The sequence below is a fragment of the Salvia miltiorrhiza genome, chromosome 5 (assembly GCF_028751815.1).
Source record: "Salvia miltiorrhiza cultivar Shanhuang (shh) chromosome 5, IMPLAD_Smil_shh, whole genome shotgun sequence".
Taxonomy (NCBI): Eukaryota; Viridiplantae; Streptophyta; class Magnoliopsida; order Lamiales; family Lamiaceae; genus Salvia; species Salvia miltiorrhiza.
The window spans coordinates 53,652,261-53,724,349 of record NC_080391.1 but is presented as its reverse complement, the minus strand read 5'-3'; the positions used below and the strand labels follow the sequence as shown (position 1 = coordinate 53,724,349).

Here is a 72,089-nt window from a genome sequence, read left to right as displayed (position 1 = left end):
TTAACATATATGGACATTTAAAGTCCCTTTCATGAAAACTTTGCTTGTGCCGGAAAGATTCAAGGAATCTAACTCGACCATACATACATTGATTCGTTAAGGGCTCGGGTAGTCCCAAACACGACATTGAGCTTAGTTATATGAGTCAGAGACCCAAAATAACAATATGAAGGATAATTTGCATTCACATAACATCATAAACATAAGGCGCACATTTTCTTGAAAATTTTCATAGCTTTGAATATACATATATATTTTTGAAACTATTATCATACCTTAGTTGCGGCAGTGTGACGGTGAGCTGAGGGCTATTGACATTCTTAGAAGTCTAGAGATACTATTCTAGACTCGACATCAAAAGCTTATGGTTATCAGAGTCATGAAAGAAAACTCATGCTCTTATACCATTCTGTCACACCCCAATTCTTGAATGAATAAATATAATCGAGGTGCAACTAATTCATAGAAATAAACAAGGAACAACCTTGTTAAAACCCGAATAATAAGATAGAGAGTCGGGCTATGCCCCTTTGGATCACAAGTTTTGTTTCATGCTTCTGACAACCGACATTTATTAGCATGAATTTAGTAGTGAAGAGTCTAAGCTCGGTCAGGTATATCATTTGAAATTTAACATGAAGATCTTAAGTTGAGAAAACAAAAGACTGATATGAGTAATTGCTACAGCGGAAGTCTAACATAGGAATTTATCTCTAGCCTCAGCTCCGTCCCGTCAGCACCGGCCAGCCAACCTGAAAACATTTGAAAGTATTTTTGGGCTAAGTACTAATGTACTTAGTGGGCATGCATTTTCATAAACATTTCATTATTTTCTTAAAGACAGTTTATCCAATCATACTTGACATGACTTAGAAGGTTTTAAATTGAAAGAAGTACTTCTAAGCATGTTAAAACATTTTCTTTCATTTGTGCGCACATGTCACACTCCCTTTCTGTTACTCGCTGTGATCCCGGACCTCTAGCCACCGACGGATCCATTTCTCCCATTGCACTTGCCCTGAGGACGTAACTCAGACAAGTTGAATTGACCTCGGGACGCTACCCAGGCAGGCCTTACATGATACATGCTCCGGAACACATCCAGCCAAGCACCCTTATAACGCCTCTTACATGAATTAGTGCCCGATGGAGATCAACCCACCGAAACAACTAACAAGTGTACACAATTCTCAAATAACGTGTTAGGCCATAAGAGAACCTCGATCGATCCATGAATTGCGAGCCTTAAACAGAGCAGAGTGCACATAAACATTTTATTGGATAAACAGTTTTCATTTCATTAAATAAACAGTTTGCATTTCATTGAAACATTTAGAGCTTAATAACTCAATCATACTTGTACATTTGGAAAGTAATGCCCACCTGGATAGGCAAAGCCTGAAGATCATACACATAAAAACCTGTCTTGGGAAAGCAGCGCTAATCCCCCTGGTCACAAAGCCTACAAGAAATTCTATCCTTAATAGGTCTCATGAAACTAATCTTAATGTATTTGTGGATGTACTAAACATACTTGATTCATCACGCCGGGTTTTCAAATTTAATAATAAAAATTGAAAACTAATTCTTGAGCTAAGGACACCAACAATATCCTTACTCGATTTTCTTTTAATAATTGAAATTATAATCAAAACCAATTAAATCATGAATGTCTTTATTGCATGATGCAAATGCAAATACATGTCATGCTTAATATATAAAAAGTAATCACTTAAAATATGCACATAATAATAATTAATATTAATATGAAATCATTCTTTAAAGAAATAAATAATTAAACTTTATCAGAGTCTAATTAGTAAATTTAAACCAAGTCATTTTTCTTAGTAAAAATGCAGCCCAATTTATTTAATAAGGCAGTCCACTTTGAATTAAAAAATAAAAGCCCAAGTGAGATAAAAAAAATCAAAGCCCCAAACTCGTTACGCACATATACTAAATCTTTCATGAAGCATCCTTTAAAATAAACTTTGATACATAGAAAATAATTCAACAACTTGAGCACTTAAGGGGTTGTTTTGCAACAGACACCAAATCTGCCTCGGATCTCCAAATAAGGCTCCAAAAGACATTTTGGAAACTAGACATTTCAAGGATCATTCTCCAATTTGAATCGAATGAAAAACAGTTCAAACGAGCAAGATATGCCCTCTCAAAGATGGGTATTTAACAAACAAAAATATAAAAATTTCAGATTTCCAGATTACAACCAAGTCAGTGGGCTTTCTTTAAAAATTCATATCTCCCTTTACAAAACTCCACTGGGAACCCCAAGGGTCAATTCGGAAACTAGGGAGAGATCATAACACTCTCCAGTTGGATTTACTCCAAGAAAATTCATGGTTTAGAAGATATGACTGTCTAAAGTTCAGTGCACAAAAAGAGTTCAAGTTTGGCAGATTCAGAACATAAATCGGAAAAACCACTTTAGGCTTCACCAAAAATTCTAAAACTGAACAAGTAAGTTCCCAACATGTCAATGAATATTCAGTAGAAATATATGCTTGATAATCAAAGATTTAAGTCGGACTTTGAGACCTCAAAGTCGTAGGTTTGTAAAACCTACTGGATGGTACAAGGAATAAGAACTAGATTTCAAGAATTTATACCGGTTGTTTCCCTTACTCAAAAATGGTGAGGCCGATGCCAAAAGAAAGATACGGGAGTCTAGAGTGACATACTCAAGTTTCAAAGGTTTTCACTGACTGAAACTTGACTTATGGCCTCCCAAAGATGGTTTACAAAAAATATATTCCAGATGGGCAGTGATGTTTAAAAATTCATAAATAAAACATGAGAGCTCTAAATATTCTTAAATTTTACCATAGTATAGAAAACATATTAAACACGATACACAATTAATTTGGTAATTTTTGGGAACCGTTTGGATGGCTGGAATCGCCTTGCAATACACTGCCGGAGCAGTGTGCTTATGGCAGATTCACTGCCTTACCTCATGCACGGTTTTTCACCCAATAAACTCTACCAAAATAATCATCCAAAATCATAAAACATATCCTCACATAATATAGCACACATATGTGTAAAAATCCATGGTCTTAAAGCATTTTCTATTGAGAAAAACCAAAGAAAACTCACCCTCGAAGCACAATCTTCACTCTAACTTTACGCCCTAGGTTTCCCACGCTCTCCCTTACTTTGATACTACTCTTGGAGCTTAAAGGCTTCTATGAATTCCAACTTTGGTTGTGCAGAGAGAAGTAAGGATATAAGGGCATGACTAAAAGCTATTTTTTTTTTACAAAGCGTAGTGGTATGAAAACAAATTAGTGGTGGTAGGGAAAAAGATTAGTGGTAGGGAAAAGAAAATATTAGTGGTGGTAGGGAAAAAGATTAGTGGTAGGGAAAAGAAAATATTAGTGGTGGTAGGGAAAAAGATTAGTGTTGTGGAGAGGTAGGTGATTGAATAAAATAAAAAGTCTTCCGGGTTGTACTATGAAAACTGTAATAATCGTTCAGTGTTTGCTTAAATAAATAGCTCGTGTAGATGCTAAATGCTTAATATAAATAAATATGCAATGCATATAAATTTAATAACTAAATTTACAAATGTTTTTGTAAATCATTTTTGTTGGAATTAAAATAAATTCATTTTCTTTATATCCGATGTGAATCATCCTGACTTCTAAGTTCAAAATTACTCTAAATTTAGCTAGGAAAAAGCGGGGTGTTACATCCCTCCCTCCTTATAAAAATTTCGTCCTCGAAATTGAATATCTTGGTAATCTAGTTTGGGATACTAGACTTCACTATCAGTGCGGCTACATAGCTTGATTGTTATCGCATCTTTCTAATTGTGAGAACACCATGTCTATAGTCTCGAGAACTGTTGACAAACGAACTCATTCTAATCTTACTATGCTTATCGTGATCAAAGAAGATCTTATTGGGACAACTATATAGTACGAGTTTATACATTGGAATGACTAAATTGACAATCACCAAGATCATAGTCATGTGGGCTGGCCAGACCCAACAAAACAAATCACTCAGTCAAATGGGAGCTTTGGCCCCAATCATGTCAACTTCTTATTCATGTAAGGCTCTGGTCAAACTTCTAACTTTAAAACACTTACTAACAAGTACTTCATCATCAGTTACTGATACCATGAAAGTCCATTCTATGTCGTTCTAGCAAAGCTATCACAACTATCATCATAATCATAAGCAACATAAGTTCTTATGTGAAAAACTTAATCTCACCGCTATTGAAATAGCTCAAGTGAATCCTTACTCTTAAGGCATTGCCTCTATGTTGTAACATATCTATATTAAACATTTCTATCTTACTAGTCCTTACTTAAATCGATCAAGCGGTGCTATCACGATTAACATTCTCAAGCATTCTTGGGTGGTACTCAAACAGTTTGTAAGAGGACCCATCATTCTAATCGTATAGGCAGCTAGCCTAAAACGACAACATAAAGCTTTCTCATTCATTCATACATACATACTTCTGTTTCTTTTGAAACCTTAACATATATGGACATTTAAAGTCCCTTTCATGAAAACTTTGCTTGTGCCGGAAAGATTCAAGGAATCTAACTCGACCATACATACATTGATTCGTTAAGGGCTCGGGTAGTCCCAAACACGACATTGAGCTTAGTTATATGAGTCAGAGACCCAAAATAACAATATGAAGGATAATTTGCATTCACATAACATCATAAACATAAGGCGCACATTTTCTTGAAAATTTTCATAGCTTTGAATATACATATATATTTTTGAAACTATTATCATACCTTAGTTGCGGCAGTGTGACGGTGAGCTGAGGGCTATTGACATTCTTAGAAGTCTAGAGATACTATTCTAGACTCGACATCAAAAGCTTATGGTTATCAGAGTCATGAAAGAAAACTCATGCTCTTATACCATTCTGTCACACCCCAATTCTTGAATGAATAAATATAATCGAGGTGCAACTAATTCATAGAAATAAACAAGGAACAACCTTGTTAAAACCCGAATAATAAGATAGAGAGTCGGGCTATGCCCCTTTGGATCACAAGTTTTGTTTCATGCTTCTGACAACCGACATTTATTAGCATGAATTTAGTAGTGAAGAGTCTAAGCTCGGTCAGGTATATCATTTGAAATTTAACATGAAGATCTTAAGTTGAGAAAACAAAAGACTGATATGAGTAATTGCTACAGCGGAAGTCTAACATAGGAATTTATCTCTAGCCTCAGCTCCGTCCCGTCAGCACCGGCCAGCCAACCTGAAAACATTTGAAAGTATTTTTGGGCTAAGTACTAATGTACTTAGTGGGCATGCATTTTCATAAACATTTCATTATTTTCTTAAAGACAGTTTATCCAATCATACTTGACATGACTTAGAAGGTTTTAAATTGAAAGAAGTACTTCTAAGCATGTTAAAACATTTTCTTTCATTTGTGCGCACATGTCACACTCCCTTTCTGTTACTCGCTGTGATCCCGGACCTCTAGCCACCGACGGATCCATTTCTCCCATTGCACTTGCCCTGAGGACGTAACTCAGACAAGTTGAATTGACCTCGGGACGCTACCCAGGCAGGCCTTACATGATACATGCTCCGGAACACATCCAGCCAAGCACCCTTATAACGCCTCTTACATGAATTAGTGCCCGATGGAGATCAACCCACCGAAACAACTAACAAGTGTACACAATTCTCAAATAACGTGTTAGGCCATAAGAGAACCTCGATCGATCCATGAATTGCGAGCCTTAAACAGAGCAGAGTGCACATAAACATTTTATTGGATAAACAGTTTTCATTTCATTAAATAAACAGTTTGCATTTCATTGAAACATTTAGAGCTTAATAACTCAATCATACTTGTACATTTGGAAAGTAATGCCCACCTGGATAGGCAAAGCCTGAAGATCATACACATAAAAACCTGTCTTGGGAAAGCAGCGCTAATCCCCCTGGTCACAAAGCCTACAAGAAATTCTATCCTTAATAGGTCTCATGAAACTAATCTTAATGTATTTGTGGATGTACTAAACATACTTGATTCATCACGCCGGGTTTTCAAATTTAATAATAAAAATTGAAAACTAATTCTTGAGCTAAGGACACCAACAATATCCTTACTCGATTTTCTTTTAATAATTAAAATTATAATCAAAACCAATTAAATCATGAATGTCTTTATTGCATGATGCAAATGCAAATACATGTCATGCTTAATATATAAAAAGTAATCACTTAAAATATGCACATAATAATAATTAATATTAATATGAAATCATTCTTTAAAGAAATAAATAATTAAACTTTATCAGAGTCTAATTAGTAAATTTAAACCAAGTCATTTTTCTTAGTAAAAATGCAGCCCAATTTATTTAATAAGGCAGTCCACTTTGAATTAAAAAATAAAAGCCCAAGTGAGATAAAAAAAAATCAAAGCCCCAAACTCGTTACGCACATATACTAAATCTTTCATGAAGCATCCTTTAAAATAAACTTTGATACATAGAAAATAATTCAACAACTTGAGCACTTAAGGGGTTGTTTTGCAACAGACACCAAATCTGTCTCGGATCTCCAAATAAGGCTCCAAAAGACATTTTGGAAACTAGACATTTCAAGGATCATTCTCCAATTTGAATCGAATGAAAAACAGTTCAAACGAGCAAGATATGCCCTCTCAAAGATGGGTATTTAACAAACAAAAATATAAAAATTTCAGATTTCCAGATTACAACCAAGTCAGTGGGCTTTGTTTAAAAATTCATATCTCCCTTTACAAAACTCCACTGGGAACCCCAAGGGTCAATTCGGAAACTAGGGAGAGATCATAACACTCTCCAGTTGGATTTACTCCAAGAAAATTCATGGTTTAGAAGATATGACTGTCTAAAGTTCAGTGCACAAAAAGAGTTCAAGTTTGGCAGATTCAGAACATAAATCGGAAAAACCACTTTAGGCTTCACCAAAAATTCTAAAACTGAACAAGTAAGTTCCCAACATATCAATGAATATTCAGTAGAAAGATATGCGTGATAATCAAAGATTTAAGTTGGACTTTGAGACCTCAAAGTCGTAGGTTTGTAAAACCTACTGGATGGTACAAGGAATAAGAACTAGATTTCAAGAATTTATACCGGTTGTTTCCCTTACTCAAAAATGGTGAGGCCGATGCCAAAAGAAAGATACGGGAGTCTAGAATGACATACTCAAGTTTCAAAGGTTTTCACTGACTGAAACTTGACTTATGGCCTCCCAAAGATGGTTTACAAAACATATATTCCAGATGGGCAGTGATGTTTAAAAATTCATAAATAAAACATGAGAGCTCTAAATATTCTTAAATTTTACCATAGTATAGAAAACATATTAAACACGATACACAATTAATTTGGGAATTTTTGGGAACCGTTTGGATGGCTGGAATCGCCTTGCAATACACTGCCGGAGCAGTGTGCTTATGGCAGATTCACTGCCTTACCTCATGCACGGTTTTTCACCCAATAAACTCTACCAAAATAATCCAAAATCATAAAACATATCCTCACATAATATAGCACACATATGTGTAAAAATCCATGGTCTTAAAGCATTTTCTATTGAGAAAAACCAAAGAAAACTCACCCTCGAAGCACAATCTTCACTCTAACTTTACGCCCTAGGTTTCCCACGCTCTCCCTTACTTTGATACTACTCTTGGAGCTTAAAGGCTTCTATGAATTCCAACTTTGGTTGTGCAGAGAGAAGTAAGGATATAAGGGCATGACTAAAAGCTATTTTTTTTTTTACAAAGCGTAGTGGTATGAAAACAAATTAGTGGTGGTAGGGAAAAAGATTAGTGGTAGGGAAAAGAAAATATTAGTGGTGGTAGGGAAAAAAATTAGTGGTAGGGAAAAGAAAATATTAGTGGTGGTAGGGAAAAAGATTAGTGTGGTGGAGAGGTAGGTGATTGAATAAAATAAAAAGTCTTCCGGGTTGTACTATGAAAACTGTAATAATCGTTCAGTGTTTGCTTAAATAAATAGCTCGTGTAGATGCTAAATGCTTAATATAAATCAATATGCAATGCATATAAATTTAATAACTAAATTTACAAATGTTTTTGTAAATCATTTTTGTTGGAATTAAAATAAATTCATTTTCTTTATATCCGATGTGAATCATCCTGACTTCTAAGTTCAAAATTACTCTAAATTTAGCTAGGAAAAAGCGGGGTGTTACAGTAGGATATATGGAAATCAATGGGTGATAAGTGTTTCTATTTTATACAAAAAAAAAACTGTTTTTATTTTAGCCCAACTCTATATATATATATATATATATATATATATATATATATATATATATATATATATATATATATGGTGCAGTTATAGTGAGAACCACAATTATCGTGAGAACATAATAACCAATAAAATTACTGCATCTGCTATACAAATTAATGCATCCGCTATTAAATTTAATGCATCCGAAAAAAATAATTTTTTTGCTCCCTTCAGGATTTGAACCCAGCACCTGCATCCATCCACCAAGATGATGCATCCACCGTAGATCTTGATGATCGAATGGCTTAAAATAGTTCTCCGTTCTTATTTTATTAGTGGTTCTTATTTGAACCACTCCCTATATATATATATATATATATATATATATATATATATATATATAACTAATTTTATTCATCTAAAAAACTCGAAATACTTTTAGATATAATTGCATGAGAAATGCAATTATGCACATAATATGCTGTTCTTTTTATGTAAAAAAATACCATGATGTGCATATTAAAAAGACACACGTTATTTTGAACTAAAATTTAAAAGAAGTGGTCAAAACCACGTTCTTAGAATTATACATAAATTTTCAATTAGCAATTTATTTTTTCAATATTCACAAAATTGCCATTCAAATCAATTTGAAATTGATTTTCAATTGAAAACTCCCTTTTTAATATAGTACTAGCATTTGCATCCCGTGCAATGCACGGGAAAATATTTTTTATTTTTTATATTTATATAAAAATTAATACTAATTCAATTATCATACTCATAAATATAATAAAAATTAATTTTAACTAAATATATTTCAATTGAATATTACAATTATAAAATTTGATATTATGAAAAAGATAAAAATAAAAAATAAAGAAAGATTCACAATAGTAAAAATTGATATTATGAAAAGGCAAAAAAATAAGTAAAAAAGTAAAAATAAAAATAAAAATAATTGAAAATTTATTCGAAAAAAAAGATGAGTGGGGAGAAAGAATTTTTAAAATTTAATCTTTAAATACATATAATTTTTATATTTTAAATTAAATATTTATTTAAAATATATCAAATTAAAGCTCTTATCATGACCTTTAATTTGATATTCATGTTAAATATTTTATAAGTGGTCAAATTTCACAATTTTAGAATGAAATAAAATGAACAAAATAAAAGATAAAGAAAAGGGAAATAAAAAGAAAAATATAGTTTACAAATAAACCTTAAATTATATTATGACTAAAAACAATTCACTCAGTTTTAAAATCGATTTCAAATATAAATTTTAGCTTTTTTTTAATTTAATTTGGACTAAAGAAAATAAATTTAAAATCTATTAGTTTGCTGCACAAATCTATTTGCTATTTTTTTTTTTCTTAAATTCAATTGCAGTTTCTCAACACATTTGCACGTAAAAGCAGTTGTTAGTGCATACTCCATTTTTTTCATGTGGGATTTGTAATTTGTAATTTAAGTTTAATCTACTTTTTGTGTATATATAATAAGACCTTATCTTTGGAAGAAATCACAAAATCGCCATTGAAATCAATTTGAAATCAATTTCTAATTGAAAACTGCTGTTTTAATATAGTATAGATAGATAGATTTCACAATAATAAAATTTGATATTTAAAGTGCAAAAAAAATAATTTAAAAAATTAAAATAATTAAAAAATAGATTTATTCAAAAAAAAAAAAGATGAGAGAGGAAAGAGATTTTTTTTATTTTTACATAAATATGTTTTTTTGCATTTTAAATCAAACTACATTTACCCTCAGTGATTACATGGAAATATTTGATATTTTTAAAATTTTAAATTATATATAAAATTATATAGATGATGTATGTCAAGAATCTAGAATTATATAAATAGTGTAATTGTGTAAAGAACATGAATTTATAGACTTTTGAATTTTTATAGTAATTATAGATTTTTTTTTAGTTTGAAATCACCCTTTAAATCTATTGATAATTTACCTATTTTTAATTTAATAAGGGTTAATTGCTCCTAAATACACCACCTTTCCTTGATTTCTATAATTGCACATCATTTTTAAAATTCGCCCCTAAATACACCACATTTCCTTGAATTCTACAATTGCACATCACCTTTAAATCCGCCCCAAAATACATCACCTTTATATTTTTTTCTGTTTTTGCACATGACATAAAAAATCATCAAAAAATAAATTAAAGTGTTAATTTGTAAATTTAAATATCTTTTTAGCAGCGGAAATATAATAAAATAAAATTCTTTATAAAAATTTATAAAGAATTTTATTTTATTATATTTCCGCTGCTAAAAAGATATTTAAATTTATATTTAACACTTTAATTAGATTAGGGTGTTACCACTTTAAATGGCGTGGCTTCCAGATTGGCAAAACTGTGTCGTTTTGAATGTTATGATCGTATGTATTACCATTTTATTAACGTGAACAATAATTGCATGTTCTCACACTAAGTATACTATGTATGCTTATCCCATATTTAATATTTCAGGTAAATGACATTGGAGGCGTGTGGAGAGTCCAATGGACGCGTCGAACCTCTTAAAAAAAAATAAAAGAAAAATGTTTCTTTCAAACTCATTATATTATTCATGTGGTACTTTTGATTATTGTAACTCTAAATTTCAAATTATATCGAATTCGTGTGAAATTTATTAAAATAAAAGTTTCATTTTATTTTCTTAATGTCATGACTTGATTATTTTTTTAATTCAAGTTCTTTCTAAAAATTTATTAGGGAATTTATTTTTTTACGAAAATACTTTTATATATATATATATATATATATATATATATATGATTTTAAACTTTATAAAGAATTTTATTTTATTATATTTCCGCTGCTAAAAAGATATTTAAATTTGAAAATTAACACTTTAATTTATTTCTTGAGAATTTTTTATGTCATGTGCAAAAACAGAAAAAATATAAAGGTGATGTATTTTGGGGCGGATTTAAAGGTGATGTGCAATTATAGAATTCAAGGAAAGGTGGTGTATTTAGGAGCGGATTTTAAAGGTAATATGCAATTGTAGAATTTAATGAAAGATGGTGTATTTAGGGACAATTAACCCATTTAATAATTTTTTGTCTTATTGTACTATACTTAAATGGAAGCACGTAAATAGAATATTAAAGAACTAATAGAAGTTAATGAACAATTTTGTGGCATAACTCTGACATTAACGGTTAATTTTATAGTTGCATTAATTTGAGTTTTATAATTTATTAATTAAAAGATATGTTGAATTTGTTCATGCGGGGAATATGAGGGTGAATTAGTGGGGTGTGAATGTGTAATTTATTTGTAACCTTTATATTTCATATATCTTCAAAATTGCCATTCAAATCAATTTCAAATTGATTTGAAAACTGCTCTTTTAATATAATATAGATGTCTTAATACAAAATTAAGCCGCATGGAATCGTCCGACCCCAACCACCAATTCAATGTCTCATCCAGTGACGTAGTCAGGATTTTTTCGGGGGGACGGGGATTTATAATAATTTCAATTATAATTAATTAATTAAAATTTATAATAAATATTATAATAATTTTTTGAAATATTTATATATGATTATCACACGTTCTAATAACTTACATGTTTAAAATTATAAATATTTAATAAAACTTGATTCATTTACCCAACACGTACTAATATTCACATAAAAAAGTTTACTAATAAGTTGTTACAAATAAAATATGAGGTGGGAATATCTAATTAAATTATATTAATAACTAATATTTTAATAATCACACAATAATAAAAAATTGAATATGTGAAAAAGCTCAAACACACAAGCTATTATATAAAAAAATCATAGAGAATTCAAGATACAAAAATAAATTACGAGTGTGTTTGTAAAGGATTCTACATTTAAACTCAAATTTTATATTTTATAAGTCCACTACAAAAAATTACCCTATAAAAAATTAATTTAATCTCACCCTAATAGATAAAGAAAAAGAAACAAAAAGATATGAAATAATAATAAAATTAGAGTGGATTTTGAAAATACCCACTTTCCTTTAATAAAAATAATATAAAAATTTTAAAAAATACCCACATTTACCATTTTACCCTTGCATATAAAATTTTACAAATACCCATTGTTCACTGGTTGTGAATTCAACTCGAATTCACAACCAATACTTGAATTTAGTTGTGAATTCGAGTTGAATTCACAACCAATGAAACTTGAATTCACAACCAACACTATTTCAATTGTGAATTAACAACCAACGCTGATAATTCAGTTGTGAATTCATAAACCTGGTTGTGAATTCAAGAACATTTGTACAAAATTGTAAGATTTTCATCAATTTCTTATGTTCTTTTTATTACATTCAATTGAATTAGGTAGAAATTTATCCAATATGCAGAAATTCATTTCAATCATTCTCATCGGCATCAAAATTCATCTCTAAATTCATCCCTAAATTCAAAATTCATTCTAGAACAAAGCTTAATCAAAATTCAAACTTGATCCCTAAATTCAAATGAAAAATTATCACAAAATTAAAGCTTCAAATTTGGAGAAGAGTAGAGAGGAAGAGGCGGCGCCGCCTTCGTTGCTGCTACTGATAGATCAGAGACCAGATGAAAGAAAAAGGAGAGAGAGAGAAGAGAAAGAGCGAGGCGGCGATGGTGAGGCTCAAGATCTGATCGCCGAGATCGATGACCTTCTCCGGAGCCTCGACCGCGGTGAGAGGGCGGACAGCGGTGGAGGTGCGTGTAGACAGAGGAAGAAGGAAAGAGAGACCGCGCGGCGGCAACGCCGAGATTGGAGATGAGGATAGGAACGCGCGGCGGCAACGCCGATGTCGCCATGGCCGTCCTCGACCGCCACCGCTGTGCTCTAGTCGATCCGCCGCCTCAATGGCCGCCCTCGGCCGCCACCGCCGTGCTCCATTCGATCTGCCGCCTCAATCGCCAGAGAGAGAGAGAGAAAGAGAGAGAGAGCGCTGAGGAATGAAAGAGAGAGAGGAGAGAGCGGGTAGAGAGAGAGAGAGAGAAATGAGAGAATGAAATGAAATTAGGGTTTGCCCATTTATATAGAAGGGTAATTTAGTCATTTAACACAAAAAGTGGGTATTTTTTTATGTTTTTTATTTGAGTGGATAAAATTTATTTTTACTATATAAAAGTGGCTACTCTTATATATTAACACATAAAATTACAGTATATAATACTATGAGGGAAAATTATAGTATATAATATTAATCAAAATGAATTCTCAATTAAATAATTAATACTGTATAAAAATACATACTATATATATACTATTTTTTTAAAAAATTTCAGTGGGGCCCAGTGCCCCACGAACCCCTCTGGCTACGTCACTGGTTTCATCATTCATATTCCAGTATTATTTTTTCTTTCTTAGGTGAAAATTAATTACCAATCACAAATATTATAACTCTATAGTGTTCTTCCACTTTATATATATGAGAAAAAACATGGTACGAATTTCAATTTATTGTATTTTATTAAAAAATAGAAAATTAACCAGAAGTTATTACAAAATAGACACACACTTCAATTCATCCTCCTTAAGTAAATTCTAACTGTGATTAATAAATTATTATTTGAAGGAATAATAAATCTTGACTGTGAACTAATAAATCCTAAATAAAAATTGATAAATACTAATTAAGATGAATGTTTACATTTAAACTAGCATTTGCATCACGTACGATTTTTTTTTTATATTTCTATATTTATATAAAGTTGATACCAACTCAATTATCATATTTATAAATATAATTAAAAAATTAATTTTAACTAAATATATTTGAGTTAAATATTGAAAAAAAACACAATATTAAAAATTGATATCATGAAAGGACAAAAAAATAGTTAAAAAAAAATACTCCCTCCGTTCCACGAATCTTGAGTCACTTTTCTTTTTCGGTTGTCCCACGAATCTAAAGTCATTTCCTTATATGGCAAAAAAATTCCCTTTGTTCACTTTTTCACCTACCACACTTACACACTAAATATTACTCCCTCCGTCCCAACTTTTTGTATCCACTTTTAGTTGTAATTAGTTGTATTTACAACTAAAATTGGATACAAAAAGCTGGGACGGAGGGAGTATTTTCTTAATTCCCCTACCGAAAAGAATTGACTCAAGATTCGCGGGACGGAGGGAGTAACATAAAAGTTAAAAAATTGATTTATTCAAAAAAAATGAGAGAGCAGAGAGATATTTTTAAAATTTTAATCTTTAAATAAATATAAATTTTACATTTTAAAATAAATATTTACATAATATTCATATGAATTCCATATGTATAATAAACCTTCAATTTTATTAATTTTTTTATTGATCAGACGAATTTCATAATTTTAGAAAGAAATTATATATATATATATATATATATATATATATATATATATATAACCCTTCAATTTTATTATACCTACAAAATTATCACTTAATTATGAAATAAAAATCATAATTTTTTTAATATAATATAGTTATACACAGTTCTTTGTCCAATTAACCTTGTCTAGACGAGTTTCGCCTAAGCCTAATTAATAGGAAGGACAAAAAAGGACAATATGAAAGTTGAAAGTGAGAAATTAATCGATAATAATTGAATAATTTAAATAGATATAGTGATGTTCCAACCTATGAAAAGAAAGTCAACATAACGTCGACGGTGGAATTAAGTTTTACTTTTCGCCGTATCTCACTTGGTTGATATTATTTCTTAAAAAATTCAACCATCATTTTTCTCTTTCTAGAAAAACATGCATCGACCAAGACATGTTCCAAACCCAACATTATCATCATCCACCCAAATTAATCATTTCTCTCACTACCAATCAACTAAATACAACACACTCAAGCTTCTCACTTAATCCCCCTTTTTGGTTTTTTAGGTGAAAGCATAATTTCATTACATCAAATATCAGAATTTATAGAAAATTAAAGGGGTATTAGTTTGTAAATATTTGAATTTCTCCCATTTTCTAGTTTTGCACTTCAACTTTAAAACCTGCCTATAAATACATAAATTTTAGGGTTAATAGTCGAAAAATATACGAACTATCATCGGATTTACATATTGCACACGATCTTTAAAAATAGTTCCACAATACATCACCTTTTAATTTAATTGTAATTTGCATATGGTGAAAGTTCCGATCACCCTTAAGTTTGACTGACGATGACGTGGACAGTATTTAACATTATCTGACATTAGTCTTGACTTTTTTTACACGCTGGTAAGTCACGTGGGCAAAACGCCAAAAATTAAATTGTCTTATCTTATCTCTCCTTCTTCCCTTTTCTTTCAAATCTCCCCTCTCTCTCTCTCTCTCTCTCTTTCTCTCTCAGTTTTTCGCAGGCTGTCCGCAAATCTGTTCATCCCTCTCTCGGCTCTTCCCATCAGAGTTAGGCGCGAAAGCTCCATATCCCTCGGCCTCTCTTCTCTTTCGGCGGCGACGAGGCCGCCGGTTATTTCTCCCCAGCTCTTTTTTTTCCCTTCACACACACAAACACTCAAACCCGAAAATCACTACAAACTGCCGCCTCTGAATTTTCGGCTCACAGATCGACGACGCCCCTCGTGCCACATCCCCTCTCCTTCTCCTCCTGACCTCCGTGGCAACGACAATTACACCGCTGCCTCTCTCTGAATCTCCAGCGACGACACGGCCATCGATGCGCCTCCATCTCCCTCTCTTTCTCAGACTCAATCTAACCCTCTTCTTCCCTCTCTCTGACGCCACCGCCTACACCCTAGAACCCCAACCACTCGATTTTATAGAAATTAGCGTTTTGGTGGATCTATGTTCCTTCAACGATTTAAAAATTAGCGAGGAAGCAGAGCAGTGATTTGGTGGATCTGTGTTCCTGGGTTTTGCAGGTTGAATTTTATGGCTAAAGAAAATCTGTATGTAGAGATGGGAAATTGGGGGTTTTTTTGTATTTCAATGTCACGACCGGCCCTAATTAAGGATAATTAAGCCGGGAAAACCGTGACTAATGGAGGGAGATTAGAAGCGGGGTAGAAAGGGGGATAATCAAACAAGGAAGGATCGCATTTCATCATTGTTAACAAAAGGGATATTTATAATATAACGGAGGTTTAGTCGTATAGACTCAAATAACTAGTAAGTTCGGATAACTCCGACTTAGCCAAAATAACATAAAACTTCTGAGTACGCAGCGGAATAAGGTTCTGATTACATGTATGAAGACATGTATCCCTAGAGTTCATTAATACATAATAAGACAAAAGAGTCCCGCTCGTCACTTCATCACCATCGGCAGCTACTCAACCTGCACATTTAGAAATATATGCAGGGCTGAGTACAAAAGTACTCAGTGGGCACGTATGCCTAAGTATAAAAATACATGCTTCAAAACTGTAAATTGTCATGCCATCATAAACAGTACAGCAAGGGAGTTTTTCGCTAAAAAGGCCCAAGCTTACTAAGTTCATTTGTGATTCTTAAAGTTCGTCTGCAGACTAAGTTCTCTTGTAATCTATCATATCTGGAACTTTGTGCCGGAGAGGTGGCCACCTCTCACGGTCACTTGACCGGCCAACCCGCTAGATGACTCACGGTCACTGGTGTACACTAGCCCTGGCAGGATAGCTATCAACTGCTCAAGACCCGAATTCGATTACATAACTGGCAAAGCCACATCAGATAGATATCATACTAAAATTTAAACATTTTATGGCAAGACAACAGTTGTAATATTTTCCAGTTCAAAGATTTGTAACGAATTAACTTGTTCAAAGGTAGCATTAAACTCGTTTGATAGATATATAAAACTGAAATTAACAGTTAAATCATCACATGCATTCATTCGTATAAGAGGCCTACGACACGCAGGGGATCTCTATATACGTATAGTAAAAGTAATGCCCACCTGATAGCAAATTTTTGCTTTGGTAAAGTAGCTCCTTGACTGGCTATTATTACTCTCGCGCTTCACCTTTATTGTGATGATATAAAGTAAGATATTTGCTCGAATAAAATCCTCAATTAATGAGAATGTGTAATTTAACTATGCATGACTCGTATTCCGATAATTATTATTCTGAGATAATAATCTGGGAGATTCTATTATAAATCCTAATTGTCGGATTAAATAAATAAAATTAACTAATTGAGGATCGTCTCATGAGGGTGGATAAATAATTAATCCGCTCATCTTAGAGTATTCTAACTCTCTTACTAATTAATAGCCTCATTCTAAATTAATCAATAATTAGAATTAGCTCAATTTAATTAATAGATTAATCTAGACTACCCTTAAATTGGGCCTGATTTTAAGCCAAAATAATAATAGCAGTCAAAAATAAAATTAACTCTAGCCCAAACTAATTAAATACAGCCCATTCTCAATTTAGATCTGCAGCCCACGTAATTAAAATGAAGGCCCAATTTTCGGCCCAAGGGGAAAAAATCAGATGGCCCAACACAAGCCCACACATTTTAAAACTCCTAATTCCTTCTCCTACCTCACCCACTCGATTCTCTCCCAATTTCTCAAAATTGGTCTCAGCCATTTCTCTCTCTCTTTCTCTTCAAATCTCCCTGCGTCTGGACGTCCGCCGCCTCCGCAGCTCCGCCGCGAACGGCCCCGGCGAGGCCGTGTCCGGCCGAGGGTGCCGTCCTCGGCCACCCGCCCCTCTCAAGAATCGCTGCCTTCTTCTCTCATCTCATCACGGTTCGACGCCGCCGCCTCTGGAAGACCAGCGAAGATCTGGTGCAACCGCCGCCGTCCGCCGACACGCCTGGAAGCTCTATCGCCGGACGTCGCCGCTGCTGAGGTAACGCCGCCGTCCGGAGTTGCAGCTGCTTTGCCCGGAATCGAGGTCGCTGGTCTGATCTCCAGCAGCCCGCCTCGCTCAGAGCCACCGCCGCCGTCGTCAACTGGAGTCTCAGCGGCCGCGGTCTCTCTTGGATCCGCCGGCGTCGTTGTTGTTCCAGAGTTGACGAGGGACGACAGATAGCTTCTGCCGACAGCGGCCAGCTCGTTGGAGCTGCCCTTCCCCGAAGTCCGACTCGTTCTCCTCCTTTCTTAAAGCTAAGTTCAACCGCTCTACTTCCCCTTTTTTTTATGCTAAGTTAGACTAGTGCAGGGAGTTCTCAAAGAATCACCACACACACAGATCATAGTGAAGTATCTAAGCATATTGTTTTTCTCGAGCAAGTAAACTGTCCGTTAGTAATATTCTACCTCTTTAAAGCATTCCATGATTTGTTCTATCCTGATGTAAAGTATAAATCTTTCTATGGTTATACATATTATGCCCATTTGATACAGTGGTGAAATGTGATTATGCCTCTGATATGAATGCGAACTGAATGGTTATTTGAGATAGTAAAATACCTCGCTTGTGTTCAACTGATTGGTTGTTGCTGAAGTTGAGTGAAGTGTGAAATAACTGAAATGAACGATGGTTCTCCTTTAATGCAGGTGAACTAATCAAAGAGAATGAAGTTATTGAAGCCAAGTCTTACCTTGAGAACTTGGCTGAACGAACTGGAGGCTTCTATGCCCTTTGGAGAGAGTTCTTGGTGGTAGCAAAGTGATAGAAACTTTGGTGTTGTTTCGCTGATGATTTAAAAGATGGAGTTGTGGGCTGATACTACAAGGAAGTCAAAATGTGTCTGCCTCTTTAGCGAAGGTGTAATCATAGGTTGCGGCTGAGGTGGTTGGAGGACTTGGGCGGCTGGAGTGATTGGAGGACTTGAGCGGCTGGAGCATGCTAAGGAATAGGGAAGGGTGCTGCAGATTTTTGCACACACATACACTTTTCCTTTCTTTGTAGTCAACATCCTCATGCTTAGGTAGATGTTAGTACTGTAATAGCTAGGTTGGTGGTGGTGCAATTAAATAAAATCCCTTTGGCTTCAAAATTCTAAATCTGTAATATGAAATGCGTATTTGTGTATTTGCTTGATATCTGATTTCTAGATCTCTTAGGATAAATCTAAATTAAATCCGTAGATTTAATTAACTCACGAGTCGGAAATAATCCACAACTTAAGTAATTATAAATAATAGAATCGATAGTCTCATCTCGCTCAATAAATAACATGACTTCGCTAAGTCACTTATAACTTTTGAAAAACATCACCAATAATATAAATTCAGGATCATAAGCTGAATTCATATCCGGATAATAATCGGTTCCATTCACTGATGAAAAATAATTAACACAAAATACTGGATTTTCAAATATATAAAAGAGCGGGTCACTACATACTACCCCTCTTAACAAAAATTTCGTCCCGAAATTTGCATATATCTGCTAAAACAGTTCGGGGTATTTCTCCTTCATCTTGTCTTCAAGTTCCCACGTGGCCTCTTCTTTCTAGGATCTCATAGGGTCCTATAAATCGGGGTCTAAGTTTCCCTTTAACTCCGAACCTAATGATCCCTCTTGATGGAGAAACTTTCAGAAAGACTTTTTCTCCATTCTCAAATTGTAAGTCAGTTCGGCGTTTATCAGCATATGACTTTTGTCTATCTTGGGCCTCCTTAATCCTCTGTCGGATTTGGCGAACGATTTCAATCATTTCACCTATTGTGTCTGGCCCTAGGATTTTTTTCTCTCACCCACTTCATCCCAATAAAGTGGCAATCTACACTTTCTCCCATACAGTGCTTCGTAGGGTGCCATAGCGATAGTCGCTTGGTGACTATTATTATATGCAAACTCGATGAGTGGCAAAATGTGCTTCCAGTTTTCACCCTGGTCTAGCACTACTGTCCTCAGCATATCCTCCAATGTTTGAATCGTTCTTTCAGACTGACTATCTGTCTGTGGGTGAAAAGTTGTACTGAAATTCAATTTTGTGCCCAGTTCTTTTTGTAAACTGATCCAGAATCTGGATATGAACTTGAAATCTCTGTCCGATGTAATTGACTTTGGAATTCCGTGCAAACGCACAATCTCTCTAGCATAGAGTTGAGCTAGCTTGTCGGATCCATGGGTGATTGGGATTGGTATAAAGTGCGCACACTTCGTAAGTCTGTCCACAATGACCCATATAGCCGTATTACCTCGCTTGGATCTTGGCAATCCTGTGACGAAGTCCATTGCTATATCATCCCATTTCCATTCTGGTATCTCCAAGGATTGTAACTCCCCGTAAGGCCTTTGGTGTAAGGCTTTCACTTGCTGGCAAGCAAGACATCGCTCAACAAACGAGGCTACATCTCGTTTCATTCCTTCCCACCATAAATTCTCTTTTAGATCTTGATACATCTTAGTACTTCCCGGGTGGGCAGTATAAGGGGTATCATGGGCTTCGCTCAAGATTTTATTCTTAAGTTCTGCATCTTGAGGAATGCATATCCTTCCTTCAAAGAGTATGGCATTGTCTGGTGCTTCTTGGAAATCTTTGAGATCTCCTAATCTTATCTTTTCCCGTAATTTTTCCATCTTCTCATCCTTTCTTTGTGCTTCTACCACCATTTTTCTTAAACTAGGTATTGTCTCAACAACGCCTGCTATAGTTCCAGGTGGTTTAATCACTTCTATTATCATCTTGTCAAATTCTTTTATAAGCTCATCTTCTCTTGTGAGAAAATGTCCTAATTTTGATGAGACTTTTCGGTTTAATGCATCGACTACTACATTAGCCTTGCCTGGGTGGTAGTTAATACCGCAGTCATAGTCCTTTACTAATTCGAGCTATCTCCTTTGCCTCATGTTTAGATCTTTTTGCTCGAAAAAGTACTTCAGACTTTTATGATCAGTAAAAATCTCACACCTAACTCCATATAGGTGATGTCTCCAGATTTTTAATGCATGTACTACTGCAGCTAGTTCTAGATCATGAGTCGGATAATTCAACTCATGAGATCTAAGTTGTCGTGATGCATATGCTATTACCTTGCCATCTTGCATCAACACGCAACCTAGTCCATTTTTTGACGCATCCGCGTAGATTACATATTCTTTGTCTGGTTCGGGGACTGCTAAAACCGGCGCAGTAGTTAGCATTTTCTTGAGTTTTTGGAAACTCTCCTCACACTCGTCTGTCCAAGTATACTTGATCCCCTTCTTGAGCAGTTGCGTCATTGGCCTTGCTATTTTCGAAAATCCTTCAATAAACCTTCGATAATAGCCAGCCAATCCTAAGAAACTCCTGATCTCGTTTGGATTTGTTGGCGACTTCTATTCTTGTACCGCTTCCACTTTAGCGGGATCTACTTTGATTCCTTCGGATGATACGATGTGTCCTAGAAATGTGACTTCTCTCAGCCAAAACTCGCATTTGCTGAATTTCGCGTAGAGTCGTTCATTCCTTAGTGTTTGTAGAGTGGTCCTCAAATGCTCTTTATGTTCATCTTCATTTTTGGAGTAGATGAGGACGTCGTCTATGAACACTAAGACGAACTTGTCCAAATAGGGGTAAAAACCATATTCATGAGATCCATGAATACAGCTGGTGCATTTGTTAGCACGAATGGCACAACTACGAACTCGTAGTGGCCATACCTTGTTCGAAAAGCTGTTTTAGGTATATCTTCTTGTCTGACCTTCAGTTGATGATAGCCAGATCTCAGTCGATTTTTGAAAATACACTCGCACCCCTAAGTTGGTCAAACAAATCATCTATACTTGGCAAAGGATATTTGTTCTTGAGTGTTAGCTTGTTCAGCTCTCTATAGTCTATGCACATTCTCAAGGTGTCATCTTTCTTTTTGACAAACAAAACTGGTGCTCCCCATGGGGATACACTAGGTCTGATGAAACCTAGGTCCAGTAGTTCCTGCAACTGAATTTTCAGTTCCTCCAATTCTTTTGGAGCCATCCTATACGGTGCCTTTGATACCGGCGCCGCTCCCGGTTCTAAGTCTATGGTAAATTCCACTTGCCTATTAGGTGGCAATCCTGGCAAGTCTTCTGGAAACACATCACGGAATTCTCGTACGATATCCACATCTTCAATTGCTCTTTTTGTCTCAGCTTTCCCGTTTAGGTACACGAGGAATGCCTGAGAGTCCTTCTTATTCATCATTTTTCTTGCTTGTAGGGTGGATATAATCGGTATTCTCCTACCCATTCTTATCCCGTGAAATTCCCAAGCATTATTTCCTGGAAATTTGAAAGAGATTTTCCGCTCCTTGCTTAAGATTGTAGCATAATTTTCAGCTAGCCAATCCATTCCTAGGATTATGTCTACGTCTGACATTGGTATAACATATATGTTGTTTGCTATGACCTCTAGTGATCCTATGTTCAATTCTAAGTTCGAGCAAACATGTGTTACTGTCGTTGTTCCTCCTATTGGTGAAGAGATACTCATGTCCTGATTAGATCTTTCTATTTTGAGTCCTAGGGTGTCCACACATGCACTTGCAATGAAAGAATGTGAAGCACCCGTATCAAACAGAAGTACAACAGGTGTGTTGAGTAGCATTCTCATACCTACCAGGTTTCCCTGGTTTTTCTCGGGTTGGTTCTGTTTGATAGCATAGGCTCTTGCGTGATACGGTTGCATCTTTTGTTGCTGCTGACGTGGCTGTTGTTGTGGCAGTTGTTGTTGATGTGACTGTTGAGGCTGCGGCAATTGCAGATGGCGTGGCTGGGGTAGTGCTTGGATTGCTCTCAGATGTGGGGCCTGGAATGATGGGTTTGGCCTTAAGCTCATCCCGTGTTGCTTATTTGGGCAACGATTTGCATAATGCCCCTTCTGGTTACAGATGTAACAACTATCACTGCCAGCCTTGCAGATTCCACCATGGTTTTTGTTGCACTTTGGGCAGGGTGAAGTTTTCTGTTGGTTGTTCCCGCCTGATTAGGAGCAACTTGCTTCCCAAAGCCCTGTTGCTGGGGTAGTTGTCCCTGCCACAGTTTTCTCTCAGTTTGGCCATTATTATTGCCCTCCCATTTTCGTTTCCCTTTGAAATTTTGGGACTGGGCTTGTGGGGGTGGTGGCATAGGTGTTGCCATTGGTCTTTCCCATGGCATTGCTGCCTCAATGTCAAGAGCTCTACTGAGTGATTCAGTATACGACAACCCTCCATGACTAGCCAAAGCCATCCTAATTTCATGCCTCAGACCGGCACAAAATTTTTCAGCCATTTTCTCGTCTGTATCAACTAGTTCTGGGGCATATCTAGACATGTCGCAAAACATCCTATCATACTGTGTTACCGTCATCCTTCCCTGTTTCAGGTTATAGAATTTCATCTCTTTCTTCTTCCGGTAACTTTTGGGTATATATTTATCATATATCCCTATCTTGAACTGCTCCCAGGAGAGGTTTTCTAGTTGATCAGCTGTCATTGTCTTCATTCTGGCTTCCCACCAGAAATTAACTGACCCAGTCAGCTAAAAAGGGCATGCAAGTTAGGCGCTCTTGGTCAGTGCAGCGAAAAAGCTGAAAATGCGCTCCATCTTTCGTACATATGTCTCAGCTTGGCCGGATCTCTTGTCCCACTGAAGACAAGTGGACTTTGTCATAGGAATAGTTCTTCTATTCTATGTTCTGGTTGTATGGGTGGTGAGGCCATGTTTTGTTTTAGCCCTGGTACTGGGCCTCTTCCATCATCTCAGGGAATTCTTTCCCCTTCTCTCGGACGCCTTTGCTTTGTTGGCATTCCGATGAGTCTACATATGGTCACCAATGTAATACACATATGCATATCGTCGATTCTATAAATCATTTTCTTGATTCTCAAATCTCGCTCATACTCTATCTCATGAAAGTATATAAATAACATAGCAGAAGTGACTTGCCGCAAAAGACTGATAGGGTCGCTACATAGACATGGGAAATTAGTATCAATGAGGACTATTTCATCAACATTTGAATATGGATATGGTGATCTATCCAAGCATTATACATGATGAACTGGCTATCTTGCAAGGTCATCATGAAAGGGCTCAGTTCCAAAATGCCCTATGAACCAGCGTTTCCGTACTAATACTAGTCAAAATAACTATACCAACATAGGGGCATACAAAAGCATCGAAATGATCACCATTTTCGAAATACACAAATAACGTCTTACTAAATGCACAAGAGATTGTCTGTATGCATTACGTGCTTGACCCTTGGGTTGAAGCATACGTGTTTGACTGATTTAATCTGATGAGTATCTGTTTATCCTTGGGTCACAGAAAATCTACCAACAGCTAGTAGAACGCAATGATTCAAATCACAAATGGCAATTAGGCAAAGTGTTTCAATAATTTGCCAAACAATTGAAAATGAATAACCATAGGGTAGAAATGAATTGACTGAAAGGTCGAAACGAAATGACCTAATAGTCTGAACCCGTTTGGCTTTTCAGATGAAGGTTTAAAATATATAGGTTTAAAGACCCATATATGACGACTACTGAGATTTTGGCCATGTGGACTGGCCAGGTCCGACACAACTACTTCTCAGTCACTCGAAAATACTTTTCCGAACTTGGTAACTCTTGTTCATTGGCTGCAAAAGGTATATTTGGTCTAAAATCACCACTTTCTTCTTAACATCTTGAACATGTCCTTGGGAATATTCTAGAGCTTCTCAAACTTGGAGTCTGCCTCCTAGTTTAATGTAATCCTTAAACATCTTCTATAGGCGAAATAAGGTAGGCTCGACCTTACTCAACAATGTTCCTCTACATGATCTTAATGTAGTACTTCTAGTACTTAGTGTTCCTTCACATAGCGCTTGAAATGCAACCATATAATTTGAAGCACTCTTCCGTGTTATTGTAAAAGACCTTCTGAATCATCACGCATTCATAAGGAAATAGATTTTGCTCCTCTGAGCATCTTTGCAGGGTATGTGTCACCATACGTAATGCTAAGTCATGGAATGACCTTAGTCAATGCTCTCATTCCGGCTACTAAACTAAATGCCTAATCCAAGACGTTCTAACTGAGGCGATGTCCTTGATAGGTTAAGGTATGTATACTTATCTTGAGTATATCCTTAGGGTCTCATTAGAATCTTAATTCATTTGTTTCAGCATCGATCCACTGTCGGCGCTTCTAGCTATTATTAAACTCTGAACCATCTTCGAGAACTTCTCTCGTCCTACACACTTGCGTAAACTTTTATGATCAATCATAATGGTTGGTAACTGCTAGTACCCATATCACATCTCGTCTTTCCAATTCGCAGTAGGTGATCGTAATCAATAAGGATTCTCAGTCATGTCCTCATCTAATACAATAGGTACTGTAAGCAGAATGGTTCCGAATATCTGAAACTATAAGTTGATAGCTTTAATCAAATTATTAACATCATATACAAAGCATTTTGACCCCTCGTAAGTCCAACTCTGAAGTTCATTGATGAATCATGAAAGTTATCCTCAAGCCATAACTAGTGATAATCGAGGCTAGAAGCGAGTCTCAGCTTATTAGGGATTAGCTAACTGATTACATAAGTCGCACTCATCGCTATAAGCAATATCATACTTAAACTATCATCGAATAAGGCAATAGTCGATTAGGTGTTCCGTCTCGCGTGAACAACCTGAATGAAGAACTATGCCTGCGTCAGTGATTCGTACGTGGCACTCCGCTTGCACCACTTTCATTGGATTCTCTTTCGCTTTCTTGGCACTTCACCATGGCTATAGTGAAATATAACTGAGCTTCTAGCTTCTATTGTTCTTCTCGTAACAGTGATCATGCATTCTTAACGCATCTAAGTTCATTGAGTGATCTTCTTAATAAAAGACATAAATATGATATTAAACACTTGCGCATTCGCGTGAAATATAAAGCTTTTGTCTTTTGCTGTTCTTCCTCCTGGTTGAGCATGGCGATGTGATGAAGTGTTAAGCTTTAGTCGACTGACTCATATATACTAGTGATCATACTAGAAAAATGGGTTAACTCTAGGGTTCAGAGCAAATGAACTGCTCTGATACCACTCTGTCACGACCGGCCCTAATTAAGAATAATTAAGCCGGGAAAACCGTGACTAATGGAGGGAGATTAGAAGCGGGGTAGAAAGGGGGATAATCAAACAAGGAAGGATCGCATTTCATCATTGTTAACAAAAGGGATATTTATAATATAACGGAGGTTTAGTCGTATAGACTCAAATAACTAGTAAGTTCGGATAACTCCGACTTAGCCAAAATAACATAAAACTTCTGAGTACGCAGCGGAATAAGGTTCTGATTACATGTATGAAGACATGTATCCCTAGAGTTCATTAATACATAATAAGACAAAAGAGTCCCGCTCGTCACTTCATCACCATCGGCAGCTACTCAACCTGCACATTTAGAAATATATGCAGGGCTAAGTACAAAAGTACTCAGTGGGCACGTATGCCTAAGTATAAAAATACATGCTTCAAAACTGTAAATTGTCATGCCATCATAAACAGTACAGCAAGGGAGTTTTTCGCTAAAAAGGCCCAAGCTTACTAAGTTCATTTGTGATTCTTAAAGTTAGTCTGCAGACTAAGTTCTCTTGTAATCTATCATATCTGGAACTTTGTGCCGGAGAGGTGGCCACCTCTCACGGTCACTTGACCGGCCAACCCGCTAGATGACTCACGGTCACTGGTGTACACTAGCCCTGGCAGGATAGCTATCAACTGCTCAAGACCCGAATTCGATTACATAACTGGCAAAGCCACATCAGATAGATATCATACTAAAATTTAAACATTTTATGGCAAGACAACAGTTGTAATATTTTCCAGTTCAAAGATTTGTAACGAATTAACTTGTTCAAAGGTAGCATTAAACTCGTTTGATAGATATATAAAACTGAAATTAACAGTTAAATCATCACATGCATTCATTCGTATAAGAGGCCTACGACACGCAGGGGATCTCTATATACGTATAGTAAAAGTAATGCCCACCTGATAGCAAATTTTTGCTTTGGTAAAGTAGCTCCTTGACTGGCTATTATTACTCTCGCGCTTCACCTTTATTGTGATGATATAAAGTAAGATATTTGCTCGAATAAAATCCTCAATTAATGAGAATGTGTAATTTAACTATGCATGACTCGTATTCCGATAATTATTATTCTGAGATAATAATCTGGGAGATTCTATTATAAATCTTAATTGTCGGATTAAATAAATAAAATTAACTAATTGAGGATCGTCTCATGAGGGTGGATAAATAATTAATCCGCTCATCTTAGAGTATTCTAACTCTCTTACTAATTAATAGCCTCATTCTAAATTAATCAATAATTAGAATTAGCTCAATTTAATTAATAGATTAATCTAGACTACCCTTAAATTGGGCCTGATTTTAAGCCAAAATAATAATAGCAGTCAAAAATAAAATTAACTCTAGCCCAAACTAATTAAATACAGCTCATTCTCAATTTAGATCTGCAGCCCACGTAATTAAAATGAAGGCCCAATTTTCGGCCCAAGGGGAAAAAATCAGATGGCCCAACACAAGCCCACACATTTTAAAACTCCTAATTCCTTCTCCTACCTCACCCACTCGATTCTCTCCCAATTTCTCAAAATTGGTCTCAGCCATTTCTCTCTCTCTTTCTCTTCAAATCTCCCTGCGTCTGGACGTCCGCCGCCTCCGCAGCTCCGCCGCGAACGGCCCCGGCGAGGCCGTGTCCGGCCGAGGGTGCCGTCCTCGGCCACCCGCCCCTCTCAAGAATCGCTGCCTTCTTCTCTCATCTCATCACGGTTCGACGCCGCCGCCTCTGGAAGACCAGCGAAGATCTGGTGCAACCGCCGCCGTCCGCCGACACGCCTGGAAGCTCTATCGCCGGACGTCGCCGCTGCTGAGGTAACGCCGCCGCCCGGAGTTGCAGCTGCTTTGCCCGGAATCGAGGTCGCTGGTCTGATCTCCAGCAGCCCGCCTCGCTCAGAGCCACCGCCGCCGTCGTCAACTGGAGTCTCAGCGGCCGCGGTCTCTCTTGGATCCGCCGGCGTCGTTGTTGTTCCAGAGTTGACGAGGGACGACAGATAGCTTCTGCCGACAGCGGCCAGCTCGTTGGAGCTGCCCTTCCCCGGAGTCCGACTCGTTCTCCTCCTTTCTTAAAGCTAAGTTCAACCTCTCTACTTCCCCTTTTTTTTTATGCTAAGTTAGACTAGTGCAGGGAGTTCTCAAAGAATCACCACACACACAGATCATAGTGAAGTATCTAAGCATATTGTTTTTCTCGAGCAAGTAAACTGTCCGTTAGTAATATTCTACCTCTTTAAAGCATTCCATGATTTGTTCTATCCTGATGTAAAGTATAAATCTTTCTATGGTTATACATATTATGCCCATTTGATACAGTGGTGAAATGTGATTATGCCTCTGATATGAATGCGAACTGAATGGTTATTTGAGATAGTAAAATACCTCGCTTGTGTTCAACTGATTGGTTGTTGCTGAAGTTGAGTGAAGTGTGAAATAACTGAAACGAACGATGGTTCTCCTTTAATGCAGGTGAACTAATCAAAGAGAATGAAGTTATTGAAGCCAAGTCTTACCTTGAGAACTTGGCTGAACGAACTGGAGGCTTCTATGCCCTTTGGAGATAGTTCTTGGTGGTAGCAAAGTGATAGAAACTTTGGTGTTGTTTCGCTGATGATTTAAAAGATGGAGTTGTGGGCTGATACTACAAGGAAGTCAAAATGTGTCTGCCTCTTTAGCGAAGGTGTAATCATAGGTTGCGGCTGAGGTGGTTGGAGGACTTGGGCGGCTGGAGTGATTGGAGGACTTGAGCGGCTGGAGCATGCTAAGGAATAGGGAAGGGTGCTGCAGATTTTTGCACACACATACACTTTTCCTTTCTTTGTAGTCAACATCCTCATGCTTAGGTAGATGTTAGTACTGTAATAGCTAGGTTGGTGGTGGTGCAATTAAATAAAATCCCTTTGGCTTCAAAATTCTAAATCTGTAATATGAAATGCGTATTTGTGTATTTGCTTGATATCTGATTTCTAGATCTCTTAGGATAAATCTAAATTAAATCCGTAGATTTAATTAACTCACGAGTCGGAAATAATCCACAACTTAAGTAATTATAAATAATAGAATCGATAGTCTCATCTCGCTCAATAAATAACATGACTTCGCTAAGTCACTTATAACTTTTGAAAAACATCACCAATAATATAAATTCAGGATCATAAGCTGAATTCATATCCGGATAATAATCGGTTCCATTCACTGATGAAAAATAATTAACACAAAATACTGGATTTTCAAATATATAAAAGAGCGGGTCACTACATTCAATCATGTCATTTTTGTTGTTGGGAAATTGGGTGTTTTTGTCCACCGGGCGATCGCAGCGAGTCACGGCCGCTGCCCTCGCTCCGCAGCTCTTATCGTCTCTCGTACAGGCGCGCACGCACGGCCAGCCACCACCTTAACTTCTCTTCCTTCGATTATCTGGCGAAGAGCGTCGCGTCTCCTCCGACCACCGCTCACCCAACGACCACAACCCCTAGGCTGCGCCTAAAGAAACCCTAGGCACCAATCACTGCCGACACCTCCCTCTTTGAAGCAGATCGACCTCTGCTTCGGTTCTTCTTCTGGCGAAGATCTGATTGTTTTTTCTGGTAGCAACGTTTGTTTTTTAAAAAAATAAATTAAAAGAGCTTGACAAAACGATGTCGTTCTACTACATCGCCGGTGTGTCCACGTCTGCAAAATCCGAGAGCCACGTCAACACCGATCAAGGTGGTGATCAACGCGTGTGCAATTTACAATTAAATTAAAAGATGATGTATATTGGAGCTAATTTTAAAGGTGATGTATAATATGCAAATCTGGTGATACTTCGTGTATTTTTCGACTATTAACCTTAAATTTTATATTCTTTCTGATTTTGCACCCGACGAACTGTTAACCCTAAATCGTTGCTGACATGACAACCTGAATTGAGAAGAAAGTTTGAAATGTGCGTAATGAAACAGATAAATTTATTGTCAATGTGGAATCAAGAACATGTAATTATATAATTTGGGATATCAATTTGGCTGTCATGTCAGCAAAGGATTTGAGGGTAAAAATACACCGGATATAAAATTAGAAAGAATACAAAATTTAGATATTTACAAAATTAATTTAAAGTTGAGGTACAAAATCAAAAAATAAAAAAAAGATCGAATATTTACATGTCAATATCCTAAAATTAAATACATGTACATCCCGATTAGCAGAGACATAATCTCGTTAGCATTCTCTTCAAACATCCTTCAATTTTTTTCAAAGTACAATTAAATTTGTTGAGCCATGATATATGTATTGGGTTATAACACAATTAAAAATATTATTGTGCACAATATATATATTTGTTTGTAATAATTAAATAATCTCTGAAAGGTGATGCTGAAAAAGTAGGAACATTTTTGCAGATGTTTCCAAATTGCGTGAAGAAATTAGAGTGATAAGTTTGAGAATTAGCAGCATAATTTCGCCCTTAAACAGACGCAACAAATGGAAAAAGCGTGTTAATGTCAAAAAACGGCCACCTGCTATTCCCATTCATGTCCTTCAATTTTACACGCAAACACCCAACTAATCCATCCTGCCCCAATTAAGATTTTTTTTCTCGTTTAAATTTCCGACAAAATTCTTGCAACTTTGTCGCACGCCCCTATTATTTTTGGCATGTCAGAATCAGAGGACTTGTGACCATTGACCATACCCAAATCTTATTCATTTAATTAAGGATAATTATTAAATTACTAAATTATACTCCCTCCGTTTCACTATACGTGACTCAAAAAATTTTGGCACGAGAATTAAGAAGAATGTATAAATTAGTTAAAAATGGTGCGACCTACGATTTTTAAAGGGTTAAAATTTTTTATTTATGGAAACAGACCACGGCCCAAAATGAAATACATGTTACTTTTAGTGGCACAGATGAAGTAAATTATTTAAGAAATACACACTGTTCTTTTTACTTTGTAATTTATGTTTTCTAAAAACATTATTATCACTTTTTTTATATAAATTTTATAAGTAAATAAAGAAATATAAAAACTACAGGATGGAGGACTCGAACCTAAAATCTTTGGTCTTGGGTTTCTATCATTAGACCTACACACGCCCACATTATTATCACTTTTAGTAACTTCTAGAGTTGTTTCAGCTTAGGCACAACCCAATTCAATTATTTGGTTGCATATTTTATTCAAGTTATTAAATAATTTATTATTGAGATGAATTCAAATTTAATCATATTATAGACTACTTGAGTTAATTTAATTTTAACATTACCTCAATAAATAAAATATTTCAATTATTATGAATAAAATATACGACCAAACAATTAAATTGGATAGTGCCCAAATTGAAACTACATAATCTATTGTTTTATTTGACTTAATTTTACAATTATCTCAATAAAAAGTAAACTATTTCAATTTCAATGCTTTAAATAAAATACACAAGCAAACAATTTATACCTTAATTGAAACTTCATCACAAGTTATTAGAAGTAATATAGCACTCTATTTCTTAAGAGTACAACTTTAGAGAATATGAACTTTAGAAAAATAGCATGTATTGATAATTAGGTGTTGTTGAGATACTTTAGAGAATATTCTTGTAATAAAAATAATTGTATAATTATGATAGTGAGGACATTTTTAATAAAATATTCATAATTTAAATATTGTTAAAAGTTCCAATATCTTTTTATGACAAATCAAATAGTTTAATTTAATTAAATAATCACCCTTTAATTAAAATGCAATTTTTTAGCCTACGAGCATGTACGAACTACTCTCTCTATCCCTCAAACATCTTCTTCTCTTTCTATTTTAGTCCGTCCCCAAAATATCTTTCTAACCTACATTTGAAAATAATTTCACTCACTATTACACTTACAATCTTCATTTTTTATGGAACTCATTCTTCATCAATATAATACACAACTAATTTTTATTAAAACTCGTGCCATCCTCCTTTAGAAAAATATATGAGGGACGGAGGTAAGTATCTAAAGTTGTCAATTCATTTATTTTTTATTCATGCCCAATACATTCATTCATGATGTACAAATATCCATAACTAATTATTCTCTCTCTCTCTCTCTCTCTGAATGAGATGGGGATCTGGTTGTGGACATCACGTGGAAGGACGAGGCTTTGAATGACATGTGTTAACTGGGTTATTTGATCTTTTCTCAACTAATTTTGCTTCTCTTTTACCACAATAATTTTTGGTACAATTTCCCCCTTACATTTTCCAATTTTTCACCTTACTGCGCACTAAAAATACTTTTTTCTTCGTCTGAAAAAAATAGTTTTTTCTTAACCAAGTATGTTACATTTTCAAACCACAATTCTATTTAGGCATCAAGCATGATTAGTATTCCCTCCATTCACCGACTTGTATCCTAATTTATTATTTTAATTCATCCATCAATTTGTGTCTTTACCCATTTTTAATAACTATTTTGTTAATAAATAAATTAATTTTTCTTAAAAATCGTGCCTTCTGTATTCAACAAATAAACAATATTTTTTCTTAAAACTCGTGTCTCTTAAAAAAACTCGTGGCTCTAGATTTTTATAGGATATAAATTGATGGTCCAAGATATTATATGATTCTAGTATTGAAAAGTCAAGAAAGTGAGTAGCAGCCTAAACAGTGAAGCCACCCATAATCAAGGAACGTGCATAACTATTTCACAACTACAAAGCCACCAGAAATTGAGTCCCATCAAAATCAAATCAAAACTGCAACTCATAACAACACATCCAAGTTTCATTACACCTCAAATTTTTAGATCAAAAAGCATAACATAATAGTATAACATAGTAGTAAAAACACAACTCGAGCTCGAAGCCCTTTGGACGGCTCGAACAGCACAAGAAAACCCAAAGGCTCATCACTCACTTCAAACTCTCCACATAAACTAAAAATCCTCAAAACAAACTCATTTTCAAATAACTTAATGCCTCTCTACTAGAATAACTTGGTAATAATAATATAACACTACTAGCTGCAAAACTTATGGGCATGCTATATTGAGGGGTGCTGCCACTGCTGCTCCTCCCATCAACGGCACCGTCGCTGCCTCGTCCATCCACGACACCGCCTCCGCGCAGTTGAAATCGAAGTCGAAATCCGGCAATGCCCCGCCCTGATCAGCCGAGTCAAACCCGCAGATGGGGAGATCATCGAGGCCAAACACGATGTCGTCGTCGTCCACCATCATGAGCGAGTCGAGCTCGAATTCCAGCTCGATCTCCTCCCCGATTCGCGCCAATGCGGCCAGCTCGTCGTCGAGGACGACATCCTCGAACTTAACCGCCGCCTCAACTGCCAAGTCCGTCGAGTTCGAGGAGTCGACGGATGGAGGAGACGTATGGGAAACCACACTCCCAGTACTCGAATCCTCCGATGCGGAGACGGAGACGAGGGGTGCAGGCCGCTCGGTAACAACCATGGAGTAAACAGTCTTGCCGTCAGCATTGCCGGCCAATGCCTCGAATTCCAACCGCTTGAGCTCGTAGGCCTGCGACGCCTCCTCGGCGGTGTTGTAGGTACCCAGCCACACCCGCTTCTGCTTCACCGGATCGCGGATCTCCGCAGCCCACTTCCCCCACTTCCGTTGGCGCACGCCTCTGTATTTCCCCGACGCAGAGCTCAAGCTGTTGCTCCTAGTCTTCCTCTCGCCGCCGCCACTGCTGCTCTCCTGAATAGAGCAGCTCTCCGAATCAGGGGTTTTCGGCGCTGCTGCGCCGATCGGGAAGCAGACTTCCCGGACAATGCGTTTGACCCTCTTCGCCGCCGCCTCGTCGTCGGAGGAATCGGTGGCGTAAGGGTCGCTGCAGACGATTCGGACTCGCCGCATCGGTTTGGTGGAAGGAGGCTTGATTCTCGGCTTTCTAATTAGGGTTTCACGGTTCGAAGAAATTGATTTCCGAGGCTCTGCCATTTTTTTTTCTAATAAACACCTACCAAAACCCTAACCCCTCAACAAGAACACCCTCAAAAAATTTTAGACTCTACAAAACAAAATCGGTAATGGCAGGTAAACAAAACGTTTTTGGAGAAGATGAAAGAGGGCTTTAATTGAAGGAGTTGTTAAGTCAGAGGTCCTCTCAGGAAGAGGAAGAGATTGAACCGGTTTATGTGATAACCCCCAAAACACTGAACTCCAGAACAAGTCCTGCAAATCAAAAACACAAATAATTCAATTATTTATCAAATTGATTGAACCAAACAAATATTCATCAAATCAATCGAACCAAACACGCATCAGATTAACAGATCGACCCATAAACCCCCTAAAACCCACCATAAACCCATCAATTTTGCAAGAGAGAGAAAGATAAACAGAGGAAAAACCCCAAGGGTTTAAAGGAAATCGAAGAATACCTTTTGGGCCTCAAACGCATCGAAACAGTTGGGAAGAAAGAGAGAGCGCTCTGCTGAGGTAAACAGCAGAGGGATTCGCGCATGCAGTGAGCAGAGAAGAAGGAAGAAGATGAGGAACAGAGCTTCAACAACGGAGCCCCAAACACAGCAGCCAAATCAAAACTTGCCGACATAAAATCGCCTGCTCCAGACCTTAACGATAAGCCCTCTCTCCCTCTTCTTCCTCTCCTCTTCTTCTTCTCCTTCCTCCCAAAAAAAGAAGACCAAAAAGGGGGGAAATCGGATCAGATGCGCCTATAAATAGAGAGAAAAAAGGGTAAATTTATCTCCCACTATCTCTCTCTATCTATGTATCAGAAATCGAAGGAAGTAAACTCCGTGAAGACTAAAAGGAGGATTAGAAATCTATGGATACGATTTTGCCGAAAGTATTAGAAGATGACAAAGTTAGGGATTATGGTTGTATCGAAGAAGAAATTTGCAGGAAACTACAGTGAGAGAGACCTCTTCTACCGCCGCTACCGAGAAATGGAGACTAATCTCTAAAACCTTATTTGCTGCTTCTCAGTGTCTAATATACTGATGCAACAAAGTGGACTCTCACTCCAAATACTTTTTCTTTTCTTTTTTCTTTAATTTTCTAAATTCCAACTGTAATAAAAATTGGTTTGGAATGTAATAAAGTGAAAAAACGGTGATTTCAGATTTTAGGTAACGAGGACTCCGATATTAAATGCATTTCTTTTATAGAAATTAATTGCATATTTTGAAGAGTGAGATATTCTGCCATATATATACATACTGGTGATTTGAATTTTTAATATTCTTCCCTATAAAAATAAAAATATTATTTCTCTCTTGAATTAGAATATTCGATCCCACTGGCACAAGTAAAATATGAAATCTTTCGAACCTAAACTGTTTCGATACAGTTAAACGAGACATAATCGGTAGGAAAAATATAGTTTTTACATATAAACATATTGTGTTCGGTTAAAAATAATTAATTTTAAATAAAGAATTTAATTAGGGCCTGTTTGATATGGGTTTATAGGTAGGATAAATTAAATTAATACAAATTAGTGTGATGTTTGATATCATGTGCAGTTAATATGGTCAACTCCTACTTAATCTCAATTCTCCATGCTATTTTGTGGGAATAACTCATACTAATAATCCGCCCCTCCCCCCTTGGATAACTTTAATACTGCGAAGTTGGATAAAAATTCTGCTACCCTTCCTCACGCATATCGATGCAAATGCTCAAGTAATGGTGGACACACATGGTATTTTTAAAATTATACGATGATAGTTTTGGTATTAGATAATATAATCCAACATAATCCTATGGATATCAAACACAATATAGGATTAAGTAGCCATGATATCAAACACCCATGAAATAGTATAAATCCACACTAATTCACACTAATTTTTCAAGATAATTTTAATCCTAATCAATCCTAAACTGCAAATCAAACGGACCCTTAGAGAAAGAGATGGTATTGGGTACAACGGGTTGACCTGCACTCAGACACTGACCTGCAATTTTATTCAAACCAGTATACTGACCAAAATCATGTAAATGATACTATTCGATTATACAAATGACGACACTGCATGTAATTGATACTATTTTATTATACAAATGACATTATTATATTGTAAATGACATTCCGCATAACTGACACAATTCAAAAATATAAATGACACTTCCTATATTTAACACTATAAGATCATAAATGACACTGTAATATTTTAAATGATACTATAACACTTTAAAATGTTACAGTGTCAATTATAGTTAGTGTCATTTGTATAACTAAATAACGTCATTGACACGATTTGGATTAAGATGCGAGTTTGAATCAGGATGTGGGCCGGGATTTAGGTGCGAGTCAATCTGGTTGTACGATATATCTGATTGTATCCAAATTTTTATATCAGAGAAAAGGATTTTGGAATACTTTTTATTAAATCCTTACGGGTTTTTGGTCGAATTAAATTCTCAGATCTTAGGTTGTGCTAAGATTAACAAAGTTTAATAATACAAATAATTTTTGAAGAAAATCGATTAAATCATTATGAAAATTCTGGTCCCAATTATTAAAGAAAAATTTGAAGGACCCACAGGTTAAAGATTTATACATGCATCATCTGAGTTCAATTGTAAAGAATTGATATCTCACGTCCTTTTCTTTTACGCCTGAACCAAGATCGCAAATCTCAAGAAGGGAGAAAATAAAATAAAAAAAAAATCAAAGAAACAAAACTGGGGAGAGGACACAATCCTTTGAAACAAATAAAATAAAATAAAATAAAAAGAAAGTTGTCACAAAACATAGGCACGCGCCACGCGGTATGGCCTCTTACAAATTTTTTTCTGTATACCTGCTTTGTATTGTCTTTTGTTTTGGGCTTTTCCTTTTTAGCCCGCCCTCACTCGGCGAGTGACTCACTGAGTCTGGCGGTCACTTTCTACTGCAACGGTCAAAGCGGGCAGTAAAAAGGGGCGGAATGTGGGGGCAGGGGTATTTATAGCGTACGCACAGATTTTGGCTTGTATATTTGGGGTAGGCGTAATTAATGCATGATGAGTTGGCGGTGACCATTGAGAATGCATGACCATGCTCGTCTTTTCATGCTCATGCATGCATGCCCATCATCCATAGCTCCTTGAGCTTTATCTTATGCTTTTTTATCTGCACCAAAATTGGGGATGCATCAAGATAAGATTGTCTTAGATTGTTTTACGTGTCAAAATTCATTGAATGACATTATTAGCTTGTTTCAAATTTAGTCGATGAGGCCTACTCAAACAATAAATTGGAGATAGTAAAAAAAAAAAATCTTGAAAAATGTCATTGATTCAAGTCTCATCGAAAGCATGTGGATTATATTTTATTTGATTTATTGATTTATATTTGTTTGATTATTTCTTAATTTGTAATAATATGATTAATTCATCGATGTAATATGTATCTTGTGTCTAAAGAAAAGTAGTTTGCGATTTAAATTTTGATAGTTGTCAAAAGTTACAGGTTAACCGTTGAAGAGTGTAGCTTGAGGAGCTAAAAGTACAATAATCAGATTAGTTTTGGGTGAAATGATGTTCCGCCTTTTTTTTATCGGGAAAAGAAATTTTATTAACCCATCCACTGGTTCCAGAGGTACCAAAATTCAACCAACAAAAAGCACAATACTTCAAGAAAAAAGGATGTAAGCCATTGCAGACAAGCCGCAAGCATAAAAACGGATCAGCCTCTATGACTCATTCTGCGCTCTAGCTCTCAGCGTTGATGAACCAAGATCTGAAATCTGGGGCTGCATTCGTCAGATTAAAAGCCTTCTTCCATCCCCAAAGTCTAGATTTGATCTCTGCTACAATTCTGTCTTTGTTCCACACTCTTTGATTAAACTTCCCTTTGTTCATTCCTTTCCACACACACCAAATGGTACAAATCCAAATTCTAGAGTAAAACTTTTCCTCCTCTTTTTCCCCAATGCTTCTGAAAGCAAGAAAATGATCTTTAGCCTTGTGGTGAAGAGTCATCTTCTTACCGAGCCAACTGAGAACATCATTCCAAAATCGGAGAAATTATGTTCCGCCTAAAAGTTATAATTAGATCGAATCTAAAATCGGAGCATTTTATTAGGTCAAAATCGATTTTTGACCATTTTAATTAAACCATTATTTGGCAAGAGGCTATCTCCGAATGGCCAACAACGTCGTCTCATCCCCAAAAACGCGACCATTATTGTCGTTGTTATCTATTGTTTCTTCGTTCATACCCTCCCCACTCCCTGAATCCTTCATCGCCGCCGCACTTCGGTCTATTCTCTCTCTTCTCTCTTGGACGAATGGTCTTACTGCGAGGAATCGTCACTGTCGTCTTCTTCCTCAACGACAATGGCCACATCAGCTGATGTCCGCCTTCTCTAGGCTTTGAGAAGTTGAGAGAGAAAGAGAAAGTGTGAAAAAGTGAAATAGGATGGGAATGAGTATTAAGTGGGGTGATTAAGAAAAAAAATAAGGGGTGCAATTAGTTTTTTTAATAAGAGCTTTAAATTGCCTGATTACCAAAACAATGAAACGATTCAAATTTACCTGGACGGCTTGAGAAAGAATACAACTCAATTTCGTTGGAATTGAGGGAGTATTTATTTCGATAAATTTTTTTTTCTATCATCTGATTATTCAAATTATTCAATCACATATTTTAGTATTAAATTTGTTAAAATTACACTATTCGTTCCACAATTTAAACGCTTTTTAAATTTGTATTCTCAAATACACAGTATTCATATTACTATTTGTAAATTTCTCCTAATTTCAATTTTCGAAGATTTTAAATCAATTAACCCCATATTTTTATTGGCTAATCATATACTAAGCATCCGCAATGGAGTTACATGATAGCTTACTTTATGAGAGGGAGACCATATTGTGTAAAAAGACTGCATTAGAGTTACATGATAGCCTACATGATTTAATTTTTATGCTTTTCACTTACACGCGTGTGAACACGCGCCTTACACTATTGGGCAAATGGGCTACACGATAGAACGTGTAGCCCTCGTATAAGTGAGGGCTGCATCGGCTACACGATAGCAGCCTTACACGAGTAGGCCGCTATCGTGTAACCGATGCGGATGCTCTAACACATCTGGTCTGCGTGGAGGTGACGCGCTACCGTGGTGCTGCCTGAGCTAGTTGGCGATCGATGCCGATTTGGGCGTTTGTGTGAGGAGTGCCTGAATACTGTTTATCTGATTTCAGCTATTCTTCAATTGGTTGGATTTAGGGGCTGCGGATGCCGAATGGAGAAAATTGCGGTTGTGCCACTCATCTTATTTCTCTGAATTTCGGAAAATTAGAATTCTCCTTTTTTCTAAAACAAATCCTGGCGGCACTTGCATGCAGAATGAGAATACAAAAAAAATTCTTCAACTTATCTATCTCTTTGTTTTATATGCCAAACAACAACTTGCTAATGGTATCACTTCGTTTCTTCTTTTATTGATTTCTTAACATTTTTGGCATCATCAAACTTGGAACAAGATTTTCTTGAAATGTGTAATTTATTTTTCTAAACATATTTTTCAACTGTCTGCACTCTGTTCAAGGGTATCTCATTTGATTTGATTTCTTTTTATTTTCTGAGTAATTATTTTATAGTATTACATAACTATCTCATATACTTTTTCTTTACAATTTTTTTTTTTTTTTATCAGAAGAAGAAATTTTATTCGAGAAACCTTGGCACCAGGGGCACCAGAAAGATTATACAATTAAAAAGGACAAAATCTCAATCATCCAAGAAGAGAAACAAGTGCCAATAAGTTGATTGTCTGAATTCTAATGACAAATCTGAAGGTATAGTTAGAAAGTTATTGACGTTATCTTTCTAATGATACTTATATTGTTGAGTTTTGGTAATCGGAAGTGGTCGAAAAAAAAATATAGATTTACGTGACCTTGACTTTCATGCCATTTTTTTATCACTTCTGATTATCAAAACCCAACAATATAAGTATCATTATAAAGATAACATTAAAAGCTTTTCAACGGTACCTTCGGATTGCCCATCAGAACTCAAACAATCAATTTGTTAGCCGATGAACTTTCGGCTCCGGTCAAATTTCAAAAATATAAAAGTTTATGTATTTTTTGATCAAAAAATTATATTTGATCAAAAACTAAAATTTAAGTATAATTCGTGTATTTATAGGTAATTAACCCTTTAAATAATTTGTGTGTCGAAGAGAAATACTCCTTAGATAATAGAAAATATTTGTATTGACGGACTTCCCTAGATAATACAGTATATAGTCTTCGCCGTACAAAAATATTAAATGAAGCAAAATTGGCAGGGCAATAAATTGTTTTTTGGATCAAAGTTAAATCTCGACCAAATTGGCAGAAATTGATACAAGAACTAAAACAAATTAAAACATGGAATATGCAATCCACCTAACTTTGTCATGCAGATCGTAATTTGCTAATTTTATTTTTGCATTAAACAAAACTAAGATGAAGGTGTGTGTATATATACTTGAACATACACGTGTCAAAATATTACCATTTTTCATCTCTCTCTCTCTCTAAAAAAAAACTTTCGCTCATTCTTGAACTTGGTACTCGAATGCAAATCAGGCGAATTCTTTTTTGGTAATTAAATGATTAAGGCAGTGGGCCCATCTCTTTAATCATCATTACATAGAACTTTCTTATTCTTTTATGAGACAGCAATATTGTGTACTATGACTTCATATTAATTAATGAATTAAATAATTTAATTGGCAATATAGAGACTTGAGCTTCAAATACTTGTCACTCCTTTCCAAATAGGAATTTAGATAATGTTACTTCGTATGCTTTTTTATTTATTTATAATTAACAGTATTAAATAAAGAATTTTAAAGACTATATCACATAAGACTCAACCCAAAACTTTTAGCATCGGGCATTTAACCCCTTGCCGCTTGCTAAATAAAAAGAACCGTGACGAAATGATTACAATCATTACATGATACGAAATTTCAAAGTAAATTCACAATGCATATATTGGATATATATGGAATCTACAACTTCAATAAGAATACATGAATAATTGAAGAGGAATATCCCGCTTGCGATCGAGGAGAGCTACTGCATTTCGTGTGTAGCAAGTAAGGAGACAGCGAACCACCTGTTTCTTCTCTGCCCTAAAGCGGGGAAGGCCTGGGATGAGATTCAGAAATGGCTCGGGATATATACGGTCCGTCCTCAAGGTATCATACAACATCTTTTTTTCGTTTTCTAATTTTGGGAAGAGGAAAGAAGAACTGCAATTTTCTCAAAGCACTTTGGATGTGTACCATTTGGCTTCTTTGGAAAGGAAGGAAGGAATGTCGTTTCGAAGGCAAGGTTTGGGAGATCCAATCTCTGGTTCAGGAGATTAAGAGTAGACTATGGAGTTGGAATAAAGTTTTTAAAATTATTGAGTTGGATGTGAGTTTCTCAGCTTGGTGCTCGGGTGATTTGATATCTCTGTAGCTTGTTCTGTGTATCTCTTTGAACTTTGATACCTCTGGTACCCTTCTATTTAATTTCGAATTTTTCTAATTAAAAAAAATGTCAGAATTGGATAATATGGCAACTCAATAATATAAATTTACGACAATATTTCTTTCTATGTTTCGACAATATATCAGAGTTTTCTAAATCATAAAGATTTCGAGCGAAACATAAATTCTTATTTTCCAAATAGTGTAAGAACGAACCTAATTTAATTTGTATTTTCTTTATATGAAATTATGTTCTTATAAACTACCAATTATGTTATACATGGATTGGCAGTCATCAATATATACATTAATTTCGGATTACTTTAATTAGTAGAATTTAGTAATTCTATTTCACCTGACTTAAAATAGATTCAACAAATGCTGGTCACAATCAGCTCGATACACTAAACACAGTTAATAATAATCTTATTGCAGATACAATCAAGCTAATAATAGCACTAAAATCAATTTTTCTTTAGAGCATCGCTATATCGGTTAACGACGTAATTTGTATTTTTAGTATAAACGACGTAATTAGCTAGATTTATTCCCATGGGTTATAGGCTTCTAGCCTTTATAATATCAAATCTTATATACATAGTTGTTCGGGTACTACAAACTAAATTTGTTCAAGATTATTTGAGTCTATGAGATGAAGTTGCCCCATAATTGTCTCAGATTTATTTTGTCGCGCGCCAAGACTCATATGTCAAGAATAATCCTACATGGCATTATTTCGAAACTTTTTTTTTTTTTTTTATCAGAAAAAGAGATATTGGATTCATAAAAAGGTACCAGAAGTACCTAAGGCCAAATACAAGAGGAAAGCTCAAAATCGTTTGAGCTCCAGTCTACGAAACTCAAATCCACGTTTACAATTTCAAAAATTTTGCTCCAACTCCAAAGTCTTCCTTTGATTTCCGCAAACACTTGTGAAACTTCCCAGAACTTACCCTCAAATCTACAGTCGTTTCTCTTCATCCATAGTGTCCAGATAGTGCAAATCCAGAGTGCCTTGAGAAGTTTACTGCTCTTCTTCCCTTTTCCCAGATACATGAACTGCAAAAAATGTTGGGTGATGGAGTTTGGTCTTGCCGAGCTAATTCCCAGCCAACGATAAATAAGATCCCACAATTGCATCACTTTCGGGCAGCAAAGGAACATGTGGTTCACCGTTTCGATGCTAGATACACATCCGTTACACCATGTCTCCTCAGTTGGTATCATCACCTTCCTCTTAATCAAATTGTCGCAAGTTGCTAACCTGTTTTTCAAGCATCTCCATGATGTTACTCTTGCCTTGTGTGGAGCAGGCGCGTTCCAAAGCTTTGCGAAGCCTTCATTCGGTTCATTAGGGGCAGATGCTTCAGCCTTTCTAGCTGCAATGATGGAGTATGCTGACTTTGTTGAGAAAACTCCTTCCTTGGTTGCCTTCCAAGTCCATTTATCCGCTGTACCTGCAATTAGAATACAATCTGGAAGAGTGTTAAGGAAATTATCGATCGTCCCTCTCTCCCTCTCGAGCAACTCCCTCTTCCATTTAATCTCCCACTCCCATTTGTCATCCACCCTTTTCCCCGCCTCACAGATTGAGAGTTCTTTATTCTCACAAAGATGGAATAATCTAGGGTACTTAAACCTGAGAGGTTTCTCCCCCACCCACCAATCTAACCAGAACTTGGTTCCCCGACCATCACCCAAGCGCCGCTCAATTTTTTCCAGAAACCAATTCCCTGATCTCCTCCCCCCAAACCCGACAACCTTTGCCCACCAACCCCCTCCCTGCCCTCTTGTCCCCGTGCAACTCAGACCCTCTTCCCCCCATTCGACATCCCCATGGATTGACCTAACAACCCTTGCCCACAACTCGTCGCCTCCCTCAAGAAACCTCCACAACCATTTAACAATCAGAGCTTCATTAAACCACTCAAGATTCCTAAAATTCAAACCACCAACATTTTTATTGCGACAGAGATCGCTCCACTTAACCCACGAGATTGAAGACCCATTCTCACACCCACCCCAAAGAAATTTGCCAAACAAAGAATTGAGACATCTCACCACTGTTTTCGGTATAAAAGAAAAGTCGAGAGAAAATATATTAAAACCAAAAGAGTACAAGGAGTACTCAAGTTCGAACACAAAATACACAGAGCGGTGCAAACGAAAGACACCGACACAATCAAAGAGAAAAAACTAAGGAAAGCAAGAGCAAGGATCAAGGGTCCAGTCGTGCAAAGAGAAGCAAATTAAAGTCGCGATCATAACCAGCCTTAATCCGTTTCCATGTAAACAAGAGTATGTCCTCCACAGCCTCACCAACATCCGGGGATTCATTCTCGAAAATTCTCACATTCCTAACTTTTCAAACCTTCCAGCACACGCATTGTCAAATACAGTTATATCTAATCAACCGATCAAATAGCCTCTTACGGGACCGAATTTTGTTTTATCCTATCTAATATTGAACATTGTTGTCAGCTTCTATAATTTTAGTTTATTAAAAATAATTATGATGTTGAAAGTAGAGAGAAAAGTAGAATAGAAGAGAATAGCGTAGAGAGCGTAGAGAGAATAAATCTGTAGGAGCGTATTATTATGAGGACTAAATGCCTCTATTTATAGGAGATACAAAGCTAGGGTTAGGGTTTAGGGTTAAGTCATTTAATAGGGAAATATATATTTTATATATATTTACAACACTCCCCCTTAAATGACTAACCCTAAAAATATGCTGCCTCATTAAAACCTTGCTAGGAAAAATTTAATGGAACAAAAACCTAGTCTAAGGAAAAAGAGTACAGCAGCTCCCCCTGAAAATGATCATTGTATATCTTTGAGTCGATGCATGCCAATCTTGTGTACTAACTTTCTAAAAGTCGATGTTGGTAACGCCTTTGTGAATAAGTCCGTCATGTTATCGCTTGATCGAATCTTCATGTATCCTTTGAGTTGCATGCAATTTGACTCCAAAGAAACTCCTCATTTGATGTTAGAGTCTAGATGTTCATGCCTTGTTAAAAACCTCTCCGTAAAAACCCTATAGGAAAAATTCGGTAGAGGAAAAAAGTACAAGACGTATATTTACTCATATATTACACTAGTTGCCTCGTTAAAAACATTAACTAAGAAAACCTTGTCGGAAAAAACTTAGTAAGGGAAAAAGAGTACAACCATTTGGCCTTCAGGGCCATTGACCTTCAAAGTCTAATTTTCGAAACTATTTAAAAGATCCTGCTCCCCCTCAAGATAACAATCTTGAATGTGTTCAATATAGTTTTCGAAAATAAATTATCAACATCATCCACCAATTTTGAATTTCGATTTCTTTCATAACATAGACCAATTGTAATTTGCTTTGAATATAACCAATAACATGGGTAATATCATTTAAATTCTCCTTCTTGGAGAAACATTAAATCTTGCTAGCAAGTCAACTTCGAATTGTATATCATGCATGATAAAAATAGTGCTTCAATAGCACACAAGTAAGGAACTTCGGCTCCTAAGTAATTTCGTTATTTTCTTTTGGTCTAGGTGAATGAATGTGATATAATCATATTCATCAAAACCTTCTTCGGATAGGTCGATTAATTCATATAAAATACAGATCGATTAGTTTGAAATACTTTATCGAAAAGATGCTCGATCTACAAGTCGAGACAATACTTAGTTTTAACTAAGTTTTTCAAAACTCATCTTTAGACATGAGTTAACTTCCTCAAGTTTTGAATATTCACAAATGTTCTTTCTTCAGAAAGAATTCACTTAATCGATTATGGACTTTCACATATATGTCCATGTTTAATGACCTATATAACAATACAACCATAACGTCCATAAACTTGATATATTTATGTCAATGATTACTGCCATAAATGTTATATAAATAACGAAACATAATGCCATGTATAACATGAGAATATATTTGATTAATTTTGGGTTTCTCAAACCCTTGAGCTACTAATCTCGCTTAATTATTTTCATTTAGCGAGTTCAGCTCTGCCTCATTGATTATTTCTACATTTTTCAGTGCTTCTGGCACACTAATATAACTATTTTGGATCCAAATAATCTTTGAATTGAATTTGCAATTTGTTGAGGCAAAAGTGTTGTCGACAACTATGATTTTTCTATTACGATTCTCACGTATTCACAAAGTTCATGGCAACTTTAGTAAAACCAAATTTTCACCATTTTTCATAATATTTGGTCTAGTTGTTTCGTAATCCCAATATTACGATAATTTAGTGCACGTGCAAAATGTATTGGGATTATCGTCTTCATGACGATCCTCTTCATGAGGTTTCGGAATTATTTGAGTTCTTTATTTGAATTTGTAATCCGCGGATATTTTATCTTGGGCACCAATAGGTCGTTTACGCTTCTGGCGTCAATAAGCATTAAATCAATTTCGTCCTTCAGGGACTTCAATTATTTGTGGTGCAATATGACATATGTATAAGATTTCACTCATGTGGCAGTCAATAATAACTTGTTGAACTTCTAGTTCATTAATGCATGAATCTAACATAATTAATCCAACGAGAAATTTACGGCATTGTACAATTCATCATTCATATCTCCCCCTAATGCCGAAAAAAAAAAGTTTTAAGTTGGATAAATCAAAGCATCAACATATGAATTGATCCTCAATTATTGGCTATATATATGTATTTTTCACAAAGTATACATATAATTTTCATAGAGCTATGAGTGCATTTGAATGGTGATAAAAGAATTTAGTAGATGGGAAATCCTGTTCGGGAGGTATTTTAATCACGCACTAATTGTAATGTAGACAACCCAAATACTCAAGTCTTGAGTTATTTTTAAATCATTTGGGTGTATGAATTTGAAATTCATCTTGACATGATTATGTGATAAAAATAATAAACATGTATAATTATTCAATTCTCATAGAAAAATCAATGAAGCTCTTCCGGAGCCCATACAAAAATGTTATCAATTTTTAATTGTATAACTCATATTCTCAATAATAGTTCAAAAAACAATTGAATTGAGAAGATCAATTGCTCTTCAAGAGCTTGTAATATTTAAATTATGTTATATCACCTAAAATATAAATTGTTCTTCAAGAACATGTAATATTCTTCAGGAATATTAATTGTGCTACTTCGGGAGCATCAATATTAATTCAATATAAAGTAAAGCAATTTAATAATAAATTAAATACTAAATAATAAGGAAATATCAAAATAAAGCTTAAAATAAAAATTCAATCTCAATATTTTAATATGCTTCCGGAATATTAATTTTATCTCACATGTTCATCAGGAACACATTATATTTCATATTTAATATGAAGCTATATCTTGTGTTTTCATCAAAGACTTCAACGATTTATTTTTAATAATCTTCAAGATTATTAAGAATCATAAATTCATTCCACAATGATGAATTAAAAAAAAATAAAGCAATCCTTCAGGGATTGTATTAATAAATCAATTCAAATGTGTTCATCGGAAACACATTATATTTAAACTTAAGGAATATCGTTGTGTATCATCAAAAACTTCAACGATTTATCTTTTAATAATCTTCCGGATTATTAAGAATTGTAAATTTATGTTTCTTCAGGAAACAATATAATAATCAATTAATAAAATAAGTAAACAAGCAATTCGTCGAATCTTATTATTTATGCATAATAAAGATTAACATAATATCAGACAATCAATTGACGAATATATATCGTTACTGTAATCATATATCAAATTGGTTTAAACAAACCAAAATAAAAATTCAACAACACTAGCTTTATCGAAACTAAATAAGCACTACTCCTTAAATGATAATGGTCATTAGAGATCCGATTAAGCTATGAGCCACTATATGACTTGATAGTTAAAATTGTATAGCAATTTCAATATTCACGAGTAGATCTAAATCAATGTCAATAGCATTCCATAAGAAGGAATTGATTAAAACAAAAAAATCTTTACGAATTGTATTGATAAAAGATATTTCTTCGCTATACTGATTCGTCTTTCATCAATTTTTACAATTTCAAAGTAACAATTCAAATATCACACCTATAATCGAATAGAAAATACCTTGTCGGAAAGACACGATTCTTTCCTATGGCATACCTCCAATATTAACTCAATTGGTTAGAGACTCGTGCTGATAACGTGTTGAAAGTAGAGAGAAAAGTAGAATAGAAGAGAAGAGCGTAGAGAGAATAAATCTGTAGGAGCGTATTATTATGAGGACTAAATGCCTCTATTTATAGGAGATACAAAGCTAGGGTTAGGATTTAGGGTTGAGTCATTTAATAGGGAAATATATATTTTATATATATTTACAACATATGCCTAATTCCCCTAAAAAATAACTTCTAATTACCAAAATATATGTAATTTACAGTTACACACCGCAAGTTAAACAGTTAATACTTTTTTACAAACCATCAAATGACATGTTGAACTTTAAAAACAGTTTTTCTTGGTTTTTTCTTTTATAAAGAAATACAGTAACATTTTCTTTTTTCTTTTTTCTCTTCTGCGATTGGATACCAGCGTAAGTTTTTGCACATTATAAATTATCTAATACGTTTTTATTGAGGGAGTATATACTAATACTTAATACAAAATAAAAAGCCTGAAAAATGATTATGTTGAGAAATTTATGGCCGTTGGACCATTAATTGCAGGTTGTAGCTTTTAATTGCACACAGGCGTCTTTATCCGTACTTAGTTAATGCTCGTTTGTAAATTCAGCTCTCATGTGTAATGTGTGTGGCGATGATTGAGAGAAAATGAGTATCTTTGAGTAAAAATTCTTAAAGTTAGATATAAGGTTTTATTTTGTGGATACCAAAGTAGTCTTGCTAGGAAAAAAAAAATGTTTGTTTGATGGCATGATTTGGTTTATTTAGTTGATGATGGGAATGAGGGTGATATCTTGTTTATTAATCTTTCTTTTGTGTTAGGAAATGATAATTATGTTAGATTTTAAGAGGATGCGTGGTTTAATGAGAATGCTTGTCTCAAAGATAAATTTTCTTAAAAATCTTGATTAGTTAAAGATATGGGGGTTGTTATTGATGAGAATACTAACGGGCTGTTCGAGTTTCTAGACTTTTGGAACTGTATTTGTTGGTTTAGTGTTTCGACTAATAAAGCTGATTCCTTGAGGTGGAAATGCTTTACGGCAATTCGTTCAATGTACGACACTCTCACCTATGCTGACCCGTTTGCTGCTCCAGCTTCACTTTTGCTAAGGGTGTTGTGGAAGTCAATTCCAGTTAGGTGTCTGCTTTCTGCTGGAAACTTCTCCAAGATAGGATTTCTACTAAAGAAAATTTGATTAAACGAAACATCTTATTCGGTGTTGAATCCTCATCGTGCGTCCTATGCTCGGGAAGCCCAAAACTGCCCCACACTTGATGCTTGATTGCCCCTTTGCGTCTCAAGTATGATCTCTGGTAAAGTTGTGGCTAAGTTGTTCTCTAATTATCTATTCAAATTTATGCAATTATTTCGGATACTTTCTCATGAATGGCCAAAGAATGGTGGAAAAAAAGGTATAAACTTAATTTGGTAATGCACGGTAAGGAAAATATGAAAAGCGAGAAGCTCGCTTATTTTTAAGGATATTAATCCAGATATTGTTAAGATTATGGAAGGTGCGAAGACTAATTCTTGAAAATGGCTATGTGCAAACTATCCTAATTCTTTTTGCTATTCATTATCAAATTGATGTTTTAGCTCAAGAGAATGTATACCGCCTAATTTATAATTTTATCCCACTTTTCTTTCTAAGGGTTGAGTACCCCTTGTATTCATCATTTATAAATCTTTCTATCTTAACTTTAAAAAAAAGTATATATTTTTTAATCTTAAATATTGATTAAGAATTCTTTTTAGGGTTGTAAGATCATCCATACTATCACATGAAATTTGCGACGGAGTATTATATATCATGCTTAATGCTCGTTTGTAAATTAGATTTTCAAATACAAAATATATATTACTCTCTCCGTCCCAATTATCTTAAGATAAATTTTTTGGGTATAATATTTAAAAAAATTAATATTTTGTGTGTAAAGTGTGATAGGTGAAAAAATTAAAAGGTAAATATAGGGGAAAAAATTGTCATATAAGAAATCAAAATAGTTGGGACGGCTCAAAAATGAATATAAATTAAGATAGGTGGGACAGAAAGAATATGTCATAAAATTATCTATTATATTGGTAATTAATTAAATAACAATCAAATTAGAATAAATTATATATCAAATATCTAAATAAAATGTAATTCACACTTCGCTAGTAAAACTTAAACAATGTGACTTTGGTATCTCACTTTTATCTCTTGGATAGGGCTCGTTTGGTTTTCAGTAAAGAATTATGTAGGATAATTTGTAATTAGGATATTTAGCGTGGATAATGACAGATTATTAATATTGAGTTGGTGCTTGCTATCATGACTAAATACAGAATATCCTGGTTTAAGTTATTCCTATGGGGAGGTGATATTATTAATCCTAAGAAATCTGGATTAATAATACTGGGTCGTGGAATTAAATCGGGTCATCCGCATTATTACTAAATAATAGAGTACCAAATACTAGACTGATCTGTACTAAATAGTTAATGCTAAACCTTGATTTTAAACTGGGCACAAAAGCGCCATCAATTTTAAAATAATAAAAATTTGATTTTGTAAAGTACACTTTCAGCAGACAAAACACGCGTAAGTATAATTTAAAAATAAGTACATGTAATTTCATCATGCCAACTATTCCATTTCATCATATGCTGTTAAATCACGTATATTATTAGATGAAAAGAGGGCTAAAAATGTTATTATTATTATTATTATTATTATTATTATTATTATTATTATTATTATTATTATTATTATTATTATTATTATTTAATCATTAAATAAATAAATTTAAAGATCATATTAATGATGAACTCGAACCTAAAATCTTTCATCTAAGACATTAATTACACAATTGCTAATTCAACACACAAACGCATATTCCATTTATTACATTGCCTTGAGTTTGTTTGATTACATAAATTATTACTTCCTCCGTACCAATTCAATAGGCCACAAGGTTTGGACACAAATATTAGTTTATAATAAAATAGAAAATATAAAATATTTTTTTTGAAGATATATATATTTGTCAAAAAAGTAGGAGGGAGAAATAAAGAAGAGATAATTATGTGTGAGGTACAATAACATTTGTTGTAAATAGAGACAGACGCACATTAATCAGTACGGGGGCACGTGCCCTCACAATTTTTTTTATTGAATATATATAATGATGAATTCAAAATCAACACCTAACTATAAAATGATAAACGACTCGAGGATTTACGTGATTCGATCATTAGATCTACATCCAGGGGTGAGTTTTTGGTATTTCATTATATTCTTGGAGAGTGTTTACATTTACAACTTGAGAATTGAAAGAATCACTAACTTGTCTAATTTGTCTAACTTAACTTATGAGTAAAAAATGAATGACCCCTATTTATATGCTATTAAGTGAGTTTCGTCCATTTCACCTCTAAGGCCCATTTATCTAAATAATCAGGCCTAAGCCCTTATTACATGAGTCTTGAGCTTGAAGCCGAGTCGTTGAGCTGCCAAGATAATTCCTGATTGATAAGATTAGCCCTGTCAAGTCAGTGCTGCACAAAATATTTGAAATGATAATATTAATGTCAATAATAATAATAATATAAAAGAAATATTTAAGCCATATTAATTGCACAACATTGATGCAGAGTTTACTCCTCATTAGCTACTCCCCCCTGGTAAACAATAAATGAGTGTTTCTGACGAATTTCTTGTTGCTTTGTGACCTTTGATTGTCAGCCATGATATTTTAACTCCTCACTCGCTTAAAACGAGATGCCTTCACTTGGCAACATAGTAAATTCAAAATACTCCAGCCCTGCAACCTTGTAACTTGTCAAAGATAAAAAATCTCAATTTTGTAAAAACTATAAAGACAAAATATTCCAGCACTGCACATTGTCAATGATAACAATTTTTTATTTTAGTTTAGAGTCGTCGCTGAGAAGCGATTTAAAGTAACGTCACCGTTGGATGATTTAGAGACGGACTTGCCATTGGGCAATCCAAAAAACTCTCACCTTTGGGTGAGGCAGAATCGGACTTACCATTGGGCAATCCATTAGGCGACCCTACTTTTGAATCAACTCTATCTAGATTAATCGTGTCAACTCTATCGTGATTCAAGTATATGAATTTTTCATATTTTTGTTCCTCTTTAGGAGAGGTGAAATCAACTCTTGCAATTGGGCATTTTTTTTAAAAAATTAATTCCTCTTTAGAGGAGGTGGAATCAACTCTTGCCATTGGACATTTTTCCAAGATTTCCTTTCAACTTTTCCTCTTTAGGGGAGGTAGAGATGAATTCTTGCCGTTGGACATTCTTTTCAAAATTTCCTTCCAACTTTTTCTCTTTAGGGGAGGTAGAGATGAATTATTGTCATTGAGCATTCTCTTAATATTTTTATTCATCTTTGGATGAGGTGAAGCTAACTCTATCGTTAGACATATTTTGGGTGTACACATTACTCTCCCAGCTGGTAACATATGAAGAAATTGAATGAACATGTTATGAACATAGTTGAATTCCCAAAAATCATGCATCCATTTTATTTTTTAGCACATACGCGGAAGTTGTGCAGCTTCGTATCAAAGTAAATTCATGTTTCAAATCTAAGCACATATGCAGAAGTTGTGCAGCTTCGTATACTAGTTCATTTTATATTAACATGTTATCGTAATAGCATTTCCCACAGACGGCGCCAGCTGATGAATTCAAAATTAACACCTAACTATAAAGCGATAAATGACTCAAGGATTTACGTGGTTCGATCATTAGATCTATATCCACGGGTGAGTTTTGAGAGTTTTCCACTATACTTTTTGTGTTTACAATTTACATGGTGATAAATGAATTGAAAAGTCCCCTAAATTAATAATAAAATGTCCTATTTATAGCCATGAGAGTAAAACTAGAGCACTTGGGCCCATTTGACCCCTAGGCCCATTAATTTAAATAATTGGGCCTAAGCCCTTATTACATGAGTCTTGAGCTTGGAGCTGAATCGTTGAGCTGCCAAGATAATCCCCGATTGATAAGGTCAGCCCTGCACAAAATATTTGAAATAATAATAATAATTGTGTTAATAATAATAATATAGAAGAAAGATTTCAGCCATGTTAATTGCACAAGATTGATGCAGACTTTACTCCTCATCATATATTCATATAATAAATAAGCAAATTTTTAATTAAAGTTTCGATTCCCAATAAATATATATATGTTTGAAATGGTATTTTCTACAATGAATATTATAAAAAAATCGTCTACGCGATTGGAATATGAATGAATGATAGTTTGATTGTATACATTGAGGGAAAAAATTTATAGTCAATCATGCAAACTCGTAGATTTTTTAACGTATTTTATATTTATAATATGCTTATATTTTGTGCCCCACTATAAAAAATTTCTGCATCCATCTCTGGTTGTAAATAATGAATTATGTGGGAATGTTTGTTATATATTGACTTTTCATTTTAGGAAGTGAATGGTCTAATGAAATGAGACGTTCAAATAAGGAAACATAGCCTATTGAATTGGGATAGAGGAAACATATTTTAATATATACTTCCTCTGACCACTAAAAATTTGTTGTCTACATAAAAAATTATCATTTCCATTTATATTAATAAGGTTCATACATCTCTATTCACATTTAAAATGACATCTTTATTTCACTAATAATTTTTCTGACGTTTTATAAAATTCGTGCTATTTAAAATATGGCAAATATTCAGTGGATGGATTCAAGTCTTTTAAAAGGGTAGATTGAGGAAAAATGATATTTATAGACTTACTATTAAATTAAAGAGGCAGAAAAATTAGAGAAAATGGTGAAGGCCATCTGGCCATGGAAATATAACATCATAAGATACAATGTGAGTACCAGTCAAGAAAATCGAATGAAATAGCGTTAACTCAAATCATAATTAATTTTTTTTATAATAAATTAATAATTGATTTACATTTTCTTTAAGTATCGAAATTAAAAGTTGGAATCAGCATAGAGAGAAAATGAAGGTTGATTATTAAAATTATTTTTAGAGGTAATTGGAAAAGCAGGTAAAAGTGTAGCGGTAATACAATCCTTTGACAGACTCGCACACTGACACACGCGGCACGCCACATGCATGTATGTGATATTTTCAAAATGCGTGTCTATGTGTGTGTGAGAGAGAGAGAGAGAGTAGGGGAATGGGAGTGGCAGGAGTGAGAGAGGTGTGGGACCCGGTTGGGTTGCTTGGTGTTCCCGCCAAGGCGGCGAGGGCCCACCGCCACCCCCGTTTTCCCGCCAAAATCATGGGTGGCGGCCAAAGTATCCATGGCACGTGTCCTACCTATTTGACACTTGTCGCCTAATGATGCGTCCTGACTCGCCGTCGGCTGCAGCTGTATTATTATTATTAGCAAAGCCCCATTTCTTCATTTGTGAAATTCGTAGGGGAAAAAAATCCCCAAAAAGTAGTTTATTCCATCCATAAAAACATTAATAATTTTCATCTTTCGTTCCTCCCATATCTCATTTTTAATAATAATTCTTTTAATAAATATTACAATCAATCAATGTAAAACCCTTTCTCTACTTGCATTATATTTTAAAGAATTTCTTAAAATTCATATTGTTTCATAGTAAGCATTTTTTAATTGGACGAAGAGTATATATATATACGTTAATATATACTCATATCGTTCCAAAATAAAAAAGCAATTTTTTTGGTTTCATAAAAAAAATACCACTTTCATTTTGATATATGATGCACACTTTCTCTTTTTAATCATATATACCACTCATTTCGATATTTTCTCAAAATAATCGATTCAACTATAATCATTTATTTCAATAGATACATTATCTATCCATGTTTTCCTAAATTTGTATCATTTCATATATAATACTCTCTCACATGATGTAGGGAGTACATAGTAAATGCATAATGATACGGTATTTACATAATTTACTCATTACTTTGAAGTAATTAGTCTAAATTAGCATGCAGATTAGGATCTGAGTGTATAAGAGATTTTGTGTTAGAAAGATAGCACCAAATGTTAGTGTATTAAGTAGAGGATCAAGACGACTTCCCTAGCCTCCCACTAAACATGATTAAATTGATGACATAATTAATGATGTTAAAGGAGCTTTAATGACGCTCAATAGTGTAACTATACTCTGCTTAATGCGATTGCATATGTAATTTTCTTCACATCCACTTCAAAAATCACCTTCACAAGTCCTTATGATTTCTGTAACTTCGCATACTTTTCCATAATTCAGCTAAAATAGACTATAAATTCTAAAATAGACTATAAATTGTTTTTGACGTGCAATGAGACCTCAAAAAAAAAAAATTTTAAAAAAAATGAAAAGTATGTCCAACTATCGTGTAGGTTTATGTGTAGCCGTGGGTTTGTGACTATTTGCTCACATGATAAAAGTATAAGAAAACAATAATTATATTCCACAAACCAATATTTGAATATTCCTCGTGGAAGTGTATATCAATAATTGTAAAGGTGGAAAAACGGAAAAGAAAAATGGAATTTCGATTACAAATTCAAATTAATATTCTCTTCTTTTATTAATTGGTAATTTTGGTCACTGCAAGTTGCATATCATATGAATGTTAGTATTGTATCTGCACAGAACCGATCACCTACCCACCGTGGGCATGCATAACGTGCCCACCATGATGTGACAATTGTAATTATAGTAAAATAATTTTAATTAGAGTAAGATTTAAAACTTATCTTTCCTAATTAAAATTGTCACATCAATGGTGGACACGTTATGCTTGCCCACAGTGGGTAGGTGATCGGTTATGTGTATCTGCATTTTTCGAGAATTTCAAATGAAAGTGACGTGTGGTGAAAAGATATTGACGTGTGTGATTCTATTCTTAATGTGTGATTCGGATACAAAATCATAAAAGCGTTAATTATACTTTTATATGATGCGATATTATACTATTATATGATGCGATATTTGGATAGAATTTTAAAAAATATTCAATCTTTAAATATTCAGATGAAAAATACAGATATTATAAAAAAAATCTGAACTAGGACAATTTTTTTCGAAATCGATAATATGAGTTGGACGGTCAGATTTCTATGTGGACATACGACCATACTTTGTGTAATTATTTATAGATAAATTTTTTTGAAGAAAAACATTTATTATAGATAAAATAACACTTTATTTCCTGATTTGGGACCGAATTGCAAAAATAATCTAACCTTTAAAGAGACATCAATTGTGATATAAAAATGATATGTTCATTCAATTTCTATAACCTTTTCATTTTTAAATCCATCCCACTCTATTCCCACATAATCTAATTTCTACATGTATTAATCTCCAAAATTTGTTGTTTCGACGTCTGCAGACTGCAGGAAACCTATAATTACTGCATACCATAAAAAGTGATAAACCGAGCAGATTTGTTTTTCCTAGACTTTTCTCTCTTTGTATTAACAAAAATGCGTCGATAGAAGAGTCTGGGAAATGGGTTGAGGGGAGATGGGTGTGGAATTTTCAGCAGAGAAGGGAGTTGTTTGATAGGGAGTAGGGGTGTAAGTGAGTCGAGCTAGCTCGCGAGCTACTCGGGATCGACTCGAAAATTACTCGAAATCGATTTGGTATAAGTCGAGTCGAGCTCGAGCTCGAGCTACTCGACTAGGTATCGAGCCCGAGTTCGAGTTTCACCATACTCGACTCGTTAGGCTCGCGAGCCTAATCGAGCTTTCAAACAAATTACGATTTTATCCCTATATTATAGCTTAATTACTAATATAACTCATAATATATACATTTGTTGAAGCATGTATGAGACGAGCTTAAACGAGCTCGAGCTCACCGAGCCTAAACGAGCTCGAGTTCGATTAAGATTCAATAATCGAGTCGAACCGAGTCGAGCTCGAGCTCATCGAATATGCAATCGAGTCGAGCTCGAGCTCAAAAATCTCAAACTCGAGCGAGTCGAGCTCGAGCTTGATACATATAGACCGAGCTCGAGCTCGAGTATGTCAATACTCGACTCGACTCGGCTCATTTACACCCCTAATAGGGAGTTAGGGATGACTAATGCCTTACTTGAGTTCATCTATGTTTGTACCCCAAATGCAGGAAAGATGAACGTGTGGAGGTGGAAGAAGACCAAGAGTTGTCAACCAAATCAGTGTATGAAGTGTTGATGCAGAATAGAAATGTAACGGCCCCAGTTCCACACTCAAATGCGATGATGGCAAAGGTTTGGAGTGCACCGACCCCACACAAGGTGAGAGTGATAGCATGGCGATGTCTGAAAAATCGGCTGACGACATGCGACAATCTTGTAAAGAGGAGAGTACAGTTGACAGACGCTGAGGTTTGGTGTAATGCTTGTGTCGGGAATGTTGAGACGGCAAATCACCTTTTTCTTTTATTCCCGAAAGCTCAACAGGTATGGGATGCAATAGAGTCGTGGATGGAGATCAGAACAGCGAGACCGAAGGAATTGATGCAACATTTCAGTATGTTCATAAGCAGTGGAAGAGGTAGAGAGAGTGAAAAGGCCCTCAAAGCGTTATGGATGTGCACGATTTGGCTTTTGTGGAAACAAAGGAATGAAAGCAGATTTGAAGAACAAGTCTGGGAGGTGCAAAGGGCGGTATCAGAGATTAAAGGTCGTTTGTGGAGTTGGAGTAAGATTTTTAGGTTTACTAAGTCGGATGTAAGTTTCTCTTGCTGGTGCTCTAGCAATTTTTTGCTCTCTTCATGTTTGACTTTTAGGTACTTCTCGTACCTTTTGATTTTATGTCATTTCCCTTTTCTGATAAAAAAAAAGTTCAACTTTTAGGAATATTAAAGGTTTATATTAGTCTATGAATACACAATTTTGTTTTTCACTTTCCCAAATTTAATATGATTTTTATTTTTTGCCCACAAACATATGAATTTAACGTTTTTTTTCTTCTGATTTTTAATATCGACAATGAAAAACTCTAATTTGTTGTTGATGTGAAGACCGGAATACCATGTCATTCACTCTCCAATCAAAATAATGAATACAACTACTTTATTCAAGTGCATATTTCATTGTCCACGTCATGTATTTCGGCTTGTACGTCAACAATAAATAGAGCTTTTTTTTTTGTCGGTGTCAAAAATAAGAAAAAACATTAACTTCATATGTTTATGAATAGAAAATAAAAATCATGTTAAATTTTAAAAAATAAAATCAATTTATGTAGTTACGTGCTAATAACCCAATATTATAATAGACGGTTGGGCAATTTTTAAAAGGGCATCTTATTCTTATTGAAAATGTAAAAGATAGGACTTTTCGTCCATCACTGAATTGTCGTCATTACTAAATGCCACTTATTTCGATCACGGATTTCACATCTTCTGCAATTTCAAAAAACAAAAAACAAAAAACAAAAAACAAATGGATAGTTCCACTTCTTATTTCTTCAAAAAAAAAAGTTCCACTTCTTATTTAACTGAATGCCAGCTTTATTGAGAAAAATCCTATTTGCACAGGCAGCAGCAATCCCTTTCCGCATGAAATTGCAATGTTGGTGCGTACACATCATGCAATTAATATACTTCCAATTAATTACATAGTCTAATTTTATTCACCAAAATACACATTTGCAAAAGGCAACTCTCATTCGATTCGAGAAAATAAAATGCAGTGTGTTGAAGCGTTTGAATGGAATGGGATGTACAAAGAGTTCCACCATCATCTCCTTCCCATTCACAACCTCGATTCACCACTCAATAATTAAAGACAAATTGTTGGTTAATTAATGAACTAATTGCATAATAAGCAAATCAATAAGAAGAATAAATCCCCTCAGCCTTTGATTCCCATCTTCCACGACATAGCAAACTTCTTCCCCACCGGCAACTCCAGCCCTCTGATCTCCACCATCACATGCTTCCTCTTCCCCTCCTCCCCCACCACCCCCACCGGCAACCTATGCTCCTCCGTGCTAACCTCAACGGCCGAGGCATCCGTCACCGCTCTTCCATCAACCTCAACCTCCACGGAGCCAGCCGCACTCCCCTCCAACCCAAGCACAGCCACCTTCCCCACAATCCAACCCTTCTCCACCGCGAACTCGCCTTCCTCCACCTTGGACCACACCTTCACCGCACCATTGCTGACCTTCGCATACAGCTCCACGTAGGTGGAGGACCCCGCCGCCACCTTCATCCCCGGCAGCTCATCATCGTCGAGGAAGAGCCTCCCCTCGCAGTTCCCCTCCTTCGCCCCGAGCGGGAAGGCGACCACGAGCGTGAAAGGCGTGGCCCTCGCCTCCTTGGATATCAACCCGCCCTGCTGCATGGGGATTATGGCGTTCTCATACAAATGCACGTTGATCGCGTGCAGCGGCGCGTCCAGCAACACGGGGCGCGCCTCCTTCGTCACGATCACCTTTGCAAGATCGAACATGTCGTACCAACTCCCGGGAGGGAACACGGCCTTGACCGTCGTCTTGTTCGGTTCAAGAACCGGGGACACCATCACATTGCTCCCGAGGAGGAATTGGGTGCTGAGATCGTATAGTTTGGCCTCATTTGGGAAGGTGAAGAACAGGGGACGGGCGATGGGCGCGCCCGTCGTGTGAGCCTCGTAGCTGAGCGTGTAGAGATAAGGCAGAAGCTTGTACCTCATGCCTAGGGCGTTTCTTGCAGACTCTGCAACTGACTCCCACTGGTAAAGCTCCTGTCTTGGAGAGTAGAAGTTTGCATGATCTCTTGAAAAGGGGTAGAATGCCCCGAGCTCGATCCAGCGATTGCAGAGCTCCTCTGTTGGAGCAGGGTAGAATCCACAGATGTCTGATCCCACCATTGGCACTCCAAATATGCCAAAGTTGAGCATTGTGGAGATTGAATACCTCAAATCCTCCCATGTCCCCTTGTTATCCCCTGTCCAATGCGCGGCGTAATGGCCTGACCCGACGAAGGTGGAGCGGGTGAGGATGAAGGGGCGCTTCCCCTGCAGCCCCTGCAGGGCCTTGTGGGTGGCGATGGACTGCGAGAAGCCATACAAACTGTGTGCATCATACTCGAGCACTCCATTGTAGTGATAAGCACTGGTTGCTATGGTCTTGTAGCCTATGGGCGCTTGTATGCCCGAAGCGTTGATCTTGTAGGGCGGGTCGTCCCACCTCGTGCTGGTGACGTTCTTGCAGTCGAGACAGCACTCCCATCCCGGCCCGGTCCCGTTGGGGCAAATCCTGCCCTGCGGGATCGTGCAGAGGCCGTTGCAGAAGTTGGAGACCTCGTTCATGTCTATCCAGAGGCCGTCCACGGGGACGAGCTCGTGGAAGCGGCGGACTTCGTCGCCCCACCATTGGACGGTTTTGGGGTTGAGGAAGTCGGGGAAGTTGACAGCTCCGGGCCAAACCTGGGCGAGGAAGGGGCGGCCGTGGTACTTGATGAAGACGTCGTTGGCGAGGGCGCGCTGGTAGACGCCGTAGGTGGCGTTGACACCGATGCCGGGGTCGATGATGACAATGTACTTCATGCCTAGGGCGTGGATCTTGTCGAGGAATGCTAGCAGCTTGGGACGAGGGTAGTTGTGAGGGTTGAGAGTGAAGTCCTTGTGGCCGTCCATGTGATCGTCGTCGTTCCATATCACGTCCAGTGGGATCTTCGCCTTCTTGTAGCTCTCCACCACGTCTTCAACTACTGATAAGTTGTGGTATCCCCATCGGCATTGATGGAAACCTGCACAGATATTCATCCCTTTAGTAACATGGATGATTGAAAATAATCAAGCTTCTCAATTCTCATTTGCCGCCTTATCCCACATTCTATGTCCCACTATTAATTTAACTACTTTAATAATTATTGAAAATGATGAAAAAATAATAGTGGAAGATAAATGGGACACCAAAATTGGGTTAGAAGAGTCAAATTGTTTGGCCCAGCCCATTCCCATGGGGCCATGGAATCTAAGCGGGCTCCATGTTACCACAACTTAAAGACTTAATTTTTCGGTCTGGTCAGCCCAGCCCGAACTAATTGGACCATTTTACATTTTGGGTTAGGTCGGGCTGGCCCATTGAAGGAAATCTATGGTCCACTTGGAAAATGGGATGTGCAGGATAAGGCTTTTGCCAAGATTACGTAAAGCTACCCACCTTTTGTTTAATGAGATTCCCTATGTAGTGGTGATATTATTGATAGAGAAATAATAAGAGATTGGATATCATTTGTAGAAAATGGGAGATGGTACAATACAACACCTTTTCTAGTGTTGAATGATGAAAGTAGAGAAACAACACGAGATGCATGCTTTTGTGTGGGCCTTGAGATTTTTGGGAGAGTCATGGTCATGGACAAAAGATCTTTGCTGAGAAAGTATATATTGGAATAGTACAATAAATGATTCTCTCACATGGGTATAAGTGTTTTAGTTAGAAACTCTCAACTTTGGAATGCTAACTTGTCCGGAAGAAAATTAGTACATTCAAGAAATTTTTATCTAGAAAACGATGCAGGGAAGTTATGTAAAAATCAGGCAAAATGATAATTAACATAAAACAGATAGAAGCTTACGAAAATAGCTGCAGATATAGAAACAGGGGAAAAAACAAATCTTGGAAGCATCAAGATAGTGTATGTGAACGATTACGTGTGTAAAAATGACTTGCAAGAAAAAGGTGTCGTGACATGTTGAAGGAAAGATATAGTTCCACGTACTTATAATTGTATAATATCTTAATATCTTGTAATGATTAGATATGGGCAAGATTATTCAATAAAGTGCTTCTGCACTCATCACTATCATAAAATATTTAGCTTAATCATCCTTACACAATGATTTGTTTTCTTAAAAAAATATATCTTCCTATCATTCTCCTCATTAAAATTGTCACAGTCAAAATGTGGTCCTAACTGCAACTGGTCATGTTTAGCTAAGGAATTTAATGTTCGTTCATATATGGCGTTCATGCCTAACGTCCTACTATCAATGGGCATTAGAGAGAGAAAGTTTGATCATAAATTTCTAGTGCTATCATAATCTAGAGTAGATGAAGCAACCCTTTTTTAAACATAAATAAAATCTTTCTTATCATAATCAACTTTAAAGAATTCTATCTAAAAAGTTTATCCAGCTCAATTCATATTCATATATTCTAATCATAAAATCAGCAAACTACCAAAAAAACAACATTCATTACTTTACTACAAATTCTACTATTTCATCCAACACATTACATATGACTTAATTAAAGACGCCATAAATGAAGACCAATCACAAACTGTTAATAATATCGGAATAAACACACACACATCATTATCCCAACAAGACAAACAGGATTGTAAACAGAGACACAAACAGGGGAAAATAAAAATAAAAATAAAAATAAAAATAAAAAATATAATTCAAAATAGAAAAAAACTCACCGAAAGCCCAGTATGGCATTGGCGCGGGGCGACCAACAAACGCCGTGTACTGATCGACGACGGCCAGCGGCGTGGGGCCGGAGAAGAAGTAAAGGTCGAAAACACCCCCAATAACCTTATACGTCAAGGAATCACCCCTGTAGAAGACATCCATTCCGTTACTGTTCAACAGCAGAACCGCGTGAGCGCTCGCTTCTCCGCCAACATTCCTCAGGTCCATGTACACCGGGTGCGAGCCGTACAAATCCGCGTTCAGATTAATCGCTGAGATATCGGTCGTGTACAGAGTGTACGGATCGTTGGGGTAGAGCTTAATCCCGTGGGGCTGCGTGTTCTCCCCCAAACCATACAGCGCGGCGTTTTTCGGCAATTTTGTCGAGATTTCGAGATACTGGTCTTTGAACACCAAATCGCTGTACGGATCGGATGCTTCCGCGCGGGAGTCGAAGAGAATCTCGCCGTTGGATCTCCGTTTCACGGAGAAGGTGAAAGGATCCTCGGTGTAGGCGAAGATAAGCTCCGCCCCGACGTATTCTGATGGCGAGAGCGCGTCGTAACGGCCGAGAGCCTGTTTTAACGGCGGAGGCTTCTCCCGCGGCAGCAGATTGTACGGAACCTCCCATCTCTGCTTCTCCGCGTCGGTGATGTGGACTCTCAAACGGCTACCGGTTTCGTGCCTGCGAATTCGAAAATTAATTACTTAGGTTACAATGTAGGAAAATAAAAAAAAAATCCGCCATTGATGGAGGAAGGCGAGTACCAATTATAAACCCTTACTTGACGGAGAGCTGCAGGCGGGGAATATCGGCGCCGTAGATGTTGTTCCTCTGCTTGAGCTGCAGGAGGCCGACGAGGCCGCCATTGGAGGACTCCTGGATGGAAATCAAGCGGTAGCCATTACCGATTTTTTCCGGAACAGCAGCAGAAGCTAAAATGAAGAGTGACAGCAACAATGGTGGAATTGCAGAGGAAGAGAGCGACATTGTGTGAAGTGATTATGGAGGGAAGTGTTGAGGGTTTATATAGAGTGAGAATGGCACAAATGCATAGGCATGGATTGCTCATGTGATGGCTGTGGATGAGGTTGGCGTGATTTGAGAAGAAACTCCTTTAGCGTTACATGTGACTTGTGATTTTTTTTTTTTAATTTTTTTGTTTTGTTTTATCAGAGCATTTCTTTGCTGGGGATTTTTTGGTTTAATCATATGGTATGATTGATTGCAGTATTTATTTATATGATTTAATTGATTAAGGAAGGCATGAAATATTGTCTTTTGTAGATATTGGTGCATTCATTGGCGTGACCTGCTGCTTCCAATCAACGCAGTGACTGACTCTGTGTGTGTGGTATGGGGTTAAAATTTATAATCAAGGTACCACATATATATATGGTAGCTAGGACATATACGGCAAAACAAATCCTAGGTATATTATTATTATTATTATTATTATTATTATTATTATTATTATTATTATTATTATTATTATATCCTAGGTATATGGCCATAGAGAACAAGCAGCGAAAAAACAAGGCAAAAATCAGGGACGAATCGAGAAATCTATACTATATTAAAAGAGCAGTTTTCAATTTGAAATTGATTTCAAATCAATTTGAAATTGATTTGAATGGCGATTTTGTGATTCCTTCAAAAAATAATGTCATATTATATATACACAAAAAATGGATTAAACTAACTTAAATTAAATTACAACTTACAAATCCCACGTCTAAAAAAATGGAGCATGCACTAAAAACTGCATTTTTTTACGTGCAATGCATTACTAATTTATTTCACACTAATTCAACAAAATATATTAATTACTTAGAAAACACTATTCAAATATATTTATTCAATTTGATTTTCTTTTAAATTCATCAACTTTAATTTATAAAAAAATATTCAATATGGATGTTAAATTAAAGATAATGACGATATCTTTAATTTGATGTAAAAATTATAAAAAATAAATTTAAAACCAATAAGTTATTATAGTTTAAAGTCACCAAATTATTTTTTTCTCTCTCCTCTCTCTTCTCTCCTGTATCATCTCCTCTCTCATTTCTCATTTTTTAAAATTCACGGTTCTTTCATTCCTTTTTCCATATTTTTTTTATTTTATTTTTTATGTTTTTACTATAGATCAGTATTTTTTATATTTTACTATTTATATTTTTATTATATCAGTTTAATGCAATTACAATGATGAAACTTATATTTGTTCATTTTAGAAATCTTTAGCTTAAAAATATTTTTTTAAAGGTCAACTTTATATTAATATAAATTTGTAGATAAATAACTAATATATAGTATATCTTAAAAATCAAATTTTTAAGCTTCAAAATTACTCATTGGAAAATCAGTAATTAGAGAACCATTATCAATTTTCTTTAAAAATAAAAAATAAAAGTAAATTGAAGAGTTTAATTTTTTAGTAGCACATTTATTTAAATTTACTGAAATTGTATACATTTTATTTTGGAAAATGAACGACACATATCTCATGTTAAACCCTTTATTTTTTCACTTTCCAATTGAAAAAAAAAATGTATACATTGTAACTTTATTTTAAAATTTGAGCATAAACAAAATGACCTCATAAATATGCATTCGAAAACTATATTAAACTACAGTTATACTATATGTAAATAAATAGTTTTGTACATCTTAGAATATTATATGATCCATAATGATACTCATTATCATCTATACTTGCTTTTGATATTTCATAATTTATTTATTTATAAATTTATACACATTATCAATTAAATCAATTAATTGCTATTTCAATAATTGAAAATTTGAATGTTTTCAGATTGATATTTTTATTGAGATTATATTGTGAATAATTTATTTTTTATTGAGATCATTTATGTTTATATTTACTTATATATATATATATATATTATGTTTAACATTTTTATTTATTTATTTAAATTATCGTTTAATTTCGATGATGGTTGTGCATCGCACGAGCGGGCACATACTAGTTGTTTGTAAATACTAAATACCTTCTATAAAAACTTTGAAGCTTTATCTAAGCCTTGTGCTTAGTGGTAATTAAATATTGAAGCTGTAAATTTTTTAATTGATGATTCATATTTGAAACAAGACTATTAATTAAGTAGTGGCGATACATGATGTATTCCTACCGAATAGTGTTAATTTTAATTTTATAATTTTCTACGTGCAATATGTAATACAAATCAAAACCTTGGAGAATGACTTGAGTACACGTTTTTTAAATATGATTCTAAAACTATATAAATATGATTCTAAGACTCACAATCTTTTTTTTATACTTCAAAAGGTACACTTTAGATTGAGAAGATATTTTACTAGCATACTAACGTTGAAGACCAAAAGCCGATGAGGCCTAACTTAAGTGGCAAAGCTGAGACACTCAAAGACTATCCTTTGTAAGAGTTCTTGGGTCCAAATCCCGCTTATGTGCGAGTAATTTTTTTATTTTTGTGTGGATAGTATTCCCACCTTTGTGTGGGTAGTGTTTCGCCTGCGTGCGATTGTTTTCCCATTTTTCTATGGTGTAAAGGTCTCACCTGCGTGCAAGTTGCTTATTTGATTATATATTAGATAATCATTGTAATTATATATATAAAAAAAAAACGTTGAAGGCCCAAAAAAATGGCAAGGGGCCAATACTGTAAAATACGGTTAAAAGAAAAGAGAAAGAGAAAAAAGAAAAAAGGAAGAAATAAACTTTAAGGATCAACTGATAATTCATATTTCCTTCATTCATGAAAAAAAAATTCACAAAAATATGATACTCCCTCCGTCCCCAAAATAAGTTCCTCTTTGGGGACGGCACGGGTTTTAAGGAAAAATGGTAAAGTGTATTGATAGTGGAGAAAAATATATTATAATTAGTATTGAGAGTGGTGAAAAGGTGAAAAAGTGTTTTAATTAGTATTGATAGTGATGAAAAAGTGAAAAGTAAGAATAAATAAAGTATTATTAGTGGTGGGGTAGTTGTCCAAAAATGGAAAGAAAGAGTGAGAAACTTATTTGGGGGACATCCCAAAAAGGAAAAATAGGAGTATGAATTTTAAGTAAAGCTAGATGTATATTTTGTGAGTAGAGGATGAGTCCCACAAATTATAAAAGTGGTGATAATTAATGAGATTATTTTCAAAAGTGATGGATCTATTAGTGGTAATGTGTATAAATATATGAGAATTGTAAGAGTGATAGTTAGTGGAATATTATTTTCAAAAAAAGAACTAAGAAGATGTTTCGTGGGCAGAACGAGTATGTTTTATGCGATAAAATCGACATGATAATATACTTATTTTGTTTCAATCTATTTGCCCTATTATTTTTTCAACACAACATGGTAATATACATATTCCTGGACATAACAGCAACCTCGATACAAAAATCATGAAAAGTCAAGGTCAACATCATCGTTAGGCTACACAAATCAGCTCCAATTATGATCAAATCATCAAGAAAAATCGAATTCACAAATTTTTAAAAAATACATTATTGGCGTCTTACTAAAATTCAAGTTGAGCGATAAACAACTCAAACCCACACCAAATAAGCCAAGCAAAAATAAGGCAATAAAAACATCAAAAGAATAAAAGTGATAGACATATCTAATCTCACCCTCTCCCTCAAACTTATTACAAACCAACATGTTTCAAAATAAGTTTAGAAGGAAGAATAAAATATATGTGTGTCACTACTCACAAATTACCATGCTCAAAAGTGGTGGTGTGAAAAAAGCTCAAAATCTGCATCTTTTAAGCTATTTCGTGATCTCCCAACAAAAAAAACAAAATAAAAAAACAACGGAAAAAAAAGCAAAATGGAAAGAAAAACAAAAACAAGAAAATAGTAGAGTTACCTCCCTACAAGTGCTTAATTTAACGTCTAGAATTCGACGATACCTCATGTCCTTAGTGAACATCAAATGCAATAGGAACAACGGAACAACTAACTCAAATAGAGAAAAGAGAAATATGATCACCTTTGTGAATCCCTTTGCATAGAGTCATGAGACGATATGGTCAAATGCTCATTCTTTACTTTAAAAATGATGTCTCTATTCTGCACATCAATTAGAGCTCGTCTTGTAGCTAAAAATAATCGACCAAGAATAAAGGGAGTAAACATATTTTCAAGCATGTCAAGAACCAAGAAATTTGTATCCAAGACGAACTTGTCAACTTTTACCAAGACGTGCGCAACCATGCCTTTAAGGTGCGTAATTCATCGATTCGGCATTTGAAGAACCGTAAGGATTGGGTGGAGATCTCCAATTCCCAATTAGCAAGGGGCCCATGTTGGAAAAAAAATACAAAAATACATTTTTAAATTGAGAAGATATTATAGTAGCATACTCCAAGTAGGAAAACTAAAAATTAGCAAGGGGGCCCATGTTGCAAACTGCGGCTAAAATGAAAAAAGCAAAAAGAAATAATGGAAAGTTGATGGACCAACCCATAATTCATAATCCCTTCTATCACATTTGACAAGGCATGTATTTTTATTTAAATTATCTCCTTTAATTTGACTTTTTTTAATAATTAATTTTTATTATAATAAATATGAACCTACATATTTTTACAATCTTACTACAAAGTGAAATGAGACGAAGAAAATATATTTTATGCGACAAAATTAATATAATAATATATTCCCTTATCCCTCAAAAATAGTTCATTTGTGTCATTTTGATATATTCATAAAAAAAAGTCATTTTTCATTTATACATGTTACTGCACAACATATTATCTTCAATATATCAACTTATTTGCATATTCTACAATATTATTGACCCCCTTTATCCACTCACATACAATTAACTAATCATTATTAACATTATTTTTAAGTTGAAACAATTTGTCCACTCATAACATATTCAATTATTTATATTAAAATTCGTGTAGTAAATATTAAAAAAGCAATTTTAAAACATCAATACAAGACATAGTGTGATATATTAAACCAATACATAAACTATATATTTAATGAATTATTAGCGCTTTGGTGCCCATTTTTCGGGTACTAGTCTTGTTTTCTGCACGATTTATTGGTTTGAACTCTAAGTTCTATTAGTTATTGAGAATCTATGATTATGATTTATCAATTCAATTACAATTTCTTTGTACTTGTCGGCCGTAATAGAGTTCAAAACTAGAGTTTAATTCGGTTATTGAATGTGTACACATACATTAAAGTAGTTTTCTTATTTAATTACGTAGAGAAGAAGAAGGAGTAGGGCACAAATTGTATGGAGCCAACATATTACATTTCAATTATTCACGTATTCTCGATTAATTTAGTATGACAACCATGCTTTGATTGATATACTAATATGCCACTTACCATTTGTGAATAGTTTTTGCAAGTATACTGACATTAGTATTTTTCTGTGTTTCTAATTGATACTATTTTTTTTAATAAAATTAAAATAATCAAATTTACCAATTAAAAAAAACAATTTTATTAATTTTCTCCATTTAACTTGAAAATGTTGCAACCTCACGAGTTGTTATCGGTGGTGATTCTAGAGTTTCGCTTAGCTGTTTAAAAAGATGAAATTAATTATAAACGCCTCAAATAAATACTATGAATACCGTTATTAAACACGATTTTATAAGTATTTAGTTGATGTAATATTCAATAATTATATTACATCTATTCTATAATACGATTAGGCCTTAGCCTACGTGGCATGCTTCAAATCCCAGCTTTTCAATCCCTTAGCCTACGTGGATCTAACACGATCTAACACAAAATTCGGCTCTCTCAATCACTCCTAATTCACCCAGCCGCGTTTTCTGCCCTCAGTCACGGTAATACTTCCCGCTCCTGTATTCCTAATCCCGCTCCGTGATTTTTGTTTCGGATGGTAGAGATTTAGAGTGTGCAGATAAGTTAATTGAGAGAGATTCAGTGTTTCTGCTTCATCCTTACCAATCTATTCCCCTAAAAATTCTCTGAATCTCACAGATGTTTCACTACAATCAAGTCAGGAAACCACTCTAAAGCATGGTTTGAAAGGTTTATTTTTTACTACAATCAAGTCAGATACAAGCTTAATTTGAGAGAAATTTTCGTCGTCGTCGTCGTTGCCGTATCAAAGCTATCCATCAAAGTAACTGTTCTTCTCTCTATTGTGTTTTTATTTTCCTTTTATTTAAAGATCTATGATATGGTATTGCTCACCAATTGTTTGATAAAATGCCAAATGCCTAAGAATATAAGTAGGATTTTATATTGAATTCTCAGTCACACACAAGGAGCTTGACTTCTCTCATTTGCTGGTACTAATTTCTCACTAATGGTATTTTGTTTGAAGAATGTTGGCATCTGCTATCAAGCGTGTTGTGATTGTTGCATGGAAGCAATATGATTTATCAACTCTGATGAGGGGTGAAATATGCAAGGTCCTAAGATCAGGACACGTGGCTTTGCTTGAAATACCAAAGTGGAATACCAAAGATGAGCAACAGGGAGCAAAGAAGTTGTGAGAACTAGGCAGAAGGAAAATTCCAGAGCAGAGCTAACCAGAGCAGAGTTAACCAGAGCAGAGTTGCCAGAGCAAAGCTTCCAGAGCAGAGCTGCCAGAGCAGAGCTAGAGCAGAGCTTCCAGAGTAGAGGGCTAGAGCCAAGTTGCCAGAGCAGAGATGCCAGAGCAGAGCTTCCAGAGCAGAGATGACAGAGCCAGAGTAGAGATGTCAGAGCCAGAGCTAACCAGAGCAGAGATGCCAGAGCAAAGCTTCCAGAGCAGAGCTGCCAGAGCAAAGCTACCAGAGCCAGAGCTAACCAGAGCAGAGCTTCCAGAGCAGAGGGCCAGAGCCAAGTTGCCAGAGCAGAGCTGCCAGAGCTAAGTCATTAAAGTCAGAGCCAGAGCTAAGTCGTCAGATCCAGAGTCAGAGCCAGAGCCAAATCGCCAGATCCAGAGTCAGAGCTAAGCTATTGGAGCCAGAGCGCGGAGCCACACGCCAGAGACAATTCGCCAGAAGGCGGAGCTACTTAGCAGAGCGGAGCCAAAGAGTAGAAGTCTGCCCCAAGGAAGGAAATCCAGAGCTACTAGACAGAGCGAGATGATGAGGACAGAATCCAGCTCTGTAATTAGGGGACAACGACCTGACAAGTTATAATCTAATAATAGCCTTAATTAGTTTAATGGTGAGCATGCGGAATAGATGACCAGATGAATTTACTACTTTAGCCCGATTGTAATGCCTATAAATACCTACGATGATGAAATAAAGCACACGCTCTCTCTTTTACTGCTTTAAGAACTCTTCTCTTTCATTTCTCTCTAGAGTTTGAACTAATAAAATTACATATATAAATAAAATATATAAATTGTTAGAGTTATGTTTGTTAGATAGTTGACAATTGGAGTCATGGTTGAATATAATTTCATATTTGATGATGCTCTCTCAAACTCTAGATGAGATGATGCTCAAAACTCCAGACGAGATGATGCTCAAAACTCCAGACGAGATGATGCTCTTTCAAGTTTTAGACGAGATGATGCTCTTTCAAGTTTTAGACGAGATGATTCTCTTTCAAGTTTCAGACAAGATGATGCTCAGAAGTTAGAGGTGATCTGTCAAGTTTGCGACGAGATGATGCCCACAATTTGGTTGGTCTTAAAACTCCAAATGATACGATGTTCGAGAAATCAGTTATGGTCTTTTAAATATCAGGCGAGATTATTTTCATAATTAGTTATGCTTTTAGAAGTTCGGAATTATATGATACTCACAATTCAATTATGATTTTTCAAACTCCATATAAAATTATGGTCAAAAGGCAAAATAAAAAAAATTGAACAAAATTAATAAATCTTGTAACAACAAATGCAACAAATCAATCCTCCATCATACCTATGTCAAATTTATATGTATTTCTACTCTCTTTTTTTTTCTTACGCGTCAACATTTTATAAAATTTCATATGAAAATTAATGGGTAGTTTTATGATCTCAACAAAATTAATAATTTAATTGCTCAAAGTTGTTGAGATTAATATAATTTAAAATGTATTACTAATTTAATTTAATTAATTATATAAATAATTTACATAAAAAGTTATTTTATATAATTATCATAAGAATAACATAAAATATATAAATTACAAGAAAATATGTACCCGTCGAATTTCGACGGGTAATACACTAGTATGACATAATGGCAAATGATTTTTTGATATTGTCGTATGGATGTTGTTTAAGTTAAATAAGTGGAGTTATTGTCGGAAAAATACCTAAAATTTACTAATTTTTTAATTTATATTATAATTTTTTTGCCAAAAAATACGTAAATTTAAGATTAATTCTGAACCGTTTCACGCCAGACAAATTCGCCCAAATTCAATCTGATGTTGCAGTGCGAAATCGCAACTCATGGAACTATTCAGATTGGATTTGGTGGGTAGAGAAGGCCCAAGTGGCACAGCTGAGGCATCAAATGACTCTCTTTTAAGAGGTCATTGGTTCAAGTCTCACCGAAATCATGTGGGTTGTATTTTATTTGGTTTATTAGATTGTACTTATTTGGTTATTTACTTATAATAGCACAATTGTCATTTAAATAATTCATCAATGTAATATACAATTTCATGACATAATATATATTTTGTATCTAAAAAAAGATTGGATTTGGGCGAAATTGCCATATTCCGCCCCTATTAGTGGGCTATAATATTGCTTAAACCCCCTAATCAGTTGATGATTCAGATTAGATTTGAGTGAAATTGCCGTTTGTGGGATGATTTAAAATCAATCTTAAATTCATGTATTTTCTTGAAAAAAAAAGTTATGATATAAATTAGAAAATTGACAAACTTTATGTATTTTTTCAATAATAACTCCTAGATAAATACTTCATGTGTCCAGCAAAAAGATACACGTTTCATAATGGCGCAAATCTTA

General features: G+C 35.3%; 2 protein-coding genes and 3 long non-coding RNA genes across 5 annotated transcripts; all 5 read right to left on the bottom strand.

Annotated features, from left to right (window-relative positions):
• Positions 1–177: 177 nt before the first annotated feature.
• LOC131025057 (uncharacterized) lies at positions 178–3,989 on the bottom strand. The gene is made up of 3 exons (XR_009102076.1): positions 3,121–3,989; positions 1,384–1,462; positions 178–752 (listed from the first exon to the last, which is right to left on the bottom strand). It is a non-coding gene; the product is annotated as an uncharacterized LOC131025057 (long non-coding RNA).
• Positions 3,990–4,692: 703 nt separating this feature from the next.
• LOC131025056 (uncharacterized) lies at positions 4,693–8,040 on the bottom strand. The gene is made up of 3 exons (XR_009102075.1): positions 7,634–8,040; positions 5,899–5,977; positions 4,693–5,267 (listed from the first exon to the last, which is right to left on the bottom strand). It is a non-coding gene; the product is annotated as an uncharacterized LOC131025056 (long non-coding RNA).
• Positions 8,041–32,943: 24,903 nt separating this feature from the next.
• Positions 32,944–35,347, bottom strand: LOC131025055 (ethylene-responsive transcription factor ERF118-like). The gene is made up of 2 exons (XM_057954649.1): positions 34,585–35,347; positions 32,944–34,375 (listed from the first exon to the last, which is right to left on the bottom strand). The coding sequence occupies exon 2, from the start codon at positions 34,139–34,141 to the stop codon at positions 33,212–33,214; it is 930 nt and encodes a 309-aa protein (XP_057810632.1). The 5' UTR covers positions 34,142–34,375; positions 34,585–35,347; the 3' UTR covers positions 32,944–33,211.
• An 8,857-nt stretch (positions 35,348–44,204) lies between these two features.
• On the bottom strand, positions 44,205–47,838 carry LOC131025054 (uncharacterized). Its single transcript, XR_009102074.1, has 2 exons — positions 47,712–47,838; positions 44,205–44,674 (listed from the first exon to the last, which is right to left on the bottom strand). It is a non-coding gene; the product is annotated as an uncharacterized LOC131025054 (long non-coding RNA).
• Positions 47,839–58,396: 10,558 nt separating this feature from the next.
• LOC131025053 (alpha-xylosidase 1-like) lies at positions 58,397–63,416 on the bottom strand. Its single transcript, XM_057954647.1, has 3 exons — positions 62,949–63,416; positions 62,172–62,848; positions 58,397–60,485 (listed from the first exon to the last, which is right to left on the bottom strand). Exons 1-3 carry the CDS (start codon positions 63,152–63,154, stop codon positions 58,603–58,605), a joined length of 2,766 nt encoding a protein of 921 aa, XP_057810630.1. The 5' UTR covers positions 63,155–63,416; the 3' UTR covers positions 58,397–58,602.
• Between the last annotated feature and the right edge of the window lie 8,673 nt (positions 63,417–72,089).

Excerpts from the sequence above, each read along its gene's own strand:
- LOC131025055 (XM_057954649.1), bottom strand. The coding sequence starts at position 34,141 with ATGGCAGAGCCTCGGAAATCAATTTCTTCGAACCGTGAAACCCTAATT.
- LOC131025053 (XM_057954647.1), bottom strand. The coding sequence starts at position 63,154 with ATGTCGCTCTCTTCCTCTGCAATTCCACCATTGTTGCTGTCACTCTTC. Across the intron at positions 62,849-62,948 it reads CGCCTGCAGCTCTCCGTCAA|GCACGAAACCGGTAGCCGTT; the intron begins GTAAGGGTTTAT and ends TCGAATTCGCAG. Across the intron at positions 60,486-62,171 it reads AATGCCATACTGGGCTTTCG|GTTTCCATCAATGCCGATGG; the intron begins GTGAGTTTTTTT and ends ATATCTGTGCAG.